This window comes from Brachycentrus maculatus, unplaced genomic scaffold, assembly GCF_059751285.1.
Source record: "Brachycentrus maculatus isolate JH-2025_06_01 unplaced genomic scaffold, ASM5975128v1 h1tg000173l, whole genome shotgun sequence".
Lineage (NCBI taxonomy): Eukaryota > Metazoa > Arthropoda > Insecta > Trichoptera > Brachycentridae > Brachycentrus > Brachycentrus maculatus.
In genome coordinates, this window is record NW_028280926.1 from 3045138 (window position 1) to 3117226 (window position 72089).

Consider the following 72089-nt stretch of genomic DNA (forward strand, 5'->3'; position numbering starts at 1 on the left):
ATACAAATATTGAGAACTGAAATTTTATCTGAAAAGTTAGTGTACTATTATCGGTCTATAAGCCATTTAATAAAAAAATATGTGTTGTGAAAGAAAAATCTGCAAAACTTTAGTATACGTCAATGAGAGAACATTATTCTTAAAAACTGTTTTAAATAAAATAGTGGTTTTGAGAAATAATGATTAAAAATCGATCATCCAGATGAGAGAATTCCATAAAAAGTAGTCAGTAATTTATCCTTTACCCTACCTACTATAAATGATCATGCTTAGCATACATTGCATGGAATAACCATTTGTTGGTGCATTCATCTACTTAATGGTATTGAAATTTCCATACTTATGTGATGTTTTAAAATAAGATGACATAATGTTTTCAGTAAACAAGAGTAAGTTACTTGTACACTAGTCAAAAATGTACTTAGATATCTGTACATATTAATTTCATTGATGTGATAATATTAGAAGTCAAAGGTATTGTTTTTCAAATTGTAATATAAATATTATAAATAATTTGATGCTTTATTTGTCAATTAAGTAGTATACCATATTTTCGAAGGAGAAAAATATCATTTATGATCTTATATTAAAAATGATTATATTTATTGATAAACCATTCCAGACAAAATATCATGTTTAATGTAAAATAAATGTGTTTTATTTAAACCAGTACCAAAAAAATTAAAATTGCATTTATTAAATATATTCTTAAAAACTGTTTTTTGTTGAACAAATTATTGTTTTCGTTAAAAGGTGAATTATTTAATACAATGGGATAAATCTGTAATGTGGACTTAACTTATTATTGCCAAACATTGAATTATGGATCAGTTTTTTATTCAAAAGATTAATTTAAATTAATTAATTAAATTACTTCAAAAGTATGTTTTAATTCAAATATTCAGTATGCAGTTTTATAATTAAATTAACATTTATTTTTACTCTATATCGGTCTAAATATAATTGATTTATACGCACAAAAAATAATTTGTACATTTTTTATTTCTAGCATTTTTAGAAGCCATGGAAAATAACAATTAAAATTTATTGCAATCTTATGAATAACTGCCCCTCATTATTCGCCATTTGCATGAATGTAAAACCAAATTCTGTATACATAGATATAATTCAACTAAGAAAATATTTAAAATAGTCGCTAATTTTAATAATTTGTGTTCTTTATCTAATTGTAAAAACAAATACTTTAACAATATTTTACCTCTATTTAAGTTATGTTACTTAGCACAAAATCGTAACAGTGATGTTTGTAAATAAAATATTTTATTTAAACACGTGTTTTCATTTTAATTATTTTATGTAACCTTCCTTTATATTTTCATTCTTCATTTAAAATGCCTCTAAATATTTGCTATCACTCGATCACCAATAATCCAAACATATTCGACAAAGTATCCTTGATATTATCAATAAAATAATGAACCACTTGATACAATAGGATTAAATAAATATGTTTGAGGAAAAATAATAGAAAAAGGAGCAAACCTAAAATGAAAAGGCATTTTCATTCAATAAAGGAGAAATGTCGTTTTATAGAAAGAGGAAGTTTTTATACCAACAAGAGAGCAATCCTCAAACAGAAAAATATTCTTTGCTGTTATTATTTCCAACGAATGAGGTTTTGCAAAATATTGAATCATATAAATTAAAATAGTTTTAATTCATAAAAAAATATTTAGTAAGTATTGAAATACATATAAAACAACGAAACTATCAACGTGAACAATAATATATTTGTAATGGTGGTTTTCAGATAGTTTTAAAGATCTTTACAAAAAGACAGAAAATAATTCATTGTTGTGATTTCAATATAATATCAATACTATTCGAGGAATTTGAAAAACAATTTGACTATGAATAGTTTCGCAAATTAGAATGAATTCGGGTAACGAAAAAACTACATCCTACCCCATTTAAAATTAACCAGTGCAACCACAACTACTGTATATAGAATCAAAATAGATTTTGTAAGTCCGGCATTATATTCGTTCGATAACTTTTTCTATGGTTTTATTGACATAAAATACGCAATTGGCGCCAATCTGCGAACACGCAGATTTTGACGGCCCGCCGGCTGTTTAGTATTATTTCCGTAAAAATATCTCGTTTTTGTTTATATCGTGTTATTTTTATGAAATTTGTTGGCAATGTCGAAACGAAATAGTTCGTTGGGTTCTTCAAACACGTTATTCAATTATTTCGTGAAGTCTCCGGTCTCAAAGACCCCTCAAAAGTCCGTCACAGAATCAAATAAAAATGTAAACGGTTCTCCTTTACGAACTGTATCGAATGGCAACGTTAAAAGGAAGACCAAAGGTTTGTTTTTAACATAATTATGATATTAATTTACGGCTCTACATCTCTCTTCTTCATATTTTTTCTGTTACTTATATAGCCTTCAATGACTTTTTGCGTGCATTATAATTGTAACGATGTTACAATGGATTTTGACTCCAATTTAATATCATTTTTCTTTTGCTAATAAATCTACTCACCTGTGTTATTACTATTATTTCATAGCTATTGAACTTTTTTATTGTTTACGATACTCCATTTGTACCTACCTTCGATATTTATCATTGTTTTATGTATATTGTTTTGTATCTATTGTTTTATATAAATAAAGCGAATAAATATATATTTATGGATTATTGTCCTTTTAACATGATTTATATTAAAAGTAACAAAAAAGTGCAACAATAAGCAAATGTTTTTATTAACCATTTTAACATTTTGACTGCCACGGCACTTTTCAGAATTCCGGTTTAAGAAGCCAATTTAATTTTATCATATTGTATTATTAAAAACTCTAATTATAGTTCATAATTATATTTTCCGTTCATTTATTAATAAATTTTCTGTTCATGTAAGCCAGCATTGATTTTTTGTTCTCTTCCCAGAAGCCATCTATGCATATTAGCACTGATATACACGGAATTTTATTGTAGATGCTCGAATATGGCAAGTAAACACAGTACGAGATAACTCCTAGTGGGCGTCCTAGCAATGGACGCAATCTACGAGTTATCTCATAGTTGGCAGTCAACGTGTTAATTTATAATATGAGCCTTCAAATTCTGAAAGCTTCATCTATGTAGATGTGAAATTTTAGTAAATTTAGTAACTTCACTTTTATTTGGGATTTGTAATAACTTTAATCAACTTACCATCTGTTGTCATAAAGTAAATATAATCATTTTAAGTTTAAGTTTTACTTGGTAAAGTTTACGAGTGAAACTTAACCTTTCTCGGAGTACAAAAATTGATATCTGACTTTCTCTGGGGAGTGGGTTCTTTTTACAATTTTTTTTATTTCTTTCATTAAATCGATGTATTATGAAGATAGAAATTATGTTAAAATAATTTAATAAAAAAAACACCCATTCGAAATATTTTTTAATTATGACAAAATTACATACAAATATCCACAGATGTCATTGCTGTGCAAGTTACATCATACCAACTGACAGACGGACCTCGACGTTCATTAACGTCGATACTCCTGTAAGGAAAATTCGCACTGACGTTCATTTACTGCCATACTCCTAGACAGGTTAAATTAGAAATGGATAGATTTTTACTACAAAGTGACTGCCGAATCAATTAATGAAAATAAATGTAATCATGCGAGGCCTCTCCTACACTTGATTTTGTTTCATATCTCTAGTGTGTTGCATACCAAATGACAATATCTATGCTATACGTAAACACAAGGGATATATGAGAAGATAATTTCACTATTTCTTCTCCAGGTTTAACTAAAAAACAGAGTTCCACCGAGTCTGATGTAGATTCTGAAAACGAGTCAAACCTAAAGAAACCCAAACTAGAAGAAGAAGATGACGAAGAGATTCCGGTAACTTCTAGAAGAAAGCGAATTCGTCTCGTGTCGGAAGATTCTGATAACTCTGATGCGGAAAACACGGATCAAACTTCAGGTTTGCTAATGAAAATATGTTTATTTTAATTCCGAATATGTCTGAGAATCTTTCAACAAAAATACTGGATTCAATGATTTTTCGAAGCCAATTATACACTCAAATGAAGGTTGAATAAAAATATACTCGTTAATTTAACTTATAATATATATTGGTATTTTTTATTTATGAAACAGACTCCAGCAGCATCAAGAATAAGTTGGAAAGCAGCTTTAAATTCGAACCCAAGTCATCATCTCCATCTTCGTCTCCAGTAGCCAAATCCAAAAAGAGAAATACCTCCAAATTAGATGAGTAAGTACCTTTTTTTTTTATCATAGTGTGCACCTTGCGTTTTATGTTCTAAAAGTAACAATCATTTAAGGTTAAATATGTAAATATTATTAAAAATATAAAAATAGTCTAAAACAAGAAAAAAAAACAGATACAAAAAAATTATTCTAAACCGGCAAAGTGTATGAAACTGAGGAGAATTTAACAAAAAACTCCATAAGGTACTCGCATACATAATCTAAACAAAAAATAAAATGATCTCAATATTCAATAATGTGTTAACATATTTTAGTCTAAATATATATTTTTTTTAATTCATCATGTTAACTAAAATGTTTTTTTTTTTTATTCAAATGCATTGATTTTAGCTATAAAATAAATAAATTGTAAGATCAAAATAAAAAGTGTGAGTACTCCGTTCTCTATCTTAAGATATCTTTTATTAAGCCTTATAATAATAGTATGAAAGCGCTTCCACAGAAACAGTAATTAAATAATATTTATGAGAAATATTTAATTTTCAGTTCAGTGAATACAAGTCTCTCTGAAGCAAACGGCGCTGATGTAAATGGCTCCGATAACAACAATTGGACACATTGCCGCTTGGATTGGCTGAAGCCGGAAAAAATCAGAGATGCTTGCAAAAGAAGACCCGACCATCCGGATTACGATCCTAAAACTCTTTTTGTTCCTGACGATTTTAAGAAATCACAAACGCCGGTATGTCAAAAATATATAACCTTACACCAGATTTTTCTTCTCTTTTCTTCACCCAATTAACACGTTAGCTGTGGCGTACGCTTTAGGCACATACATCTAACATATCCCCCAGTGTGACATACGCGCTAGTCAAATCTCTGAAAGTCTCATTCTTAGTTGAAAGTATACCCCTTACAATTTTGATACAATGTTTTATAATGTGTAATGAATAAAATATATGAAAAATAAATAGTTAAATTGCATGTATGAATGTAAAATTTGCGAGTGTAAACTCAGCTTTAGTGACCACAATGACTCGCGGTGCGTGAATACTACTGGTATTAACGAAGAGAAGTTTTATATTTAACTCATGTTTATACTCACTTGTCTCGGGGCGAGTATAAACATGAGCCGCGCGAGAATACTACACAAAGAGAACAGTGTATACTAGTATTTACGAAGAGAAGTTTCATATTCCACTCGTGATTATACTCACTTGTTTTGAAGCGAGTTTAAATATGAGTTGCGCGTGAACACTATACACAAAGAGAACAGTGTATACTAGTATTTACGAACAGAAGTTTCTTATTCGACTCGTGATTATACTCACTTGTTTTGAAGCGAGTTTAAACATGAGTTGCGCGTGAACACTACACACAAAGAGAACAGTGTATACTAGTATTTGCGAACAGAAGTTTCTTATTCGACTCGTGATTATACTCACTTGTTTTGAAGCGAGTTTAAACATGAGTTGCGCGTGAATACTACACACAAAGAGAACAGTGTATACTAGTATTTACGAAGAGAAGTTTCATATTATTTCATATTTTTAATACAACTTTAGCGTGTTGACAATTGCTTGTCAGCATCTCGTGATTGTTAGTGATATATTGAACACAGTGAATTATTATAAATAATTTTGATTTATACTTTGTATTATGATCTACTTTATATATGCATAAGTAGTGATATATAAGTTGTATGCCAATTTACCGTATTCATGTTGACAGGCCCATAAACAGTGGTGGGACATCAAGTCAGCCCACTATGATTGTGTTCTGTTCTTCAAAGTTGGCAAATTTTATGAACTTTTCCACATGGATGCTGCCGTTGGTGTTAATGAACTTGGATTCTCATATATGAAGGTATTAATTGTACTGTTTATAACTAAATTAATTTAGAAAATTACAAGATAGTAAAAAATACAGAAAAGCAGACCCAAAAAAAGAATTTAAGAATTTTTTTTTAATATAGAATATAAATATTGAATTAAAATTCAATTTAAATTAAATGTATAAATTACATAAATATTTTAGTTTGCTTCTTTACTGTAATGGTCAGCGCGTTTGTCTACTGTGCTGGAGGTTCCGGGTTCAAAATTCAATTAGATTCAAAATAACTTAAGTATTTTTTCACTCTAATATTTGTTTAATAATCTGAAGAGCAGGGCTGATAACCTTTCCTTCATGTATCAAAAATAATAAGAAAAATATGATGCTTGTATACGATGCAGTGTCCTACCATTGGGTAAAGATAAGGGTTTTATATATATTTAAATTTGTTCTTTATTTTTAGGGAGAATTTGCACATTCCGGATTTCCAGAGAGTGCATATTCCAGGATGGCCAGTTCTCTTGTACAAAAGGGATTTAAGGTAGCAAGAGTGGAACAAACGGAAACTCCGGATATGCTGCAAGAACGCAATAATAAATGTAAGTCTGTTATAATGAATAGTAAAGACACTGTTTACTTGTAAGTATTTTAGGTTATAAGTACATTAAAAATAATCTTTGAATGCATCTTTAAAACCTTTAAAAAAAGGTTTTAAAAAAAATCACCAAAATGGAAATATAATTGTGTAACATGCTCTGTATATTTTAGTGGCAGTGAAGGACAAAGCCGTGAAAAGAGAGGTGTGCCAAGTGACATGCAAGGGAATAGAAGTGATTGGATTAGTAGACAGTGGACCTTTCGAGGCTTCCGCTAGCTATATGATGGCCATTTCAGAACAGGTTAGCTATTATGTGAACTTGTCATTTTCAGATAACACTGCTTTACATTCTTACAATAGTAACAGTAATAACATAAATACTTCTCTTTCTAAACAAAAAAAAACCTGTAAATATTATTGCTGGAAAATATTTAAAAAAGTTGTTTCAAATATAGATTTACCTGATACCATCGGTTACCCAATTGGAATGATATTTGTTACTTTTTCTTGGTACATATTTATTTTTATCTTACATTTTTTATGCCAAATTGTCAAATATATCAGGAGCTAGAAATATGCAATACGCAACTAAATTTGTACACCGATTGGGGTGATTAGCTGTAAGTGATTATATCCAAGAACCAAATTAAGACATAACATATTCTAAAGAGATGGAAGGATAGCTGGGCGTCAACATTACAGGAGGCTCTTCCTTGAAAAACAATAAACAAATTTTCAGATCTAATACAAGAAAAGGAAGTTGTATTTAAAAGATGTTCTTCAATTTGTTTTTTTTTATTTGGTCACCCATCGCTGATTCTAAGTTTCTTGTAAAATTTCACCTTTCCATTTTCTTTTCTTTATATTAAACATTGTTTATTTTTAACTCTGTGGATTTTGATGGTTACATTACATTTTATTTTGGATGTTACACAAAGTAAATAGTTTTGGTTTTTTTCTTTCAATACAGCAAATGCTAAAATCATATTTAAAAAAATCTATATTTTGTAATGAAAAACATAAAAAAACCTTACTTTTCTTAAGAGCTACTGTTTTTTTTGTTTGTATAATTGAAAAAATATCAGATAAGTTGGTTACCCTTTGATTTTATTTTACCGGATTACCAGTAACATTATGTTAGTACCTCGGCGAAGGGCGCAGCACATACGGGATTTGCTTTCTAGATACGTCCATCGGAGAGTTCCACCTCGGCCAGTTTGATGATGACAACTTCTCTTCCCGACTTCTCACAACCCTGGCTCACCATCCGCCAGTTCTTGTAAGCTACAAGCATATTAAATATATATATATATTTTTTAAAATTATGCACTTATATCATCATTAATTGATTTGGCAGTCACTTTGTTGTAATATCTATTGTGGTATTGTAACCTGAATGATTTAATTTTTTTTTTAGTATGATCGTGCCTAGATACTTATCTGTATGATCAACTAGATTAGTATATAGGCACTACCATCCAAATCCAATCAATCATCAAATATATTTTGTTTAACTGTTTTAGTGCTATTTTTTTTTTACCCATACTGTAGGAATAATGCTGAAGCAATATTTACACCACAGACTATTTTTATGGCATATACAAAATAATAATAATTTATTTTGAATATTAACTGAATATTGTATTTATTTAAAATATTTTATTTCTTTGAAAGAAATAAGAAATAACAAAAAAAAAATCCACAAATAATTTTTTTTCCACACAAACACTCCCCATTTACAGCAAGTGCAAACGAGCCTCGTTTGTGGATTTTCTCTTCCGACCTTATTACCGCACAAAATACACTGCCTTAGTTTACTCCCTAGTAATTTTTCTAATAAAAAACATTGACATTGTAAGCGATTAAATTTTTGCAATTAAAAAAATGAATAAAAATGTCTCAATTTGTCAATACAATTAATGAAATAAATTGCTATAATCACATACAATGCGAAACAACCTCTAAGGTCAACCGCTAAAACACACTCATGCCAGAGTCCAAAATTTGACCTACCACAATTTAAAAGTAGTATTATAAAGTTGAAAATTCAACTCTTAGCACTATAACGGTTAATGCGATGGAGTTGTAATTCTTTATTTTCATCCCAGATCCTTCATGAACGAGGCAACATCACCAGTGAAACGTTGGATATCCTAAAAGGCGTATGTCCAACCGTTCGGAGAGAAACTCTCATCCCCGAAAAAGAATTCTGGAGCGCTCAGCAAACTCTCAAGGTCCTCGCCGAGAAGTACTTCCTGCAGTCTGATGGAGTCAAGTGGCCTGAAGGATTGAAGCCTATGCTGAACGATAGTATGTTCCCAGATTTATTTTATCTTGCAACTTAGCTTACTGTCTGTGTGACCGTACATGGACTTTCCTCAAAGGAGTATGGGCGTACGTGAACGCCCGCACTTATAACTAAAGCCCGGTGATATTTATTTCTAAAATGGCACTTGTACTGCGATCTGTAGTTGTATTTAAATACTAAAACCACTTTTCAGATTATTTTTCGGTTTTACCCATATTTTACTTAAAACGAATTTGGATGAAGTCATCAAAAAGAAAATCCATAAAATGAAACGTTGATAATTTTGAATTAAAATATGTTTACTTTTTTAATTTTGAATTAAACACATTTTAACATTTAAACATGTTTAATTTTGAATTAAACACATTTACCATTTTGGCCATATTTTTTATTTTATTTTGTTAACCTTTATCTGCACCCAATGGCGCATACGGCACTGCATCGTAGCAACAGTGTTATCTTGATTATTAATTGCATGGAGGCAAGGTGATCAGCCCTGCGCTTCTTGTACCAGTCCAGGATGATATTAAATAAATATGAGAGTCAAAATCACACATAATTATTTTGACACCCCCCTCGGAATCGAACCCCGGACCTCCAACACGGTAGTCAAAGCGCTGATTACTACAATATGGAGGTGGACAATTTTTCGGCAAAAATTCAATTTAGCAGCGAGATTCTCTCCATAGCATAGTGGTCAGCACATTTGGTCACCACGCTGGAGGTCCCAGGTTCGATTCCAAGGGGGTTAAGATAAAAATAACTTTTTTATTTTATGTATTAATTTTAAATCAAACACAGATTTTTTGAGTCTACTAAGTTGTATTTTATTAACAAAAACACATAAAAAGTTTATATACTGACAATTGTTTCGCCTTGTAAGGGCATTATCAAACGAATGGACATTCGTTTATAACGCCCTAACAATAAAATACAACTTAGTAGACTCAAAAAATCTGTGTTTGATTTAAAATTAATACATAAATTAAAAATGGAGTTCTACTTATTAAACGCCAAATCAATAAAATAAAATAAAATAAATAAATAAAAAAAAAAGTTTTTTACTCTAATATTCATTTAATACTGCCCCAGAACTGATCACCTTGCCTTCAAATAAAGGCAAGGTGATCAGTTCTGCGGTACCATATGGTAAATGATAACATTACAGTACTGTTACAATACTTTCTTGTTTCAGGTGACAGATTAGGACTTACACCTGCAGAAAAGCAGACTCTGTGTCTAAGATCACTAGGCGCTTGTATTTATTATCTCACCAGTACACTTCTCGATATACAGGTAATTAGCCTTCCCCTCCTGGTGACATGTATTTACTACAACTTGACTTTAAAAATGAGAATATCAATAAAAAATATAGTAGATATGGGCTCATTTATATTCTTCTTCTTTCTGTGCCACTACTAACGAAGATCAGCTATCTTAAATTTTGATGCTGCAGCTCGGAACAGAGATTCGGTGCTTCTGCCAAACCATTGTCGTAGGTTTTTCAGCCATGATGTCCTTCGGCGTCCTTAAGTTCTTCGCCCCTCAATCTTTCCTTGTATGATTAGGTGAGAAGACGCTCATTTTTATATTCCTCCGTAATATGTATTTCATAAAAGTATTGTAGTAAACGTTATTAATTTGCAGCGACAGAAATAAATAAATTATAAATAATAAAAATTCTTCATATTTTCAAAGGTAATGGGGATGGCACGATTCCAGCCGTATTTTCCTCCCGACATGGAAACAGAGTCCCTTAAAACTGGAAAGGCTCTCACCAGACCGGCCCACATGGTACTCGACTCTTTCACTCTCGAGAACTTGCACATTTTGGGATGCGACTCTTCGCTTTTGTCCAAATTGGACAATTGCACAACACCAATGGGAAAACGGTGACTATAATATTTTTTGTATATTAAAAGCATTGATAACATTGTGGTATGGTAATAAAACACTCAAATTAAATGTTAAAATTAAACACTGATTTTTTGAGTCTACTAAATTGTATTTGATTGTTAAAAAAAAACCTAAATATAAATTTTATGACAATTGTTTCGCCTTGTTATGGCATATTCAAATGAATGTTTGACATGTCGCTCACTCCTTTCAAGAACGTCATAAATCAAAAAACTTGATTTTTCAGGAGATCGTTTTTAAAGTTTAAAAATGTAATACAATGTATTAAAAATAAACATCAAGCCAATTATTGAACTTTTTACTGTGCAACAGATCTTTTAAGGTAAAACCTGAAGGTTTTTTCTCCATTTGAAAAATATTTAGTATATTTAAAAAAAAAAATTAAATAATACCTTTTCTTCAAAATCAACACTTTCTGCCCAGTAGCGGGTAAATATTAAGTTTAAAATATGCCTCTTTTGCTGGGATATAGTACATTTTCTGGGCATTCCGAAAACATGCTCAACTGAAAATTGACGATTTTTTATTTGTGACGTTCTTGAAAGGAGTGAGCTATGTGTTTTTTAAACAATAAAATACAATTTAGTACTCCAAAAATCAGCGTTTAATTTCAATATTTATAAATTAAAATGGAGTTATTTTATTAATTATTTCGGCATTAAATTTGTGGTAAGACATGTTACAATGATTAAAGAAAACACTTGTTTTATACTGAGTTATTATTCAGACCTGAATGATGGAAGTTTAGCTTCTGAAACTAGTAGTCTTTAATAAAACTCAAGTGGTATAAAAACAAGTGTTTTCTTTAATCATTGTAAAATGAAGTTGTACAAATTAAACGCCAAATCTATAAATTAATTATTTATGCTTGCCTAATATTCTATTGCACTTGATTATTTTTACGTTAATATTATGTGAATTGTTCCAGTCTTCTCCAGCAATGGGTGTGCAATCCCAGCTGCAACATAGACCTGATTAAAGAAAGGCAGGCGGCCATATCCTGTCTCCTGGACAGCCATTCCGCTGTGCAGGACGTGAGAGCCGTGCTCAACACTCTCCCGGATATGGAGAGACTACTCACCAAGTATACAAATTAGATGTTTTCATAATCATATGTTTTATCGGGTTCTATTGGCTCGGTAAACTGCTTTAAAAATGGATAGATTTTAGTTTTGGACATGTGGAACGTATGAGTGATGAAAGAACGGTTAAACAAATTTATGAGGCGAATGTAGTGAATGGCACAATCAGGTATGTCAAATACTTGAAAGCGGCCGGGTCAGGAGTCGTAATAATCGTCGGGTAAGTATGAGGAGATGCTTGAATGTAGAAGAGGCAAAGAATGTTTGCAAAGACAGTGGTGTGGCGTTCGATTCTCTCTGCCTACCCCTGCGGAGAAGCGGCGTGATGGTTAGTTAGTTAGTTAGATTTTACCACAAAGTGACTGCCGAATGAACTAATGAAAGAATTGTACTTAATCTGTTTCTGCGTGACTATCAAATTGGGACCCAAAAATAGTCACAGATGAATAAAAACCACGATATGCAAAAAAGACTATAAATTTTCAAGTCAGGTCACTTTGTAATATGGTTAGGCAAATACGTATCACATTTTAAATACCAAAATTCTTACAATTTATATTTGAAGCAATAACTTTTTGATTTTCCATTTTATATTTAAAATATAACTTTGGTTTAAAAGCACTATAAATATTTTATTAAAACTTAATTATAATGTCTACCGGTTTCAAAGCTGACCACTTCTTTTTCAAGACCGATTAATATTGAGATTGGTATTAATCGGTCTTGAAAAAGAAGTGTTCAGCTTTGAAAGCGGTAAAATTATAATTAAGTTATAATAAAATATTTATAGTGATTTTCAAACAAAGTTATATTTTAATTACCAAAATTCTTTTTTGTGGGTTACAATCTGTGGAATGTTCAGTTTGCTTCTTTCATGGTCAGTCAACCCGTCTCTATCCTCCGCATTTCGGAGATAATTTTGTCCATGTAGTCTAAGTGGGGTCATCCTCTCGGCTGTCCAAACTTAAAACACAGTAAGGGAACATTTTTTTTGTAGTACATTTTTTATGCATTTTTGGACTAAGTAGAATCTACTTAGTCCAAAAAAGGCAAAAATACGTACTACAAAAAAATGTCCCTTACTGAGTTTGGACAGCCGCTCTGTAGTTTGTACCTTCGCACATGCCCTCAATTGTAAGAAGCAGGCCTGGGTGGGTGCCTTATATTATGGCCAAATTATTATATTGTTTAATTCTTAATACCAAAATTAATTTCTAGGATTCACGCTCTTGGTAATTTAAGCAGATCCAAGAACCACCCGGATTCAAGGGCTATAATGTATGAAATGAAGACGTATTCAAAGAAAAAGGTTATAGACTTCATATCCATCTTGAATGGTTTTCAAGCTGCCATCAACGTGATGAAGAGGTTTGAGGGCACAGAATCAACCCTGCTAAAGAGGATAACGCAATATTCTCCCGATGGCCAGTACCCTGACTATGTTGAGATTCTCCAATTTTTCAAGGTACACTAATTAAGTCTTTGTTTATTATTTTATATATTTGGAAATTTTACAGAACAGTTACATAAATACATTTTAAGGTATTTGTACCATTACAGTTACAAAATATCACATTTGTAAATTAATATAAATACCTGGAAAAGGGACAGGATAAAATTGAGCTGAAGATTTAATTAATAATGATAGCATTATCGATAATATTAAGAAAGGTGTGTTGAGACGCTTTGGACATGTGAAACAAATGAATGAAGAATGAACAGCAAAATAAATTTAGCCGATTGTAGTTAGAAATAGGAACAGAGAAAGACTTAGGAAAACTTGACATTATCAAGTATTTCCAAAGTGGTTAGGTAGTAGTCGGAACAATCAGCAGGTATGTATGAGGAGATCCATGAATGTGTAACAGGCGAAAATTGTTTGCATATACTGAGTGGTAAGGTGCTCTTTCTCTCTGCCTACTTCTGCAGCAAAGCGGCGTTATGGTTAGTTATTAAAAAAAAAAATAAACACTTGTTTATTATCGACAGGTGATTACAAAAAGAAATGTCGATGAAATCAACTAGTTTTCGAAACTAGTCGTGTGTAATGAAATAAAATTCAACAAGTGTTTAATTTTTTAAAATAATCAACGCATCATTCCAAGTTAATGCCGAATCAATAAATAATACGATGGTTAGTTAGTTACTTATATTTTGTGATACACTTTTTTTTTATTGAATTTTTTTTTTACAAAATACGTATTTAAGTAGTACAAAATAGTTGATAAATATACAATACATTTCAAATATAACGGTTCTACCTCTCTTATAAAGTAGATACTTATGTTTAGAGAGGGAGTTCGTTTTACAATTTTTTTATTTTTATAAACAAAGTAAATTAAAATAAATAAAAAATATATATATTCCTTGGTATGGAGTCTAGGTAGGGGTGAGTCTTATATTTTTTTTATTTTAGTTATAAAGGTTTGATCATTTTTTATAGATTTTAAGTTTTCCGGAAGTTTATTAAAAAATAATTTACCTACGTACGTATAATGGTTTAACGCTGCTGTTGTTTTACATCTGTGCAATATTAAATTATTAGAAAATCTAGGGTTACGTGAAATTTGCACTTCAGTTGTTTTTTCTTGTTTAACTTGCATCGTGATTTTGGTGCCTACTTGAACGTTGGCTTCTGACACTTTCATTTGCGTATTTAAGGGCGCATTCGACCGCGCTTTGGCGGAGAAAGAGGGCACGATCCTGCCCGAGAAGGGGGTTGACTCGGAGTATGACGGTGCCATTCAAGACATCGCCGAGATCAAATCGGAACTTGATGACTATCTGAGGACACAGGAGAAATATTTCAACTGCAAGGTAATGCTTGTCCAATCTATCCGCGTCCTTATCAAATCTATTATAAGATTAATCAACCACTTTGCCGACTTAACGGTAATTAAGAAACTAGAGGAAAATATAGATTTGATATTTGTTTATTTATCATTATTCCAAATCATGAGACACAGAGTGCAAGCCTCTGAGGTTCATATGATATATACATTATTTAAAGTACAATAAAAAAGAACTTAATATTAATGATATAAAGAAATAACAGTATACTAAAAGTGAAAAGAAGTAAAAACACACACATGTAGATACATACATTTATACACATATGTATAATACTATGTATTTAAAAATGATCTTTTATGAAAATAATAAAATCACAATCAACGAGGTAGAAGGTTCTTCTTGAAGGGCAAGAGAATATATTAAACAATTGTGGATTCTGATACAAGTTAGCTTTTCTGGGAGAGGATGATTTATGTTTTGATGTCATGGTTAATGAAGTGATTATTGAAATGATTAATGAAATAAAATGGTTGACAATGGTTAATCATTTCAACAGTCATTATCTATTTTGTTACAAAATCATATGATGTATTTCAGGTTACTTACTTTGGCACAGATAAAAAGCGATTCCAACTAGAAGTTCCAGAATCCAAATGTTCAAGAGCCGGCAGCTCCTATACTTTTGAAGGAACGAGAAAAGGATTTAAGAGATACAGCACATCAGATACTAAGGTACTTATTTTTTCAATATCATTCATACTCAACATTTTAGATGAAACCAACTTCTTCAATAACTGTCAGGAGTATCGCAAATTGGCCCTATAGGTGTCTTATGCTTAGACTGCAAGCTTATTTTTTCTGGGCTGATCACCTTTCCTTCGTGTTAATGATCAAGATAACACTGTGTTTATATAATGCAGTGCCCTATGCACCATTGGGGTGCGGATTAGGGTTTGAATTGAATGGTGCAAAAGGCATTGCATCTCATTTACGCGTTGTTATTTGGATCTTTAATTACACAAGGGCTAGGTGATCAGTCCTCATGCATTCCATGGACCGATATGGTCAGGAATGCAAATGTGGTCCTAAGAGCAAGAGTAGAAAGACAGTTGCTGACTGATATCAAAGTCCGGAAGGTGTCTATCTGGGGCATGCGCTTAGAGGAGAGAAGTACGAGCTATTGCTACTAATTGAGGGTTGACGAGGAGTGGGCCGAAGGCAGATCTCCCGGCTCCAGAATATAAGAGATTGGATGGGGATCAGATCAGTTGAGGTGCTGTTTAGAGCTGCCCAAGACAGGGACACCTGCTTCGGGGGGGACCTGACATGATACATGAAGAAGTTAATCAGTACTACACTTCAGGCGCCAGTCCAGGGTGATATAAAATAAATATTAGTGTAAAGGCGGAGACTGACCGGAGCATTTCGTCGTAACGTAACACATTACGATGCGAGCATTCGTATAGTCAGTACAGCGAGCCGAGCGCTCCATCCATGGTTTCGGATGCTCGGTGATGCTCGCCGCGAGCAATGTTACGACGAAATGCTCCCCTCAGTCTCCACCTTTAGATAACTAATATATAACTCATGTATTAATTTGAAATCAAACTCAGATTTTTTGAGTCTACTAAGTTGTATTTTATTAACAAAAATTAATATTGTGACAATTGTTTTGCCTTGTTAGGGCACTATCAAACGAATGTTTGTTGTTTGACATTCGTTTGATAATACCCTTACAAGGGAAACAATTGTCACAATATTAATTTTTTATGTGTTTTTGTTAATAAAATACAACTTAGTAGACTCAAAAAATCTGTGTTTGATGTAAAGTTAAAGTTCTACAAATTAAACGATAAATAATATATAACTCCCTGGGAATCAAACCCGAGACCTCTAGGACGGTAGCCAATTACAACGCACTACTATAACATGAAGGCGGCCTTTTTTTTTTAGGACCTTTCAATTTTCTTCTGATTGGTCATTCAACTTTTAGTTAGAGTACAATGGTGAGTGTACTCTCTCCATTTCATTTCATCATTATGTATCCATTTTTTGTTTGCTAGGATTTCCTGGCCCGAATGATCGCCGCTGAAGATCACCTCCAGTCTGTTCTGAAAGATCTGAGTCGCCGTATCTTTGAGAAGTTCAGTCAGTCCCACGCGATATGGTACAAGGCCATATCGTGTATCGCAACACTGGACGTCATAATTTCCCTTGCCGAGTATACGCGACTACAGTCCTGTGATATGTGCATTCCTAAATTTGTCACCGATGATGATGTTAAGGTAATTTTGGTTTTTTCTTGGAATCAAGTAAACGCATTTCGGCAGGTGTTTTTTTTACACCTGCGACCCACTGGTGACAGGATATGATAATTGTGTACATATATGTAGTTTAGACCAATATATAGTTTAGACAAAGAGATTGGTACATAATATTCATATAAAAACATCAAATAAATCCTTCTTTTCTCGACTTTGAAATGTGGCCGGTGCACAAGAAAAAAAATACCCTTCCCATCATTAAGCATCAATCGACTGAACGGGTATAAATACCTTTCCCATCCTTAGTATGTTAACCACCCTACTCATGGGTTATTTTCCGAGACACGGACAAAAATATCTTTTTTATCTACAGAATTATGAAATTATTGTATTCATCCTGACAAATTTTTGCCATAATAGGTGCATTTAGGATGGAACTGATGTACTTTCTCGTTATCACGTCCCCTCTTTCTCTGTCTGGTTCGGAATGTGTATCCCGTACGTATTAAATATTTTTGGCCCAGAAAAAAATGCCCGTATCACGTACGTTCGTATATTTAAGGCGGTTAATAAAAAATATCCATAAAATCTTACATTCAATTCTTCTCAAACTTTTTTCAAAATCTAACTTTTCTTGAGGATGTAAAATCCTCAAAATGTTAGTTTAATCCTTCGTTAGTAGATATTTGATTTAATTATGTTTTTTCAGCCATTCATATCAATCAGTGATGGGCGCCACCCGTGCATAGCCTCCAAGGAGAGTGAAGGGATGGATGACTACATCCCCAACGACACGCACCTCGGGGTGGGGGAGCAAGCATCCCTCATCCTCCTCACGGGACCCAACATGGGCGGAAAGTCCACCCTCATGCGCCAGCTGGGACTGCTGACTATCATGGCACAAATGGTAGGTTTTATTAGATATAAGATAAAGATAAGATAAAAACCCTTATCCGCACCCCAATGGTGCATAGGGCACTGCGTCATATAAACGCAGTGTTATCTTGATCGTTTACACATGAAGGAAAGGTGATCAGCCCTCCGCTTCAGGTACCAGTCCAGGGTAAAATTGAATAAATATGACAGTGAAAAAATTACTTATATTTATTTTACCCCCCTTGGGAATCGAACCCGGGACCTCCAGAACGGTAGCCGAGCGTGCTGACCATTACACTACGGAGGCGGACGTGTGTAGATAGATTATAACTATAGATTAAATAAAAACTGAATCGCTTTAAACAGATACAGTAGATAACATAATCATTATTGTTTTAGGGTTGTCATATTCCTGCTACAGAGTGCTCCATGACGGTAGTGGACAGAATATTCACTCGACTGGGAGCGCATGATGACATAATGACGGGACAGTCGACCTTCTTTGTGGAACTGAGTGAAACTGCAGCCATATTGAAGCACGCCACAACGGATTCCCTAATTCTCATTGATGAACTTGGTAATTCATCGTCTTTGCAAAATTATTGTTTCGCGGCAAGAACAATATGAAGTTTTCTCCTATTTTATGTGCAAGAATAAAATAGTAGATCAGTACAAATAATAATAATAAGAATAATAATAAATATAGTAATCCCCTTCAGGTTGCTCATCTTATCTCTGTGTAATTTACAATGTATGTAAATAACACCGCATTATTTTGAGGCAGCACGCATTGAGTAAACACAAATGTTTCATGCTTGACCATTTAGAGAGCTAAGAATCAATATATCGACTCTGGTATGCTTTGCCAAAAGCGCGGTCGTCGATATACAAAAGCCAGTGCGTTTTGGCGGTTGAGCTGGGAGGTAGTGTCGTAGTGCGCGCGTTTCTAAAGTTCCGATATATCAATAATATTCATACCAAACAAATTGAACTAATTTTTTGTGAAAAATGGAAATTTTTTTAAAATCTGCTTTTGCCCTTACACAATGTCCACTAAATTTGAAATGGACCATTTTTACAAGTCTTCAGCAATTTTAGCAAACATCAAAGAAACATCTTAGTTTATGTATATATTAAAATTGAAATCAAACACTGATTTTTAGAGTTTACTAAATTATATTTTATTATTAAAAACACAAAAATTTAATTTTGATTTTAGTATTTAATATATACATAAATTCTACAAATTAAATGCCAAATCTGTATCTTAGCACTCCAATGGTTTTTATAATTTTAAGATGAAATAGTTATAAGGTCTTATTACGTATTTCCTAAGGTCGCGGTACATCAACATATGACGGGACAGCTATTGCGGCAGCCGTTTTGGACGACTTGTGCTGCAGGAGATGCAGGACCATATTCTCCACGCACTATCACATGCTGGTGGAGTCCTTCAAGGCTAATGCCGAGGTGGCTCTAGCACACATGGTAAATATTTTCCCATTAATCATATTTGTGGAGGTCCTCACCAAAAAGTCACATTACCAATGCATATTACACAAAAAATCCTTAAATGCAAATCTGTTTTTTACTGTATTCAATCGAAATCTTTTAAAGTTGCGACAAAACGTGACCAATCCTGTGTTAAACCAATATGAAATCATTAAATTGCACCAAAACGTAACAATTTTACAAGCTAGAACTCCCGATTACTACATTTATAATAGAAATGTAACATTTTGGTGAGCACCTCCACATTTTATCTATCATACATTTACATGTCTTGCTACATCAGGGGGTTACAAATTAATATAAATCATATTTTCACTATAATGGAAATTTAACAATACCTGGACTGGCACTTGATGCTTCAGGCAGGACTGATCCATCCGACGCAGTACATATATAACTAACCGTCTCGCCGCTTACTACAGGGATAGGCAGAGGCTAATGCAATGGGGTAGGAATCCTTGAATTTTGGATTCTAGGCATGTAAGGTAGACACCGTACTTGAATGGGGAATACTTGTTACTGCTTCCAGCTTTGTTGGTGGTAGCACAGATTTTCGTTAGAAGCACGGGTGAGATGAGTGGGCGTTTAGATTACAGAAGTGTTCGGATTAGCGGAGGTTTGGATTATAAAGGTCCTGCTGCATTTACTTTATGAAGTTAAAATTTAAGTACAATATTTTTTTAAAAAGAATAACCCGCAAAGTCCCCACTTTAGAGGCTTGTCTGCAGGTAGGATAGTAAGGATAGGGAAGGTAAATGTGAAAAATACAACACAAATACATACCCAGACCAATTGAAAATAAATCTAATTTATATTTTAAGCAATAACTTCCATTTCATTCCATTTTATAATTAAAATATAACTTTATTTTTAAATCACTATAAATATTTTATTCTAACTTAATTATTTATAATGTCTACCAGTTTCGAAGCTAACCACTTCTTTTTCAAGACCGATTAGTACTATTATAGTATTGATCAGTCTAGAAAAAGAAGTGGTTAGCTTGGAAACCAGTAGACATTATATGTAATAATGTTATAATAAAATATTCATAGTGATTTAAAAACAAAGTTATATTTTAATTAGAAAATAAATCTTCCATGAATTCATTTTGCACTTGGCGGGAATCGAACCCGCAACGCTAGTTTGGCAGTCGAGCGTCTACCCAATTACGCCACGGCGCCCGGCAATGTGTAGCAAGTTATTGTATTTATCCTTTCAGGCCTGTATGGTGGAAACTGACGAGTCTGCTGCGGATAATGCCGAAAACGTGACCCAAGAAACGGTGACCTTCATGTACAAGCTGTCGGACGGGGCTTGTCCCAAGTCTTACGGCTTCAACGCCGCGCGACTCGCCGGCATCAGCCGCTCCATCACCACCAGGGCACACCAGATATCCATCCAGATGGAGCAGGAAGCCAACTTGATCTCCTCCTTCAAGAAACTCTGCGCGACGAAACACAGCGGACCTATCCCCAATGTAAGAGAGTTCTTATTGTCCTTGCGAAACACTGTGGTGTGACATTTTACATCAAAATGTTCCTTTGAAAAGATCTGGCTGAATTTATTGTCCGTGTTTGGAATACAGTTTTGTTGCAATTTTACTCTTTCATTCTGAGAGTCAAAATGGATTTGACATATTCAATTGATATATACCTACCTTCTTTATCCTTTTCTCTTATCTGCAAGTCTAACACAGGCTTTGCAGGTTATTTCTTTGTCCTTTAATCATATGATTTTAATTACATGTTACGTTGTTCATGTTTCACTTTAATATTATATGTTTCTACAACTATTTAATAATACTCCGTTATAATTTCAAATTTACCAATTTAAATATAGTAGTATGTATTACTTTGTGTCATATTTTTAAGATTTTAGCTGTGAAAGTACAAAAAAAAACCACTTATCTTTTTCTCAAAAGATATTTCTTGTCTTAATGTAAAACCGTAAAAAGAAATTTGCACATATTGTGCGTTTGGAAAATTCTTTTTTTTATTGTCTTAATTTTACTAATAAAAAATATTTTTTTATATTACTAAAATTTGTTTTATTTCAATATTTTTTACTTAACTCTGCCTATCGTGTGTTTACAAATACATACACAACCTGTTCATGACACGGGTAAGTGTTGAGATAAAAACAAAGGGATATGATATAGAACAAAGTATTTTTATAAAAGATATGCATAATTAAATAAACAATTTATTACATAATATTTTTTATTATTTTTAAAATACACATATTGCACAAAATGGCACACCAAATTCTCGTCAACTATTTATATTTTTAGTTCTATATTTATTAAAAATATAGATTTAGTATAAGCAAAATAGAAACCTATTTTACTATGTATTTCAACAATACCTTCAGTTTTAATCATATGAATAAGCAGAAATTATTGCAATATCTATTATTAAAAAAATATATACGATAAATGCAAATGTGAAAAATAAGTGTTAAAAATTTTAGTTTTTATAAGATTGCTATCTTTTGAAATTTCAGAAATTCGATAGGTAGGGGAAAATTTAAATGAAATAATTATCCTGGCGTGATGACTAAAGGCCACATAGGATTTCGAAAATAAACACTTGATTCAATATACATATTCTCTTGGCGAGTGCGTTTTTGAGAACTAAACATTCTCACAAGATGACATTTATATTACAAAGATTAATTCTAAATATTACACACAATTGTTTTAAAGTAATTGCCATCAAATAAATCCCTTTTCATAATTGATTTACTCATAATACATTGAGATCAAAAAGTACTGGAGTGCTACACTAAGGTGAATTCAGTAGCGTTAGTTTGCAAGGACTGCCAGCAGTGCTCGTGTCAGCAAACGAGTTAATGATTATCTTGAAGCTAATCCGGTATGCACAATTTTTACAAATGTAGTCACAATTGGACATATATACATATTACATAATTTTGAATACAATAATACTACATGACTACATTCGTCAATAATAAAAAAACCTCTCAACTAGAAATTATAATCCAAAGTAACTCCTAATATCACAAGTGAAATTATGCTCGCGTGAGCGGGAGAATAAAAGAATTCTCAAAGATGTTCTTCAAATTATTTTGAAGTTATTGAAAGATGGATACATACTACATATATTCCTGTTGGTCTGATAATATAGTTTTTACACTGATGATATCATGCTAGGGTTTAAGAACAATAATCCAACGAATGTAAAGAATCACTAAAGTCAAATGTTGAACCCTTTGAGGGAATGCAGGTACCAGAAAAAATACTGCGGTGGTCACTCACCATTTTCATAACATCGTCCATTCTCAGCTCATTGCAAAACACACAAATGACACATGTATATCGCTCACTCCTTTCAAGAACGTCATAAATCAAAATACTTGATTTTTCAGGAGAGCGTTTTTAATGTTAAATATTATAATACAATATATTAAAAATAAATATGGAGCCACTTTTTGAACTTTTTTCTGTGCAACAGATCTTTTTAGGTAAAAGCTGAAGGTTTTTTCTCCATTTGAAAAATATTTAGTATATTTGAAAAAACAATTAAACAATACCTTTTCTTCAAAATGCAAAAACAACACTTTCTGCCCTGTAACGGGTAAATATTAAGTTAAAAATATGCCGCTTTTGCTGGGATATAGTACATTTTCTGGGCATTCCGAAAACATGTGCAACTGAAAATTGTCTATTTTTGATTTATGACGTTCTTGAAAGGAGTGAGCGATATGTACTTCAATTTTTAAACTTTCGATTGTGATTATGTTTACCAATTTATATTTTTTAGATCTGCTATTTGAAAACGCACCATAACAATAGTGATTTCTGTATCAATGTCAACAATATATTTTAACAGAACAAATCTCTCTCCGTAGTTTAATAAGAAAAAAAAGACTTTTAGAATGGTCTCAAAATCGCATACCAGCATTTTGTGGAGGTTTTTGTCATCGTTTTGTTATTACCCTAGTATAAGATAGACATTAATCAGTTTTATAAACTATGAATCACATACTTCTTCAGATATTGCAGTAAATTCTTTGCCGAGGTATTTAATTTTAAAAACAGGTTTTGCTAAAATCCACATCTAGTAACGATTCATAAGTAAGTCGTCTTCGATTTATGCGAATACATAGGTTTCACTAGAGCTTTTCCTATCTTACGTTACAATTCTATCATGACTGTATTTTTATGAATAAAAAGGAACTATAACACTTATTTATGAATGTATATGGAATGTATAAATTCTAGTCTGAATGTAAAATTTGAAATATGGCTAGCAAAATTCTATCTTCAATCTTTATTTGTAAAACCGAGTATGTGGGTTTTCGTTACTGGTTTCAAATAAATTAAAATGTATATTCACCTTATTTCTGAAATTTAGAAATACACTACCGTAAATCTCAATTTTGGTATATTTAAAATAAGCAATTTTTAATACATATAAGGATAACAATCAATTATTAAAAAATTAAATAGTAAATAATGTTACTGTAGGTGTATTTCTCTCAAGTATATTTATATTTAATGTAAAATTTCAGGCACAAATAATAATTACCAATGCTATTGTTTTGTGAATGTTTTGTTCCTCGGTTATAAAAAATATAAGTTAAAATAATAATTAATCAATTAACGATTGACTATAAAAAAACACACATCACCGTTTACTTATTTAAATACATACTTCAAGAAAGTGACTATTATAAGAAATAAATCTCATATGGGAATTGACAGGTATTAAAATGACACTATAATGAAATTACAGTTATAACTAATTTAAAAATCAAGCAATTATACTGTGGGAAAAGTATTGTGTCCTTTTAAAATATGTATAAATAAAAATATATGAGAGTTGTTTAATCAATTAGGAAAAAAAATGTATCACAATGCGTCATACATTTGCTCCGACAGCAAATATGTTAATATTACAAGATTGCTTTATTGAGTGTCATAATTAGAAATGAAAAGATAATGTGATGTAGCTAATCAATCGAGAAAAAATTACATTATAAATGTATTTATCAAAACAAAAACATCTGAAATATTTCAATAATATCTAATTTCGTTCAGCTTTAAACGGCTAGTCTTTATAAATCTTTAAAAAAAAATGTACATATATATATATATATATATATATATATATATATATATATATATATATATATATATATATATATATATATATATAAAACTGTACGTCAGAAACAAAGGAAAGACGCCTTTGGAATGTTTCGTAACATTAAAATACTTCCGTCTACATCTTACCATTGTACCATTGTACCTAATAATTTAGTTTAGTTTAATATAAAAATGCAAAACAAATAGGTTGTTTTTTCATATAAAATACACAGGTAAGTACATATTACAACACTAGAAAACTGGTGTTAAAATAACTTGTCTAAAATATCTGGCAAGATAAAAACGCATTGTAGTTGGATGTTTACAGTGTAACGCGTGATTCATGCGCGTAATGGAAAGCTTGAACTTTAAGATAATAAAAAAGATTTACGCATCCATAGATTAATTTAAATATTGACAAAAAATTGATGAACTCTACATTATCGGGAATCATCACTTTAACAGCTCTTTCGTGCCCTTAAACTGATGAAAAATACAATAATAAATTGACATGTCCATAAATGCCAGTGATGTCAAGACATCAATGCCAGTGATGAAGCTTGTTGATGTCACACAACCGAAACTGAAGAGTTTCGGTTGTGTGACATCAACAAGCTTATCTCATAAATCATGATTTTATTTATTTAAATTAAATTAAACACTTGAATAATCCACTGAATTGAGTTTTATTTTGATATTACGACTAGTTTCGAAAACGACAATTGTTTTCATCTTCTGGTACAAATTAAAACTTTAAGTTTTAATTTGTACCAGAAGATGAAAACAATTGTCGTTTTCGAAACTAGTCGTAATATCAAAATAAAACTCAATTCAGTGGATTATTCAAGTGTTTAATTTAATTAAAATAATCATGTCATTCCACAAAGTTAATGCCGATTCAATAAATGATATGATTTTATTTTAATATTTCAGGAAGTTAAGCTTTAAACTCCTTAAAATGCTTTAGAGCAATCTATAATTAGGTACCTACATATTTTAAGAGATATTTCTGTGCATAATGCTGTACCCAGAGTTTTATTTCTTGTAAAAAATAAAATAAAAATACTTAAAATGATTAGCGTATGTAACTGTTTAAAAAAAACCAAATGAATTTGGGGGGTTTTGAAATTGACATATTTTTCGGGTTGTGGTCCCGTGGTTAGTGTCGCGGACTCTCAAGTCAGAGTTTCTCGGTTCGAACCCACCCTATCAAATTTGACATCTATTTCTAATAATGAGCCGCTTAGGGTCACAGAAATAGTATTAAATTCAAATATTTGTGTGAATAATAAAAACAAAAATATTCATCTTTTAAAATATATATATATATATTCATATTCATTAAAAAAACATCACATTTTCCATTGCTTATCAAAGGTTTGATAGTTTGTATTATGAAATATTAATTTTTCTAGTCTTATTTTATCAGTTTCAGCTTATAAAGTGGTAATTCCCGATTATATCTTTAGAATTAAACCTAGGAATCTCACAATTTTAGTCTATCCATCAGTAAACATTGCTCTTCTTTCAAGTTCATACTATCTATGGGATATTTGCACGCACAAAGTCCTCCCAACATCTCATTTTCCATTTACCTAATTGTCGTAAAGCAGAGATGCGGATGCGGAAGAGAAGGGCGGATGATCAGCCCACTGGTCGGATCCCAGGAGCAGCTCCGAATCCTCTTCGATGTGTCTCTGCGGGTACGTGACTCCGTCTCCCATGCTGTCGCATCCACAAATTAGTAAAGAATATAGAATACAGGACTTACCAAACACAAGTGGAAAAATCAAAAGGTCTTTAATTTTCATATATAATTGGTTCATGAAATGCATACGACAATAAGGACCGACTGTATAGTTTTGATTCTTAAATTTTTTTAAATCTCTTCTTGTGTGATAAATATTTACAATATCTAATGTTTAGTTTAGATATCTATCAAACACACTAATATAATACTAATACAAGTCAAAATATTTTGATTTGAGATAAAAAGGAATGAAAATTTTTCAAAAGTACTAAATTATGTCCACTTTTTACAAGACATAATTTCAAAAAATATATTCACGAAACATATTTTTTAAATTTACTAAATATATCCTAGCAATCATTTATGTAAATTTTCAATAAACTTACTTTTTTCAATTAAAAGTACTGTTTATCTCAAAAATGCTAATTTTTGACATGCATTTGTGTTATTTTCACAATAAGAACCGATAGTCTATAAGTTGTTTGTATCAGATACCTACTGTATATACTACAATGATGTATGTAGCTCTTTTTAGTATGTAATATTTTATTTAAATATACTGTCGATTCAACTTCTCAGTCTAATCTCAAAGAACAGAAACCAACCACTAATAGTTATTTTTATTGCTTAGTTAGGACACTAAACTTAGTTCATGTTACATATGGTATGCATATTTTAATGTTTATTATTGCCTCAGTATGACAGCATTACACATCATTAGTGCAACCAAGGGATATTTCATGTGAATAAAGACAAAGAATGCAATTGTTCACATCATTCAACCGAAACATTTTTTTAAAAATGTTTCATTTTAGTCGTTTTAGTTAGTTAGGGCAAAGTCCTTATCCCAATTAAGCAGAATGGACTCAATCATGTCCTAATTTCTGTAGTGATCATTAATGTCACTGGTCCCTTTAGCTCAAGATTAGACATGGTTCAATGATCCAGATGTTAATGAAGAGAGACAAACATATTCCAAAGTGTACTTATTTTAGTAGTTGACACAAAATAATTGTGAATGTCAAAAATCAAAGGAGAAAATTTACAATAAATATTTATATTGCTGGAAGAATCTTTCACTATTTTATCCAGTAATAAAAACAACTTTAAATGGGGAAATTCGTTGTTTAATTACAACATACCTTTAGGATTTATTCAACACTAACCAGCATGGAATCACACATATTAATATGTTTTCGAAATTATGTTGCAAAATTGTTTACATACTGCTTATAAAGACAGTTTATACGCAACATATTAATAATGAAGATGTTTTTTTTTTCAATTACTAAAATTTGCAAAAGTGGAATAAGTGCCTTCTGGAAACGGAAAGTCTCAACTATGGTTCTGCACTAAGTCACCTTAAGCTAGACTCAACTAGTCAAGCGAAAAGATGCAAAGCTCGGAAAGCCACAACACGAATGGGAAAACAGTCACAGAAAAAAAACACAGTTAGCCAATTATGCTTACCACACCAAATTTGAAAAGACCATGAATAAGACAATAAACAACCCAAGAATTGGGTTGTTCTATGAAAGTCAGCTCCTCTTGCCAGCGTGAGTGACAAATGATACAAAAAAAAATAGTAACAAACGTGTAAAAATAATTACAAAAGGATTGTTATCACGAAAGCACACACCACAGCGACACCAAGGTATTTTCAAAATTTGTCACAAGATTTTGGTTAAAAATCACTGTAAATTGCATATCATAATAAATCATAATAAATCATAAAAAAACTAAATTATTTATGTACTATAGAAAAGCGTGTACAGATTGTTCTCATATGAAGCAAGAACAATCTTATTACACATAATCAGTAGAAAATAAAGAATGTGGAAGAAAGGTATGAAGAATACAACTGAATGCCAAAAAATTTTTTTTTTGTTATTGGTGAGAATTGAACCTTGTGACACGAGTTTTGCAGTCGAGTCTCTACCCATAAACTCTATGGCTCCTGTGAAAATAATGTAACATAAAAATGTAGTGTTTTAACATTTTTATGACGTGTCGTTAGACTTTTTTGTCACTCAATGGTTATTTTGGACCGCATAACAATTATCATTTTCTGGCCTGAAATTACAATTTGATACAAAATGAATGGCATAGGACATAACACACAAGAATGCTCTCAGCATTGATTGGCCGTGAAAATCTAAGAAGCCAAATAGTTATATGTGATACAGTCCAATCCGCATAATAAAGCAGGCAGTTTTTTTAATTTTTACTTCATAAAATTGTAATAATAATTTTCATAAAATCTTAAGAATGGTAACCAAGCCAAGGAACTAATACTAATTTTCATTGCTTAATTTGGACAAAAATCATTGAAAATGAAGACATGTTTAAAGTTTTTGGACAATAACAAATAATTTTCGACAATAGATATAATTTTACTGTATGTATTACAATTAAAATTAATCTGCGAGGATGCTGTCGTCGATATCATTAAACCAAAATAACAGAAATAAAAAAACAATAACAACATGCTGTGGTAGTGATTGTCCTGACGAAGAGACGGGTATGTCTCAAAACCGGTAGATATAAAAATCTCGGTGAGTGGTTATATACTAATATTATTAACATTTTTGTTAAAAAATAAATAAGTAAAAACTTTTTACTCATTTTGTTTTTCTTTTGATTTTATAATCTATAATGCTGTCAATATGTATGAATATTTAACGAAGAAAATCATGTATTTTATTTTACATTCTTAATTGTAACAGCCGCTTAAATGAGCGAAATTGACTGTACTTGTGAAATGTATCAATTAATAACATATGTGGTTTGCATACTAGGCCAACTACATACAAAAACACACACACAGAGACGTGTTATAATCACATAAGGTACACATACAAGGAGCATGCAGGGTCTAATGAAAACAAAACAATTCATATATATAACTCTTATGTATTCACTATAAGTATAAAAATAATAATAAAACAAAATATATTCAAACAAATAACAATGGTAAAAATGTTTATGAACAAAACATTTCAATTATTGACCATAAAACTATTTAGATATTTAAAGTGTTTCTGGAGTTGGAAGCATTTTATACACAATGCCGACACACCAATTTCTGCAATGGATAGATACCTACCTACATTCAGAAAGCTCACAAATTTTACCGCTCAATGAGCAAAATGACCTATGGGAGGTATCACGCCATTTCTTTAATGTAATAAATTAATACAAATTAAAATACATGTGCCCGAGAGAATTATAAATAAATTCTAATAAAGACAGGTAAATATGCACTAAAATAACACATCGTTTTCATCACCTTCGCATTGTACTTTATTAATTGATCATGTGATGTTTTCACTCTCCAGTAAAAATAATAATCGGAGGCCAAAGAATACAACTTTCATCAACTAAAAATTAGTTTCATTCTATTGTAGAGAAACAATCCAAACAAAATATTTATTACAATGAATAACTGATATTGCCATGAAAGCAGTCAGGGTCTCTTCATATTTTCAGGCTCACAAATAAATGAAGACTTCAGAAAGCACCCATATTGTGTGAAAGAGTAATACATATAATAAATTTGAAAGTATAAATAAAATACTGAAACAACCGAATATATTGAAAAATTAATTATAATAATATTTTTTTTGAGAAATTCAAATATCGGAAGAGAGAAATGCATGGAAGGAAAATATCTTACATATTAATACACCAAAAATAATCATAGACCAAAATATTACACACTAAAAAATTTTTTTTTTAATAATTTTTTTTTTTTAATTTAATAACTCCGATATGTCAAAGCAGCTTTAAAATATTAAAAATGTCGACATAAAATAAAAATTCTCATGGTAAATAAATTTCTAACAAATAATCTTGTTTATTTTATATTCATTAAGAATCGATGAGAAATTAAAGAATACATAGTTTTGTTACAAAATATCTAGATTAATTTATATGCATAGGTGATGAAAAACTTTAATATTTTGTGACTATTTGCAACATACATTGCTGTACTTTTTCCAGCACTTTTTAATTCTGCATCAAAAGAAATTTAAGTACATTAAAGCACGATTCTCATTCTCGTAAGAGATGAATTCCTAAATATCTCACCAGTAAATATAATTGAGCACTCACAAAGGAATACTGTCTGTATATAACATTATATCATATTGAATTCGGATCATATTTGTCATCCCCCCTAATTTATCAGCGCCATATATTTTTAATCAAGATTACCTCTTCAGAAACACAATGTGATAAAAAATTACATCTCATTATAATATATTACTGGCAGGAAGGCAAAGTGACATAACAAATATGTATATATTATAAATTAACAAATTTTAAAATATACTGAAATAGTAACAAAGTATGTATACCCAATCTTTTACTGGCAAAATATCATTGGCATCGGTTAGGCGAATATTATTTTCTTTTAGTAAATCCTCCAAAAATACATATATGTACTCATGATCTGGAATAAATTGTACACTATATTCATTCAAAGATACTCCAGGATTGCTCTAAAGTGTACTTTTTTCCATATGCCTTATTTATATTTCAAGTAGATTTACAAAAACAAAACGATATTTAGCTAGCTGGAATTAAAATATTTGTCAGGAAAGAGTCTTCATATGTAATAAATTATATTTGCATCAGTCAAGTTCCAAGTTACTTTTTAATATGGTTTAAAAGAATTATTTGCAGTTTTGATATGCGTAATTCTTAAGACATTTGTATAATGTCCATTATTAAAATTTGATTTAGTATAATGTAAATTTAATGCAATTATTTTAGATTTTGTTGGTAACATCTCTAAGAACGATATAACTTAAAGTAATTAATCTTCATTAACGGGGGATGACAAGGAACTAGTATATTTACTTTAGAAAGGGTAATCATTACAATTTACTAAATAATCTATCAGTCATCGATAAATTCTTTTGCCTAAAATCTATTAAAATACGCAACACGTTCAACATTCATTGAGACTATACAATTTTGGGAGTGGTATACGGAGGCGGCCTCGGATAAAGACTTGTCGATTCATTTTCAATTACGTCTGGATAGCTGTTGCAAAATAAATCAAAACATTACCATTTGTGTATTCCACCACTCGCTTACTAAACTAAAGCCCACATTAGTGCTCGTACAAACTAAAGCTGTTATTATAAAATACCCCACAAAACAAACAGGTATACTATTAGTTTTCATTTATTGGTGTCTTGGTACCTTGTTATTTGTTATTATATTATACATGTTACTTTACTAGAGACCTGAAGTTTTTCAACTAATCTTAACACGGACATATTAATTTAAAAAAAAAATAATCACAGGGCTCCCAGAAGTCCCGGAGATGATGCAGGATCACTCCAGATGGAGAGAAGCCATCCAAAGTGCATGCAACAGCAGTGGGAAAGGCCATTCTCAGTAACGAGAAGAGCAAAAAATACATACATATATTTATCAACTAAACTGAGAACATTTAAATTGAAAATTTTAAACATAATAACACCACTTTTGGAAAATCACACATGAAAATTTTCAGGTCCCCATACATTACTACAAGTTCTACAGATACATACCCAATATTCATAATAAGTTTGTATTTCAAAGGTTAAACGGTAGCATAATTTTAGTCAATGCTTGAAAAAACTAATTACGCTAATTTTGTTTTCGTAAATTTTTTTACAAAACATTTAGTTGCTAGTTTGTACACATTATTCAAAAGCCTATTATTAAATTTAATTAATTCCTATATAAAAGTTAAAAATATTTAGCTCTTAAAGCAAACAGCATTGTACAAGTCACATTTGATTCGATGTGCGTGGATAAAAGTCAGAAGCAGAACTCGAAAAAACTCTAGTTTTGTCATCACTTAAACATTTATAATAAGATGAGTCACTAACTTTCAAATGACTGCCAAAAAATACTGTTCGTTACAATGCTGTCACAGAATATCAAGTAAAAACTGAGATATTTTTAAAATGTGATAAAAAAATTATCCCTTTGTACGATTTTACACAAATAAACATACATGTGAATAAAATCAGGAAAATACAAATTGTGTTATTGTATGTTGAGCTCATTCAATACTGCTAGTTTTTTCTTAAAATAATCTTTAGGGAACTATCTGTTTTCTTTGTGGTGTGCGATTTAGAGCTCTTCCGTATTTGATAAAATTATGCCATTCCAATGTTTGATTTAATTTATTCCATTTAAGTAACAAAAATTTAAATAAATAACTACCTAAAAATTAAGATTAGTAAGATTATCAAAAAATCTCTTATCAACTTGTTGACCTTGTGTTATGTTTTCGATGTAAAAATGCACATTCGAAGACTTAGTGAAATACAAGGCTACAGTTCTATTACACACAATATTTGGGCATTTTGTACACATGTAGACGGCTGTAACATCACAGGAACGTAGGATTAAATGCACCTGGTTCACTGGGCAGGTTTTGGTCTTTCCTCAATGCTAATGACGAGATCTAATAAGGCTTGGAAAGTTCTCGGCACAACATGTCTAGCGGATTCTAACAGCGATGCCTACAGCGAGAATGCGATCTAATGTAAGGCACTAATGATTTCAGTTAAAAAAAATAATTACTAATTGCTTTTGGAACTATGGCTCAATACTAGTGTAAACAAACTCAGTCTAAAAACTATTTTTTATCATTACAAGGAACCCTAATAATCGTATATAATATAAAACACACACTTTGCCCAATACATATTAGCAGATTTATATTTTATATACATACAAACATCCATATTGCTGTAAATTTAGGCATATATTATTATTATTTAAAAAGCTAAAGCGTATAATTAGTACATATATGGGCACCATTAAATACACCCAAAATTATGCATCAACTAAATTTAAAAATAAACTAATTTACATATAAAGAGACAACATCCAAAGTCATTATCAGGTTTGTTAAAGCTCATTTAAATAAATAATAAAGAATATTTTACATTGTAAAATAATTCGATTTTATAAAAAAATTCTATGGTATGATTGGTAGTCAAATACGATATTATAATAAATTGCTCAAACCTTTTCAAATTTTTTATTGTTTTGTAAAAATTTACTGTCAGAAAGTAAATTTTTCATCAGTCTTAGCAAAAAAAGATATCGATTTATTAAATAAATTAAGTGATTTAAAAAATATTAGAACCCAAAAATTCAGTCTATGTCTTCAATTATGGTAATCAACAAATCATTTGTAGGACAATTATAAGGGTTGAGAGAACATGATAAAATGTTTGTATTATATCACAATAAAATCAATTTGATACCGTTGTATTTTGATTATTTGATGCATTTATAATATGTGTTGGAAATCTAGTACATATCTGTATAAATATATATAGGCACAAGAAATAAAAGCCTAGGTTTTAATGTTTATTTGACTATTAATTTAATTCTTCCAATATTATTTTTAAACCTGACATTTTCCTAATTACTAATTGATTCCCTTTTTATATAGTGTAGTGGTTAGCGCGTAGACTCTTTCACGGCAAAACATTGTAAACGGCAGTTAGGTGAAAATTGTTTACAATTAAGTAATATACGCATAATCAGTAACAAATCATATATCGCTCACTCCTTTCAAGAATGTCATAAATCAAAAAGCGTCAATTTTCAGTTGTGCATGAATGCTCAGAAAATGTACTATATCCCAGCAAAAGAGGCACATTTTAAACTTAATATTTACCCGCTACAGGGCAGAAAGTGTTGCTTTTGCATTTTGAAGAAAAGGTATTGTTTGATTATTTTTTTAAATATACTAAATATTTTTCAAATGGAGAAAAAACCTTCAGGTTTTACCTAAAAAGATCTGTTACACAGTAAAAAGTTCAATATCGGCTTGATATTTATTTTTAATATATTGTATTATATATTTAAACATTAAACACTTTCTCCTGAAAAATCAGATTTTTTGATATGTGACGTTTTTGAAAGGAGTGAGCGATATGTACTTTGAAGCAATCCAATTATGTATAATTTTACTTAATTGGCACTTGCGATCTTTTGCCGGTAAGAATCGACACTTGCCACCATTGGCATCACATTCTAAGCTTAGTTTCAGTCTGGTTTTAATTCCAGACTGAGGTCATAATTTAATATTTAGACAACTCTGACAACTGAAGCACAAGACTGACTGCCTTGCTCTTGTTGAATTTATGATCGAACCCAGTATCCTGTGCACTATTTGGCGGACAAAGGGTGCAGATATATATAATTAATTTAAATAAAATATTCAGGTGTGAATTTCTCACATGTTTCACAAGCCAAATGTAACAACAGATTTGTGCAAAAGTTTCACACTTGTCCAAGAAATAATGTTTGCACAAACATCTTTCAAGTTTTTGCAAACCGCGAAGCAACACCATGCTAAATTTGATTACATACTCATATCCATAAATGTTATTTTTCAAATATCTTAATGAGTATTAAATGTGGCCGTTAATTTAAAAAATCCCCAAAATGTTTTTATTTATTTATTTACTTTTTAGTTATCCACATATTTAGAGAGACTTTTTAGTGTACATCATAGTTAACAAAAACAAAAAATCTACAATATTAATATTTCAAAAATCAAATAGATATTTCGTCCAAAATGGATCCGTCAATAAGAGCATGGTCTGGTCGGCTGTCCAAATTTAAAACACAGTAAGGGACATTTTTTTTGTAGTAGGTTTTTTTTGCATTTTTGGACTAAGTAGAGTCTACTTAGTCCATAAATGCAAAAAAAACCTACTATGTACAAAAAAATGTCCCTTACTGTGTTTTAAATTTGGACAGCCGTGGTAGTGACATGGGACAGATTCCACCAATTCATTCAAAATTATTTCAAATTCATATGGATAAGACTGTAGTTTTAATGGATTTTTAGATATTTGTAATGGAGTTTATGTTAAAAAGTAGCCATATTTTCAAATTTAATATATATTAAAAATTTTCCATGTAAAATTTATTTTCTATGCAGGTTTAGAGTATAAACATTTTTTAACTATCTTCAAAACTGTTTTTCGCACAGTATGGATTCATGACACTTAAAGAGTTATATGTTTTCTCAATCACTGTGATCTCATTTACTGTCTACCAGTAGTTTTCTACATTGCACAAATTCATAGTGAAATTATTAATATTGTAAAAATACGCCTTAAACATTCAACAAATTAAAAATGTGTACAATTTATTTTTCCATTTTGGGGGATTTTTAAATTAGCACCTTCAAACGACCCATAAAGATCCAGCGTAAAAGTTAATTTAAATATTGATATAGCTAAAAGTACACGTACATATTTATGTATATAACAATATCCACAACCATATTTACGCAGTTATTCCCAAGAACCACACTAATAATGATGTCATGGCCCTTCCGATATATAATTTCATATGAAATAGAAACCCATTAGCCTTTTGGAGGATATATAAAGAAGTACATGGAATAGATAATATTTCTAAGGAAAAGTGTTCAATTGAGGTTATACTTTGTGACATAATAATCTTTTGTTTAAAAGTGAATCAAATAAATATAATTTGATTAAAATCATAAACATATAATTTCGAAACCTGTTATATTCATTTGCAATAAATCTATATGGCAGGTCATTTAAAATTCAATGAAAATGATTGTTTATACATAAATGATTGTTAACTTGTTATGAAGACAAGATGAACAGTACTGCAGTCAATATTCTTGGATATAAGGGTGGAATATTTTTGAGAGGATACAGACGACATAGGTGAAGGACATTACTGCTATATGGGAAAGGAAATGGCGGAGAAGTTGGTGGGAAGAGGAGAATAGCGGCAATGGCTAGGGTACTCGGTGTTGTACACCTGTAGGCTATACAACACCGTAAGCCTGTGTAAGTTAGACACAGCTAATGTGTACAAATCAACTGATGGAAAAATGCATATTGCATGTTCTAATTAGTGCGCTTTAACCAATTCATTTCGGTAACGGAATGAATCACCAAAACTAAAAAGGGTTGATAAGTTTATATTGAAGTTTTCTAGATGTAAAATTGAGCATTTTCAACAGATTTATTACCACCATTAATACTGAAAATCCCTACAAATTTGTATTTTTAACATGTCCATTTAAAAAAAAATGGCATGCTCAATTAAAAATAAAATAAAACACTTGCTTTAGAAGGGTTTAGAAATTTGTATTAAAACTTTTACTAGTCAAGAAAAGTTGTTTATTTTCTGTTTCAGATGAACGAGAGCTTTGGAATCATGTCAACTGCCTTAATTCTTGCTTTACATGGTTAAATTTAGAGGCCCATAACATTTTAAATTTTAAAGCTCTTAAAGTATCATTAGAAAAACTAAACTATAAATAACATACTGTTTTTTTTATCAAGCCTGAAAAAATGGCTAGTATTTAGGCCCGTAGATCAAAATACCCCCTAAAGCATGCATATTTTATTTTTAAATATATAAAGTAATGTTTGTTTAATTTCAAATGACCTGCTGTAGAAATTGAATGCAAATGTATTTGTTATTATTTAAAAAAATATTTATGTGTTTTGAATATTGAAAGCATTAACTTTGTGGATCATCTTCATATATTATTTCGATGTGAGTGGATCAGAATACAAAGTATTTTTATTTCTCGAAATAATATAAATATTTATGTATTCGTTGGTTTGAAAATTATGTCAGGCATACAAACGCTAAGGCTCGTGATAAACAATACAGAGTGCTCTCATCAACAATACGAAGAATATTGATGAAGAGGAAAATCTTGAGCCCACGAAAATCAAAAGGTGTAAGAAAAACAATATCAACTTTATAATTGCAACTACAATAAAGCATATTGCTGTTCACAATGCAGTACCTTCTAGTTACAACTTCTAGTCTTAAAAAATCATATTTTTAAGCAATCGAAAGCAAGATGGATGAAGACATATCGTAAAATTTGTGTTAGGAAATTCGACAATGTCATATTGTACTAAAGAGTATAATATTTCTACTTACAAAGTACATATTCTTATTAGTTTTACTGGCTGTCAAAAAAAGGAGTAAAAATTGAAGAAGAAAAAAAATAACTGCAACCAATATTTATAATGGTAATACCGTATCACGCTGTTTTGCGTCATTGGCATTTGAGTCAATTAAGCCTAGCATGTTTGTATGAGTGGTTTGTTTAATAATTAATATGAATGTTACAATGAGACAAATTAAATATTAATATACTTAATGTTTATAAGATTGCCAGTACACTGAAATTAAACTTACACCAGTAAATTGAATTATTCTCTATTCTATTTTAACAAAGTTTATAAGAAAAGGTTTTATTTGTGACTATTATAGATTATAATAATAAATGATGTACTGATAATAAATATATCACCAATTTATTTGTTAAATATGATGCGATTCGTTTTTACAAAGAAATGCCCAGATTGAATAATTGAACAAAAATCTCAACATTATTTTATTTTTCTTTTTGTATAAATAACAAAATTATATCAATTTCATTTTCAATTATTTGATAATTAAGTAGGAATTATTACATGTGTAAATTGATTTAAATGTTATAATATACTATTGATTAAATTACCGTTTTATAATGCACATTTGAGTGATGGTGTGGTCCCGTGGAAATATCATAGATTTCTAATTTATGTCAGGATCTAATTTCCCACTATTGACACAATTTGATTTGATTTTTAACACAGTAAACTATGTATAAATTCATAATTGAGTGTAAAATAAGGATAAAAATAAATATATTAAAAATAATGCACATAAATAATTCATCTTCCCATTGGTCCTTCATTCCATTATTAGTAAAAATAACAATATAAATAACTAGGTAATGCATTGTGGACAATGATATCGTAATTCTTTTCATCAAATACAAATATTTTAAATATATTGAACACACTTACAAAGAAATATTATTATCTATTTCAATTTTATTTATAGCATAAATCATCCCATTTCAGGCAAAAGCCACCAACAAAAAATAGCTGCTGTAACCTTTTTTTAGCCCATGATGTAGAACACCAAAACAAAAGTGATCTTTTAGTTGTTTGTTTTTACACCCAGTCAGGAATCAGCTAGTATTTGAGTAATAATGAATAAAAGTTTCTATATTAGAATCTCTCTATTTAAGAAATATTATTCAATAATCCTTTGTTATAATTTGTTAAAAAAAAAAGCCTTACGCAAACAGAGTATACAAGAAAAAAACTTTTTTATGAGCATTTTTGATCTCTATAGGAGGTAGAGAGATGTCCTGCAATTTATACTATTATTGAATAGTTATGTATGTATTTAGTTAACGTTTTACAAATGTCATCATCAGATTTTACTCCCTGTGATAACATTTATTTTTTGATTTTCCAACACATCAACGGTCACGTTGACGATAAAACTCTTAATGATACACCGGTTTGATGATCATAAATTTTTTAACAGCAAACTCTCATTATTTATTTATTGAATTAGTGATTACTTTGAAGAATTCCAAAATTAATTACGTTAGCCTTAAGTTACAGGGTAACACACAACCATGACATGTTATTACATGTTACAATCCAATATACATTGTTAAAATGGAAAACCATCCAAATATATAGATAGATAGTTATAAAACAAACCCTGAAGAGGGCAACAGGTTGTTGCGGAAACTACTTGATTTTAATAATAAACGTGAGTGGATCAAAAAACGGTTATTTTATTTCTCTAAATAATATAGAGAACTATTAAATTGTTTGTGAGTTCCGACTTCGAGTGAAAAGTACTATCACTCTTTAGTCAAGATTCACTGTATTTACTAAGGAAAATTTTAATTGAGAAAGGATAAACGTTACTACAAAATGACTGCCGAATCAATTAATTATATGTGCTTATAACTCTTTTATCACAAAAACAAATGATTTGGTCAGAGCGATATATGCTAGGTTTTGCTTTTGGGCTCACACAGTATAAAAGTATAATAAATATTTGGAAACCATGCTGGACACCTCAGATTTGGCTCCCAGAGAGATTTTGGTCCCATCGTATGTAATTGGCACAAAAAGGTCACAAAAGCGCTAATCAATCGGTGGCGTTTGCTCTGAAGGGACGGCGCGGAGACGGCACGGCAAAAAGCTGCGGGTTGGTATCTCAAAAGTTAGCAGTGTGATGCGATTAGTGGCGTATTTGGTTCCCTCAGATGTCTGACCTTGATCGGGTGGTGCCCGTGGAGTGGTAGGTGCGCTGGCCCAAGGTGGCGCCGCCCGCCGACACGTAATGGTTCAGGGTCTGCTGCTGGTGCACCCCACTCACCGGGAACTCTGAACCATCACCCAGACTACACAGAACAAACGTGAGATATGGGTGCCTCGTATCGCCCCATACACATTTCGCCTCCAGCAATTGCGCCACTCGTTTTGTTTTGCAATAAATATACACTTGTATGTAGTAATAAAAAAATCATATTATTTTTTGACATCTCATCAAAGATGAAGAAGAATATGGAAGTCTGGGCATTTACGGGGCTGACGACCGTCATAGGCTGGTTTAAGTGATCACTTTACACACGTGTAACATTCACAAATTCTACCCATTATTATTAATCGTCAGCCCCGTAAATGCCCGGACTTCCATATTCTTCTTCATCTGTGATGAGATGTCAAAAAATAATATGAAAATAACTCCTGTAATTGGAGATAATCCAGATTTTGTGAACAAGTATTTGGACACACTCAAAATGTTGTACATAAAAAAATCACATTAACGATAGCAAAATATTTTTTATATTCATTGATTTAACAGAAATAACATGATTAAATTTATAAACCACATACTTAATTTAACCTTTTAAAAAATTGATAGCAATCTTATAGGTTATTATTTAATGAGTTGTGAAAGTCGAAAAATTATGTAAATTAAATGGTTGACAATTACATCTTTCAAAGTCAGAATGTGTGTAATCTGTGTTTACCGAAACAAGTAGTGTATGAATATTTTTTGTGGTCCTTGAATGGTGCTTTATTGAAAAATTTACTTTTATATTTCCTATCTTGCCACAGGTCCCATGCATTTTTTAATGACTTGCAACTTTTAGCTAGGTATGTCCAGGTATGTGAAAATTTGATTTCTTTATAGGATTCAATAAAAGGCATAGTCTGTAGATTTTTTTGGCAATTTTAAGAAATGTAGAAACAAAAGCACAAAAGTAATTTCATATCAATTATGTTCCATCAATAAATGTCTCGATTCAATGCTTCTAAAAAAATTATGGCGTGATAGGATTTAATATGTACAGAAGTTGAGTATTTAAAAAAAACTAATAAACTCATTCGACTTTAAAGTAACCTTTTCGATCAAAACTTAGTGGTGTTTGAAAAAACAAATCATCTTTTTTTTACAAGGGTTGTATTTATTATAAATAAAAAGAAGAAAAATAAGGTATGTGTTCTGAACAAATAAAAAACGACTACAGTAGATACTCCATTGTATTACCAACAGCATTTTTGATAATAAAAAAAAATTCAAATCAAATTTTCACATCACTTAAAAATTACCTTTCAACTAAAAAAAAAGTACAATCTAAAAGTACATTGATACTTATTTTTACAAGTATGCTAGCAGTGCTTTATATAAAGGGCATAGAGACCCTGTAATATTATAGATATTTTTTGTATCACAAACTCTGAACTTACGAATTATATGTTTATAGATTAAGATTTCAAAAAAGTACAAAAAATTGAATAACGGTGACTCCAATTTTATTAACTTAGTAAAAATATTTTTGTGATATCATGTGGTCTTCTACTGCCTAAATACTAAGTCGCGATTATCCATTAACAATCTATTCCGTTAAATATTTTCCGATTATTTAATTAGTCTATTGATACTGTAACGTTACACATTCTGCAATTTGCTATCGCAATCCTATAACCCAATCTAAGTTTTAAAAAAATATATATTTTCAAATAAACTCAAATATAAGTCAGGTAAAATAAATTAGTACATTTGGTGAGATATGTTTTTCTTCTTCTAAAGAACCTTTTTGTTTAACATAGGTATGAAAAATATCAACATATTATAATATATTGCGGATCATATAAATAAAATAAAAAATTCAAACATTTTTACCATTGTTATTTATGAAAATATAATCAGTTGTATGAGGTAAGGATACGAAATGAATTTACGATGAAAGCAAGCAAAAACTCAACATACATATAATGGCTGAGCAAATAAATGCAAAAGAGGAATGAAAATTAAAACATTCAAAGACCTTTGGTGTAAAAATGCATTCAGAATATCACTTATCAATGTGAATATTTTGGCTCTTCATAGTATTGGAGTAATAAAAAGCAGATTTAAAAAAAATATATGAAATAGGCATTAAAATTGTTTAAAAGTATGCACATAAACAATTAAATATGAGATATAACAAATATTGAGATTCACTTTTCGCCCATGTGAATTATGATATGTAAAAAGTAAACTTAATCCAAGATTAAGAGTGCAAAATAGACCATAGTAAATAGTGTGGGTCCGTAATCAGGTATTGCAAGGCTAAGTCTAATGCAAACACAAAGATAAGACCGTTACACAAAGGAAGTAATAAAGCGGGCTTACCTTGTAAATATGGGCAACAGCCAAGTCTTGGGATTGTCCCCAAACACCTCTTGGAAGTTGTTATAGCGGCCTAATGAGAACCCGTTCTTATCAGTCCCAGAGCGGAAAATGGGGGCTCGGAAAGCCTCTAAAATTGAAAAATATTTAATTACAATCAACAATATTATTTATTGATTTGGCATTAACTTTGTGGAATAAATTTCGTCCTGTTTACATTAACACGTTGATTGCCGTTCACACATCGCTCACTCCTTTCAAGAACGTCATAAATCAAAAAACTTGATTTTTCAGGAGATTGTTTTTAAAGTTTAAAAATAAAATACAATGTATTAAAAATAAATATCAAGCCACTTATTGAACTTTTTACTGTGCAACAGATCTTTTTAGGTAAAACCTGAAGGTTTTTTCTCCATTTGAAAAATATTTAGTATATTTAAAAAAATAATTAAACAATACCTTTTCTTCAAAATGCAAAAACAACACTTTCTGCCCTGTAGGGGTAAATATTAAGTTAAAAATATGCCCCTTTTGCTGGGATTTAGTAAATTTTCTGGGCATTCCAAAAACATGCACAGTTGAAAATTGACAATTTTTGATTTATGACGTTCTTGAAAGGAGTGAGCGACATGTACGCGTGTTCTGGCCTGTCAGCCGATGGCCAATCATGTGTGATAAATATTTACATTATGTTAAACCTACTTAGATAATATTAAAACTAAAGACGCACTTTACAAAGTTATATAAGCACAGTTAAAAAAATATAAGCAAGTTTAAAGAAAATAATTTGGCCATCTCCTGAAATCCAGATTTTCAGGTCGGCAATCGACATGTTAATGAACACAAATAGTTTTCATAAACAAGTGTTTTGTTTTTATAATTAAAACAATAAGCTATCGTTTTCTATAGAATAAATATTTCCAGTCTTTAGATGAATGTGTAGGGTGTAAATTTGCATCCAAAGACAGTAAGTTTCCAAGGTTCCGATTAAGATAAAGGAGAATGTTATAAAATACAGCACGTCGAAAGCTGTATGTAAATTGTTTGCGGTGTTCATGCGGTGTATTCTGTACGATGGCATTCACATGGCTAACTGCTTGCGAATGCTTGTATGTAAAGATTGTAATAGTGAATACATACCTAACGTAGATCTGTTCTGCATGACCAAATATACATGGTATCCGAAGAAGGAGACAAGACTAATGGCAAACATTAATGAGACGAAGAAAAGGAAAAGGATGTGAAACCGTCCCATTCCTTCCAGTTCGCCCTGAAACATTGACAAATCCTTTAAAAGAAAAAAAAAGTATTTAGAACCTTAAAATTAAGCAAGGAAGATTTGTAATCTGAGCTGTGACAGTTCACTAATACAACAGATAATCATTTTCTACTTCAAACAATAGCAATACTGTACAGAACTAAGATTGCAAAACTTGATAAAACATATTGGCGCTGTAGAGCAAGAAGATTTGAAGCAGCATTTAGGATTAAAATAAGTTTTTCATTAATTGATTCAGCAGTCACTTTGTGGTAATCTATCCATTTCTAATTAAAAAATTTCTTGGTAAATACCACTATCTCTTTACTTATCTTAAAATCCACTGTGACACGTGTTTTGATGCATCATTTTCAAACATCGTATGTTTGAAAAATTAACTAAGCCGATTATTTTTCATATCAAATACACCATGTTTTTAGTGTAACGCTCAAAATCAGTCCAGACAATGTGAAACGCTATGTTCCATATGAAGGTTAGATATACACATTTTCAAATAAGGTCATGGTAAATAGTGTGGATCTAAGTGCGTTTGTGCAAAGGTATTTAAAACCCTACAGCAACCTAAAATTTGTCAACTATTTGAATGAAGATTGGACTTGATTTTTTAGTTGAATTTTAGTGGATTGAAGACGTTTTGAAGTAAATCTCTCTAATACTCAAAATGGTGCTTTTACCTTTTTTGCTTTACAGCATCCATACTGTTCCTCTTTGAGTGAAAGCCAACTAACAAACGCGACAGTGAAGTTTCTAGGTTCACAACACAAAATATAATATTTATGATTTATTCACTTCCAGATTGAAGGTAAAATTATACATTTTTTAAGTAATATTTTTTGGTGCTGGAATGCCGTGGACAAAGAAAGTTCACCATGGAGATTGTCAATTAGTTACTTTTGTTGTTTGGCATCCAACAAGCAAAATGTTCAATGTTAAATTGAAAAATTGTTTGCAACTTTTTTTAAAAATAATGGACACCATTATCAGTATTATAAGTATGTAAGATATAATAAGCGAAATTCAATATATATTATACAATAATCTTATGCAAGATAGTGGTATTTTCAGTTGAGGTTTATGGTTCTTTCATTTGCAGTATTGGATGCCAAATAACAACACAAATAAGCATGAAATAAATAAATAAAAAATGTGGATAATTTAGATAGTTTGTGAAGTCCCAAATAAGCCAGATTAAAAAATATATCAAATAAAGAATTGTTTACTACAAAAGATGTATGTTTTATTTGTTACAAATAGCATTGCTTGTTAACTGTAAAATTTAAGCCATGGAAGCGGAATATTAATAAACGTGTGATACACAATCAACTTGATACGCAAAAAATTATACCTTAAAAAAAGTGAAATGAGATGCTTTTATGATGAAGATTTGCATACCACTGATATGGATATCAATGCACCTAAATATGAACAACCCTAAACATTAAAAAAATATAATTTACTTTGAATTCCCCATTTAATTAAGGTACATCACATTATAGCATATATATGTAATCTTATATACATACTACTCAAAATACTTATTTGATCAATTTCATTTCTAAAAAGAATATAAAAATGCTACATTCTGATGTCCCTTAAATAAAAATAAGCTTAATGAGTGTTGACTTTCTTATTAAATTTGGTTACATTAAGAAAATGAAGCCTTATTTCTTTATGTATTAAAATACATTACACATTATGAGAAGCTAGATAGTGAAAATGTGACCGTAAAATGTGACTTCAGACAAATGCTCAATTGAAAAATGTACGCAGCAGACTCTCAATTTTCCTAAAACATTACCGTAAGTAACCAGGACATTTTGAATTTTAAGTTTTATTTGAAATATTTACAATAATGTTCCTTGTATATATCATTCAATAAGACCGATCTGAAAACTGATAGTTTCTTTATTATAGAGAATAATCAGGTTTCAGATTATTTCTGTGCTTTTTGAGGGGTGTCCAGATGTGTCATTGAGTCCTTGTTGCTTTTTTACAAATGAATATATCACATCCCTAGATTAGTACTATTGCAACAACAAAAAAAGTAAGCAGATGAAAAAAAACGGTTCAGAGAATTGAAATTTCAGTTCTGTATTTCATAAAACAGATATGTAGAAGAACTTATTTGTGTAAATTCAAATTGAGAAAACATGTTTTATACTCCTAGTTGGCGAATATAAACTGATAATAGTCATCAATATAGATATATAAGAATAAAAAAAATGTCTTTACTTGTCTTTGTCATTTGCACAAGGAAAATTTTAACGCCAGTACACTAGGACATTTAAATGACAAATCCATTCCATGATTGTCACATTTGCACATTAACTAGGAGTATGGGCAGTACGACTAAATATTTAAGTGATATTTGATGTTGCCAGTGTAAAATATAGTATTTTTGGCTATTTAAGTAGGTTCTTCAGTAAATATATATTTTTAAAATTGGAAATACTGACTGTTGATAGATAATTACAACCCAATTATAAACACACATTTGGAAAGAAGATTTACTGAAAATAAATCTTTCATGAATTATTTTGCAAATGATGAATCAAACCCACTTTTGGAGTCGAGCATCTACCCAACCACTCTACGATGCCTGTCAAATTATAAATCATGGTGACAGATGGTAGATATTATACCACCGCTAATGGACTATCCTGCTAAACATGGCTAAGAATGCCAGCAGGTCAAGAGACAAGCCGATCCAGCGTGAGTCATAGGCAAAGCTATTTACTTCAAAATTTATGTCTTAATTCATGAGAATGTCTTAGAAATTGTTTTAAGGATTCATCGTCTTGAAAACCTTATTTACCACATCACTGAAATGTCTTGGTGGAGTGGCAACACAATTTTCCTTGTATAAATGTAGCGTCGGGTTCTCAAATATTTTTTTTTGGTATTTTAATTAGGCATGAACTCTTAGTACACTTTTAAAAAAGTAATCTCAGTTCAAGAAAGTCTTTTTTTTATTGTCGCGGTCTAAAGCTAGGGGTGCAATATGATTTTTCATGAATACTTATTTTGATGAAACAAATTAATGTGTTAAAATGTTACGAGTGAAAATTGTTTGATGACCTTGCCATATCAGCGATATATCCAAAATGAGTGCCTTACGTGAAAAAAACATGAACTATACACATACGTCAATAGGAGAAGGGCCAGAGGGCATGATTTTTTAAATTTTCTTATATTGTTGAAAATTATTTCAATGCTTTTGGATTATCCTGGATTTTATTTGCCATCTATCCCGGAAAATTGTGAGTCAACTTTATAGCCAAAAAGAAAAGAAAAAACAGACTTTTGCGATACTTTTTAAGTAGATAGATTTTCTTACATGAACCTGAAAAATTATTCATTACTCATTAATTTTTTACTTTAAATTCTTTACATAAACATATATAAAAAAACAACATAAAAAGCACAGTAATCCATCCAATTTTGGGGCCGGGGAACTGTTATAACTTTGATCTTGCATTGATAAAATCTTTCTCTAACCAACCATAGATGGCTCCAGTGAATTCAAACTTAAAGCGTTATGAGATTCGTGATGTATGTAAGAGTTCCAAAAATTTAAGTAGTGTGGTTGTCAATCATGGATAGAACGAGGAGTGTTACACGTGTGTAAAGTGATCACTTAACCAGCCTGTGGCAGGTCGTAAGTCGCATAAATACTCAGACTTCCATATTCATCTTCATCTATGTTAAGATGTCAATATGTAAAACTAGTTAGTTTATGACTAAGGAGATGGTCTGAATACGAGGGAATTACAGTGTCTGTATGTAAGGTTTAGATTTTCAGTATATGTGTGAGCCAATTTCATAAGACATTGATACATCCTTGTTGAATGAAAATTTTCTCAGATTGCATTTATTTTTAAATGTATATATAAGTATGTTTATTACAATATGCTGCATTGTTTGAGTAGTTTAATATGTTCTTTGCCAATACTAGAATCAAATACTAAAATCGGTTGATATTTTAAAAAAATATTGTCAATTTTGTACACACCTAATATAAAGGACCATTATTGCAAAAAAAACTTTAGCGATTATAGGATACATATAAGGAAAAATCTCAGCACTAAAAAGATAACACACTTAAAGTACTGTTAGTCATAACAAGCCTATCTTTAAGTGTTTGCCTATTTTTAAATAAGTGTTTAACATGAAACACGCCTATCTTTTAGTTGCCTAGACCAAAGATAATTGACTTTTTATCTCTGATAGGTGGGTAAAATTTGATGTCTATGGCAAAAAAAAATTAAATTAAGAACATTTGGAAAAAAAATTTGTATAAATTAATTCAAACTCATACTGTTCTGTGTGATTCTGCAGTAACTTTTTACTAGCTTCCCGACCCCAAATGCGATATCTTTAAGATATGCGGATATTTTGATCTGTCACGTAAATACCAAAGTATTTTTACCTTCCAGAAGATGATGAAATACTGCATGCTGGTGAGGGCAATATAAATGCAGTAGAGCAGCGCATATCCCAGGAAAAGGATGAAGTATTTGTAATTATAGAATGAAACGCAGTTGTTAACCCAGGGACAGTGGTGGTCCATCTTCAGCACACACGTTCCGCACACGCTGCAGTGATGCGTTCTGTCTGGCTTGACATGAACGCAACGGTCGCAGTATCTTATAGCACCAGAAATTGTTCTGAAAGAATAAAACCATTGTTAGAATTTAATGAAAATAACTGCTTGGCTACAATAGTTTAGAGACTTGAAGGAATGTGAATTTGATTACGCATTTTTATCGTTTGTAGCGCGGTATGGTCGATAATCCTGAAATTATCCGGAACATTGGTCTGTATGTTCCTGATAGTTACCTAAGACAGCGTCGACATAGATTATTTCACATTCCTATACACAGGACCAACCTGCCGATGGTTATGCCTGTAGGAAGAGCTACCGCTATGTTGAACAATATCTCATTGGATATTGATCTGTTCCATGTGTCTGAAGGAGTTTTTCAAAGCGGGATTCTTCTACACCTTTAGCAATAATTCTTGCATATATTTTATTTTAATGTATTTTTAATGTATAAGATTTAAATTTTTTATAGTTTGTAATGTATATATTAATTGAAATAAATAAATTGAATTGAATTGAATTGAACTTGAAACCTAAAATTCAACATATGAAAATGAAAATTAGAAATTGTTGAATGAAGGTATTGTTACATTTTATTTAAAAGTATTTTCTCCATGTTTGAAGGTCTTGGGCATGGTCAGTAAAAGAACACCTATGTTACCCAAAAGCTTACAATTAAGGTCTGCCTCCGTGGTGTAATGGTTAGCGTGTTTATCTACCGTGCTGGATGTCCCGGGTTCAATTCCCAGGGGTGGATGAAAATAAATATTAGTGACTTTAACACTCCAATATTTATTTAATATTATCCTGGACTGGCCCTGAAGCGCAGGAATGATCACCTTGCCTTCATGTAAGTAAGGATCAAGATAACACTGTGTCAATACGATACAGTGCCCTTTGCACCATTGGGTGCGGATAAAGGTTAGAAGAAGATACATTAATGGATTAACTACAATGATTATCTCGTATAATGTAAACAGTAATTTTTATTTTATTATAAAATATATACCTGTTGTAAATTGGTAATTGCTGAGCAAATGTTTCCAGCAATCTCCTTTGAGCTTCCTCATTTTCTGCCGCTAGTATTTTCTCCATTTCTGATTCTGGGATTTTGAACTGTAAACATTAGAAGCACGTAAGTTATGGTAATTAATTTTGTCTGAAGTTTATTATTTACATTTGAAAATTCAGAACTATTTTACCTTGGACGGAACACGCCCGATATCGGTGAAAATAGTTTGCCAATAGGACCAGCAAAACATAGCGAAAAGCAAATGGTATATCACTAAATAAATCGCCCTTTCGAAGTTACTCGGGACAGTCACTGAAAACAAAGGATTTAACACGGTAACAGCGGGAAGTTGAAAGATTTATAAATGAACATACGAGATGTTACATATTTTATGCACTTACGAAAACACAACTGCACCACATAGGCGTAATATGACCAAACCATGATTGTCACTATAAATAATACTGGTAGCCATTTCACGGCTTTGATGCAAACCGTGCAGCACTTATTGGAAGTTGTCCTGGTATTTGGAATTGGGGCCATCATTTCTAAAGAGAATTAGGCCTTATTTAAGCTATTGTTACCATCATAACATGAATAAAACCATTAATACGCGCACTGCCACAACCTCGAGTCACTTCACGACAAATTTCTTTTGCAAAGATAAAATTGAAGTAGTTTCTCAATATGAAATCATAGTCTATGATTGACCGTACACGCGAGTTACCCGTCGGCATTTTTGGTAGCCGTTTTTCTCTTTCGGAATTCGGAATACGAAAATTCCAGACGTAGAATATTTCCAGAATGGGAACATTGAAAACTGAAGCAATGTCGTGTGTGCGGCCAAATTAAGCCTGCCCACTTACAACCACTTGCCAATGGCAATTTCAATTTTAGATTGTTTTGAATTCTGCCTGTGAAATTGTCGTCTCAGGTTTGATTCCCGCCAATTACAAAAAAAAATCAACAAAGATTTATTTTCAATTGGTCTGGGTACTTCTGATGTATTTTTTTATTGAATTTTCCATATCCTATCCTTTCTATCCAACCTGTAGAAAAACCTGTAAAATAGAGATTTTTCGCGCTATGCCTTAAAAAACACGAAACCTTTAACGTTCTTTTAGTTCCAATGAAAATGGCTGATAATTTTTTATTTGAAAATATAATTATTTCGTAAATCCTGCTACTGAACATAGATGACTCATTTTAATTACGCAGGTAACAAAGTAATATTTTATAGTTGCCATACATTATTTATCTCTGGCAATCTCTTTATGACTTTGACAGCGATTCGCCGCGGGCCGCTTGTTTGTGTTTACAGTTTGCACAGTTTGTATTTATAGTTTGTGAATCGAGTTCTTGGCTCAGAGGAGAAAGTGAAAGTTGAAAGTAGTGTGATGTTTCGCCGAGTCGTCTACAATCTGGATTAAATTAAACGGTGAGCAATGCGACACGGATACATATTAAAATCTTTTCCGGCTTTTGCTGATTATAATTTTCTTTCTATATTCGAAATACAAGTGTCCGCTATAAAGTGTTTATATAAAACTCTCATTTAATTCGATATTCTTAGATTACAGAATGGTGCAGACAAGATCTACGAATTATTCTCCGAGTATCACAAATACAGAATTCAGCAGAAAAGTTGTAACTAAAAGGCAATCTACCCTGCTTACAACCATGACTGAGTCAACGACCGTTTTGAAAAGAAGTGTTGGCGGCGAGATCAAAACTGGTAATCAGTTTCAATCAAACAGGAAGAAATTGGATTACGAACATGAAATTTCGGGGAAGACAGATAAAACTGTGTATTTGGTGTTCTTTTCGCTTTTGTTGGATCTGCTGGCATTTACGATGATACTTCCTCTGTTACCTTCGCTCTTGGATTATTATAGACTGAATGATAGTGCCGGGCTTTATAAATGGCTTTCCGAAAGCGTGAAAACATTTCAAGAGCGAGTCGGCGCTCCAGAGAGGTTTAATTCTGTTTTGTTTGGTGGTGCTTTGGGATCTATGTACAGCTTCCTGCAGTTTGTTGCTAGCCCCATTGTCGGAGGACTATCGGATGTCTATGGAAGGAGACCTATCATGTTGATCTCACTGGTGAGCACTTTTTTAAATATTTTTCCTTGAATATAATCAAACTAAACTGCGAATGTGGATGTTCGTACATTGGTATGACTTACAGAAAATTCAAAACAAGAATCAGGGAATATAAATTATGTTTAAGAAATTATTTTTTTTTAGAATTTGCTAACCATTTAATAGATAATGATCACAAATTTGACAACAGTAACACAGAAATCCTGAAAATAATTAATATGAAAAGTCATAAACTGCAACATTTTGAAACAATAGAAATTCATAAAAATAAAAATAATAATAAACCCATAATTAACAATATGACAATCAATAAAGCCTCCTCCCAATTTTCTATGTTTCCACTGATAAAATATAAAAATAAGAAACAGCTTCTAACCCCTCTCCAACTTCCAACGTTCCAATGACACAACTCTAAAATTTAGACCACGCTTTACATACGGTGTTTGAAAATGATGCTGAATGCATCAAAACACATGTCACAATAGATTAACAAAAAAAATTGTGCTATTTACTTAGTAAAACTTAAATTGAAAATGGATACATTTTACCACAAAGTGACTGCTGAGTCAATTAATGAAAAACGAAAACAACTGTACAAGATGACACAAAAAGTGTGTAGGGAGCGACAAACAAAAATAAGTATAAATCAATATTTTCTCTATAAAGAAACAATCAGAAATTATTAAAATAAGATTTTTTTTTATCATTGTCTTATTAACTATTACAATAAATATTATGCTGTTTATTTGACTCCTATATTTTGTTCTACTTGCATTCATAAAATCGCAATAAAAAGTTATGAGTTCGAAGTTCAAATACATAACTTTTTGTTGTTATTTTATGAATTTACTTTTAATTTATATATTGAATACAGTTATTAGTATATTACATAAATTGTAATGTATATACTATACATTACAATTTATGTAATGTACAATTAATTAATTTTCTAGATATTTCTACTTTTAACATATCTTATAATTAGTTACGCTGTTCCTCTCCAAAAAAGAGACTACACGTACACTCTTTGCTTGGAGATGGACTTACACATATTGTTAATTGATTATACTTATGAATGACATTTTTTTCTTTGTATTATTTTTTTATGCGTGTTAATGTGTATGTATTGTATTTTTCTAGGTTGGGATATGTTTTTCGTACTTACTTTGGGCATTTTCCCACAGTTTTGCCTTATTTATACTGGCCAGATTTGTGGGAGGACTTAGTAAAGGGAATGTAAGCCTCGGTATGGCCATCATTTCGGATGTTTCTAATCACAACAATAGAGGGAAAGGAATGGTAAGATTTAATTATTTTTCTATTATGCTAGGTATTAAGATATAGAAGAAATGCTTTTATTATCTTGAAGAAGTCTGGTAGAGTTGTGGGCTGCAGTTAAGCATCATAGATCTTCTTAGACACTTATTCTTGAAGAATCAAAATAACGAATTTGGGAAATCTGCCGTTTAGGTACCACAACCGCCATCTACATGAAAGATTTGAATATAAAAATAAAACAATTGTACAAGAATACTTTTGAGTTTATTAATGTAAACATGACTAGTTTCGAGATAGTTACAGATATTGTCCATGTTTTATTATTCCACAAAGTTAATGCCAATTCAAAAAATCAATAAAGGTTTATAGAAAAAAGAGAGGGAACAAAAACATCCGCATAAATTATGTGCACTGTGCGTACATCCTAGATTATCTAAAACAGTGGTTCTTAACCGTGTTGGAGGTACCGAACCCTACCAGTTTCATATGTGCGTTCACCGAACCCTTAATTAGAAAAATAAAATAAATTAAAATAAAAAATCATTATAACATGACTTTCACATGAAAACCAAAACAAAGTTATGCACATTTCGCAATGACACGTTATGACAATAGATCTAGTACATTTGTTATGACCTATTTGATATCCCATCCCTGTAAAATAAAAATTACAATGCCGAGTAGGTGCATTATTTTAGCGTTTGAGATCTTGTATTCTTTTTATTGCTAGATTGATATATTCCTTTCAAATAATATACTAGATCTATTGGATAAATGAATATATTGTGCGTCATTTAATTTGTCATAATATCGTACAGCAAGTCGGGTGTGTGTTTTGACCTCCACCGAACCCGAGAGACTGACTCACTGAACCCTTGGGGTTCGATCGAACCCAGGTTCGACCACTGTTCTAAAATATACTAGTCATCTAAAAAAGCACATATTTTTTTTTACAAATTGAGATATTTGCTTCTACTGTTTACTAGTACGATTTTTGTTGTTGGTATTCCCATGTTGACTTGATTTTTACAACATTCTGGGGTTATTTATTTATTATGTAATCAGGTGTGGATATGCATTCACGGTCTCTACTGTATCACAGCTGATAAAAATATGTATCATGTATTGGTGATATGTGTTTGTATTGCCTCTGGTATAAGAAGGTGTTTTACATAATGTCTAACGTTGAGTCATTTATAAGCTAATCAGAGATTACACGCCAACTTATGATAGATAATCCCTCACAAAATGTATATGCTTGTACCCTGGAAAGACTGGTCACCGAAGATGTCAGTCTAGTATTAATGGGTGCTCAGTAAAGAAATGGAAGTCTAAGAAATTTTCTTTTTTCTGTTTGCGCAATATAACTGTACAGATTAAATATGAGTAGTAGCAATGGTATTTTATCAAAAGGTGTCATATAAAACGTTAATCTATACTAAATATTTGAAGCATTAACCTTTCATTTTATTTATGATGTTACATTTTTACACTTTTGTTTTATGTATTTTAGTAATCTTTAGTTTGTAGAGACCTACCAAGTCACCTGATTTGATTATTTTAAAAGTTGTTATCTTGTAACATTTATCTAACACTATTTGTCATCTCAAATTTAAAACCATTCCGAATTGGACCATACTTATATACTTTTTTTTTTCCCACAATATAAGAAACGCTTCATAATTTAAGTAATATTTGACCCTTGCCGGTGTTACATTTTTATAATGTTCTGTGGATCAAAGAATTTGACAAATAAAAATGTCATTGGAATATTGTATTTATTTTATGATATTCTTTGGGTGCTTTATGAACCTTCTGTACAAATAACAAAGTTGAGTAAATTTGTTATTTTGCTATCAGCTGACTTTGTGTTTTGCACGAAGCTATATTTATTAAAGTACAATTATTGCTGCAAACAACCAAGCAAGAAAATCGATACAAATCAAGCATAAAGTTATTTATGCTTTTAATTTCTTATCTTCATTGACATGTCGATGGCAGTCCTATAATAAGATATATTTAATGATCTTATTTATTTTGTAGTCAAAACAATTTATACTGTAGTAAGCAGTTTTCACAACATCAAAATTTTATTTTTCCTTTCTCATATCAGCTTCCAAGACGCAGTATATGGATCATTAAAATATTACTGTATTTCTTCTCCTATTAAAACTAAACAACTTAGCATAAATATATATTTGTACATTTTGTATTAAATATCATTCTTTTCCATGCCAGGGGATTTAAATTACAATGATTTGTGTATATATTCAAAAGCTGTAATTTTTTATGTGGCATTTCACAGGTGCTGTGCGTTAGGGTAGATGCTCGATTGTGAAATTGGCATTGTGGGTTCGATTCCCGCCAATTGTAAAATCAATTCATAAAATATCTACGACAAACTTCCAAAATAGAGGCTTTATGGGTTATTTAAAAAAAATTATAAAAGGTTTTTTTCTTGTTGCTTTTTCAGCACTTTTCATGTTTACTTGCTCTCAGCCTCCCAAATAATATGCAAAAAATATTTTTAAATCATCATAAATTGTAATAATTTTTTTATAAATCAGCTTATTATTGCAATACAAAGAGTGAACAAAAAATGCAGGATCAATTGCAGTGTTTTTTGTGTGAATTTCAAAATTCATATTTATCATAAGATCTTAACATTTTTCAAAAAAATGTATTGTTGATATTGGACATACTAATCTTAAATTTGAAATAACCTTAATTTAATGACTTTGTTTATTTCAGGCCCTTGTCGGGATTGCATTCTCGCTAGGATTTATCGTGGGACCCGTAATTGGGGCAATGTTTTCAGTATGGGCAGATAAAACTTCTCAGCATTGGTACGTCTATCCAGCGTTGTTTGCTCTCCTGTTGTCCATTGCTGATCTCATATTCGTAGCCTTATTCTTAAAGGAAACATTGCCAAAGGTAGAGTACTTTTTATCAAACATCTTTTTTCTTCACAACACATTATGCATTCATAAAAATGATTTTTTATTTTCTAAAAATATTTTTACAGGAGAAACGTTCGCATGGGATTGCGATGTCTTTATCGAGGGCCACATCATTCATATTCGTGACAGATCTTTTCAAGTTTAAAGCTGCCGAAAATATCATGCGGGCGGAGTTAGCAGAGCTGAAGAAATTGGGCCACGTTTATTTTGTATACATGTTCATTTACTCGGGACTGGAGTTTACACTTACGTTTCTCACTCATCACACATTTGGTTACACTTCGATGCAACAAGGAAAAATGTTCTTCGTAATAGGTTTGTGACTTGTGTTTTATTTACCATTCTATCAAAATCTTTCTGTAAGAATATTAATCAATAAAGTGACTATAATTGGAAGAATAAAAGCAATTTTTGCAGTGCTAACTTCATAAACTTCATTTTTTTTGGCACGCGACATTGGGCCTTCTGTGGTTAGGCTCTGGCCTCCAGGGTACCAAAATTTAGATTTCTACTTAATTAGGAATTGCTAACAATTATAATATTTTGTCAGTTGAAAATTTTGACAAGGGTCAACTTTGAGATTCAAGATTCCTATAACGCCTGTATGATAGTCTTAATATACTTTAGGGAAAAATTAAGTATATCTTTATCTTAGATTCTGGGATTTTAACGGTACATACTGTTTTCAATTCTATTGATTTTTTACAATTCTTAATTTGTGTATTTTAGTAATGTTTGGTATTTTTTTTTAGGTATTATTATGGCCATTCTTCAAGGTGGAGTGGTTCGCCGACTGCCTGCTAAAGCAACAGCTAGCGCAGCTCAGTTTGGGTTGTGGATAATTCCATTTTCCTTTTTGTGTGTAGCGTTGTCATCACAAAAAGATATCCTTTTCTTGGGACATATGAATGCCCTGCACTTCCTCTATACCGGACTCTTCTTGTTTGCCGTTTGTAAGTATACATATTATACAATTGTCATTCTGTCATCTTATTAATACAAATTAATGTTAGAATAAAATGGTGAGTAAAAATGATTTATGTATTAATTTTTAAACCAAACACAGATTTTTCACTCTACAAAGTTGTATTTTATTTAAAAAAAAAACACATTAAAATTAATATTGTGACAATTGTTTTGCCTAGTTATGGCATTTTTAAACGAATGTCATAACTAGGCGAAACAATTGTCACAATATTAATTTTTATGTGTTTTTTTTTAATAAAATACAACTTAGTAGATTCAAAAAATCTGTTTGATTTCAAAATTAATACATAAATTAAAATGGAGTTCTACAAATTAAACGTCAAATCAAAATAAAAATAAAAGAAAAAATGTTCCTTTAAAAATATATAATTGTATACAAAATCTATGGTTTAAGGCCCAACATACGATAAATGGCTATTTAATTTTCTTTGAACCCAGGTAACACTCGACATAATTGTATTTGCCCTATGCAACATTGGGTGCAGATAAAGTTGAAGAGATGAATTTAGATTAGTTAGTTATTAATAAGCCATGTGCATGTACATGTTAGTACGTACTACGTACGTAGTAAGTACAGTGGGTTGTTACGTCCTTGCAAGTAGATCTATATAAGGTTTTTAAACCATAAATGGGGTTCACGCCGTAGTTGGGTGGATGCTCTACTGCGAAACTGGCATCATAAGTTTGATTCCCACCGATCGCAAAATAAATTCAAGATAAATTTATTTTTAATTGTTTTTTTTTAAATGTCTTTTTCACATTTATCTTCCCTATCCTACCTACAGACAATCCTCTAAAAGAAGAGGCTTTGCGGGTTATTCCTTTAAAACAATTTTTTTACATATTTCCAGCGACTGCCTTTGTGGTATCGTGTCTGACCACCCTGGTGTCCCAGCTGGGGGGGCCTGAACAGCGCGGGACCATACTAGGAGTGTTCAGGTCCCTCGGGGCTCTGGCCCGGGCCTTGGGACCCATTGTTGCTTCAATATGTAAGTATATACATGTTTTTTTCCCATTGGAATCGGCCAATTCTTACTTGAGGAATGGTACTGAGTACCACATACATAAGCTGCTAGTAAAAATAGTTTCTGTGATTATGATATTTATCAATTAAACTTTGTCCGCCTTCTTAGTGTATTGGTAAGTGAATTTGGCTATCGTGTTGGAGGTCCCGGGTTCGATTCCTGGTGGGATCAGAATTAACACATTGTTGTCGGGCAGTTTTTTCATCAACCCCGTCCCTAATTAGTAAAGTTTTTAGGGTTGTGTGCTAATCATAAGTAACCGCAAACCCAATTCCTATCTGTACAATGTTTTTTTTGGCATCTCTCACGCTCTACCAAACGTAAGCAAATAGAATACTCATAAGCGTTTCCCGCTCTCTACCAACGGTATGTGAAAGACGCTTTTAAACGTTTCCCGCAAACAATATGTTAAAATAAATGATTTTCACTCTCATATTTATTCAATATCACCCTTTCCTATAGTCAGTACACAATTCTGAATAATTAACAAGTCCAGCGTTTGCATTAACAAATCCAAAGTAAAAAAATATTTGATTTCAGCTTTTTGGAGTTTTGGCGCCTTCGCTACATACACCACCGGTGCGCTGTGTCTGCTATATCCGGCATTAGTGTTTAAGTATTTCTACAAACGCAAGTGACTGATACAGTAAAGTAACAGTATTATTTTTCTAAATTATATTTACCATTTACATTTCTGCCATCCTGTGTGAAATGTGGACGGCATCTCCAATATTTTTTTATGTTTTGTGTATACATATATGTATATCATGCAGTCACCTACTATGCTATTCAGACATCTCTATTCTGTCAGCTGAGTGCTTGTTTGACCTGTAGTCCTTTATATAACCTGATCACATCTGGCCATAAGATGACATTTTGCTTTGTCATTTCGTAGAAAGACACCAGTGCATAGTTAGCGATGTTTTAAACAAAAATCATACCGAGTACTGTCGAATCATACATCTATCCTTGATAGTCACATAACAGATATATTTTTAATAACATATCATTAAAATGACTCCACAGCATCAGTGTTAAAAACTGCAGTAAGTCTGATTTTGGAAATTTCTAAATTCAGTCGCATCACTCCACTACTTCATGCACTTTCCCGAAAGGATAGAATATAAACTCTGTCTGCTTATGTATAAATCAATACATAATATGGCTCTAAAATAGCTGTGCATACCAAATTTAAATTAATTTGTTGATAGACGTCTCACGCTCCTATCAGCTACAACTTTCATGGGTAAAGTCATCTTACCAGCTCGCAACCAGTGTATCAAATTTGGTTAGCTTCCTGTTGCTGTTGCGGTAACGACGGTGTGGAATGCTCTTCCACCAGCAGAGCTATAAACAGTGAGAGTGAGATGATCTTTAGAAAAAAAACTAAAAACGCATTTGTTAAATATTTCCATAATTTTCTTTTCCCCGATTCAATCACAGTTCTTCACTTGAGGTAGTATTTACAAATGTCTGTATAAAATATTAGAAAAAAAAAAAAATATTTATGTAGCATCACAGACGTGTGTGCGTGTGTATCGGCCACAGTCATAGGGTTGACAATTACAAAAGTTTTTTCTTAAGCGTTTTGCTCTATTTTTAATGCAATTTTAACTTAACTAAAAACTAATATTAATTTAACTAAAATATTTACTTCTAAAGGTAAATTGTAAACTCTGTTTAAATTCAAATTATTTTAATTATGTTGTAATTGTTGTTCTATTCTTAAAACTTTTTACATGGACCAAAAAAGCATTCTGGTGACAACATTATTTAATAATAAAGTGTCATAATAGTTTAATAATAGCGGTTTTGAAAAAGAAAAAAAAATGCAGTATTTTCACATGTATGTCTACTGAAATCACTAAATAATCCTCTTTTTTTAAATACCACATTCTTAGGATGGCATTTTATACTATCATCACATTGAATCATTATTTATTATTTTCATTATAAAAATAACTTACTCGTATGAATAAGTCCACTGTGCCTTCTATAGAAAAAATATTTTTGTATAAATTGATAGTTTTAGGTATTAACAAATAAACAATAGTACATTCCTGCATTTTTAAATATCGTTGAAAGATGTGTAAGTTGTTATAATAATATATAAATCTTCCTCAACTAGCATATTGGTTTGTTAAAGGATATTGCTTAGTATTTATCAGTATTGTTACAGTTTGTTCTGGGCTATTTTTCAATCAAAATTATGTAATTTATTTATCAATAATAATAAAGAATAATAATATATAAATTCAGTGTATACATATTACATATAATGTTACTGAAAACACGGAAGAATGAAAAACAACTGTATTTCATGAAGGTTTCTGCTAATAAAATATAAAAAAACCTACTTATTGAAATCAAAGATATTGCAAATGAAGTTTTAATAAAAAAATACAATTAAAATTTAGAAATATTTAGAAATTTGAGTGATGTGGCTGTCAATCATGTGTAGAATGGTGAATGTTACACATATCGCTCACTCCTTTCAAGAACGTCATAAATCAAAAATCGTTAATTTTCAGTTGTGCATGTTTTCGGAATGCCCAGAAAATGTACTATATCCCAGAAAAAGAGCCATATTTTTAACTAAATATTTACCCGCTGTAGGGCAGAAAATGTTGTTTATGCATTTTGAAGAAAAGGTATTGTTTAATTTTTTTTTTAATATACTAAATATTTTTCGAATGGAGAAAATACCTTCAGGTTTTACCTAGAAAGATCTGTTGCACAGTAAAAAGTTCAATAAGTGGCTTGATATTTATTTTTAATACATTGTGTCATATTTTTAAACTTTAAAAACGTTCTCCTGAAAAATCAAGTTTTTTGATTTATGACGTTCTTGAAAGGAGTGAGCGATATGTGGTGTAACATGTTTACTTAAACCATCTTAAGTTTTTTTACAGGTTACGACTAAGCTTACGAGTGCTATAAATGCCCTCACTTCCATATTCCTATCCATAAAAATAACAAGTATGCCTAAAACTATGTTAAAGAAGAAGCTTTTGTCAAACGAATCTCGCTTCAGACAAACCAATCAATTCGGAAACAGAAAAAAATCAATGTGTAAAGCAATGTTGTTGAACGAAGTGGTAGATCTCGTAACAGGCATAACCATCCACAGATTGGTCCTGTGTAGTTGGAACTTGAAACAAGCTATCCTGACACTCTAAGGTTATTATTATTATTCGTCAGTCATTTTTATTTTTCATGAAATACTCATATTTCATAAATAAATATTGTTTTTAAACAGTATTGGAATAACTGGTTAGTATTTTATTTGTCTTACTATTATTATTCTTTTACCAAGGAAATTGTTGGGAACTTGTGATAATATTTACATTTTGCCTTCAACACCTGTTTAGTTGATTACTAACAATTTGTGCATAATCAAATATGTATTATAGAGTTATTCCTTTTTTATTGATCCTACAGTCTGCGCTGATGCATACATGAATCAAAAACTTTTTATTACTATTTTTAGTATTGAAAGTTAAAACAACAGCATTTGGCTAATATGAACAGCAATATTGGTATAAATAAAAATCTCTTTTGACGATCAATTTGATTTTAAAATTATAGCATGCGGATTCTCTCTGCAATATATTTCAGTATCAATCTTAAATAATTGGTTACTGAAAATCAAAGGAGAGCATATAAAATCATTCCTTAGTTTATACACAGATACTCGTATTAAATAAATTATACTGATTATTTTTTATTTATAATGATCAATTACATATTTGATAAATATATATCCGTATTTTTAAATTATTTATTTGTAAATTGTAGGACTAATATTTATAGCAATAACTAATGATAAAATGTTAAAATGTATACATGCTTCTATATTATAGCATTTTTTTCTATTTAGAAATCATTTTTTTAATGGTTGTGATTCATCCTTCTAGTATCAAATATTGCATTAATCTTTTAATTGCATCGAACCGCATCATCCTTGCCTAGTATCTAACAAAAACATGTGATTAAATATGTTAAGTATTAACTATAGATTCTCATATCAATATCTTTTTATTGTGTAATAAAGCAATAACGTATTTTATAAAATAAAAGTATTTAAAGTGAATTTTCATTTATTTATCGGCACTGTACTCCAAATTATTTTGCATATCCATGATTTATGCATATTTTATTTTATACTAAATAGTTTAAATACATTTTTTACTCATGTAATGTAAATCCATTAAATATTATTTGGTCGTATAGATTTGACATTGTTTTGGACCCAATCACTGTAGTTAACACCTAATGTAACAATATGTGTATCTCTTGCTACTTTCATATTGCGTGGTATGTTTGTACTCAAGTTTTTATATGTGTGTCCCATATAGATATGTAGTAGGATGCAGCAACCCATGATTGAAGTTGTTTGCAGTGCATTTCGCTCCAAAAATCACAGTGTCGTAAAGGTCACAACTGTCAAGAAAAGGCAATTCAGTTGACTAGGCATACTTTGTCCGCCTCCGTAGTGTAATGGTCAGCATGCTCGGCTACCGTTCTGGAGGTCCCGGGTTCGATTCCCAGGGGGGTTTAATAAATATAAGTGATTTTTTCACTCTGATATTTATTCAATATTACACTGGACTGGTACCTGAAGTGGAGGGCTGATCACCTTTCCTTCATGTGTAAACGATCGAGATAACACTGCGTTTATATGAAGCAGTGCCCTATGCACCATTGGGGTGCGGTAAGGGTTTTATTATTTTATTATTATTAGGCATACTTTGTATGCCTTCCGAGAGCCTCAATGTTTGCCTCTTTAATAAGGCATCAGGTTCCCACCACCCAGGACATCCACTGCTGACAATCTGTCGGCTTTGTATATAGATAGTAGGATGCAGCAATCCATGATCACTAGACATGACTGAAGTTTTTTGCAGTGCATTTCACTCCAAAAATCACAACTGGGCAAAGGTCACAACTGTCAAGAAGAGGCAATTCAGTTGGCTAGGCATACTTTGCATGCCTTCCGAGAGCCTCAATGTTTGCCTCTTTAATAAGGCATCAGGTTCTCACCACCCAGGACATCCACTGCTGACAATCTGTCGGCAGTTCTCGTCTGAACTTCGGGACGTGACCCAACTTGGGAACTGCCAGCCAACAGGAAAGCCTAGAGACAGTTTCTGGACTCCATATATTCCACATAGAGAGCGGACATGGATAAATAAGTAAGTGTAGATAATACAGATGTCATTTAATTTTTCAGTTACCTGATTGGGATGGTATTTGTTATTTTTTTTCTCAGTTTATATTTCTTTCCACTTAAAATTTTTGCTGACAAATAATCAAATGTATAGTACAACATTTTGAGTGTGTCCAAATACTTGTTCACAAATCTGGATTATCTCCAATTATAGGAGTATTTTTCATATTATTTTTTGACATCTCATAAAAGATGAAGAAGAATATGGAAGTCTGGGCATTTACGCGGCTGACGACCGTCATAGGCTGGTTTAAGTGATCACTTTACATATATGTAATATTCACCAATTCTACCCATTATTTCATATTCTTCTTCATCTTTTATGAGATGTCAAAAAATAATATCAAATACGTAGTAGTTAGAAATATGCAATATGCAACCAAATTTGTGCACTGATAGGCATGATTAGCTTTAAATAATTTAATCCTAAAATCGAATTCAGTAACGACTTCTTTGAAATTAGTCATTAATCAATTCGGTTTTTTAATTTGATCGCCCATGTCTAAAGAGATAGATAATGATAATTGATAAAATTATGCATTTTTTAAAGTTCAAAATATATGTTCTATCGTAAATGGAACTATTTCATGTCAATGAATCCAAATTTTGTTAGTTGGAGTCTATGGGTAAAATAGTATACATATAAAGGGGTGTAAGGGGTGTTGAAAACCTGGCAAAAAATCTTGCACAATCAGGTATGTCTAATGCTTGAAAGCGGCCGGGTCAGGAGTCGTAATAATCGTCGGGTATGTATGAGGAGATGCATGAATGTAGAAGAGGCGAAGAATGTTTGCAAAGAAAGAGTGGTGTGGCGTTCGATTCTCTCTGCCTACCCCTGCGGCGAAGCGGCGTGATGGTTAGTTAGTTAAGGGGTGTTACGAAAAATCCAATAAAAACACTATATAAATATGATTTTAATGTATATTTCTCCATTTCTTTTTTTCATACTTTTTTAACACACGTTACATATCAATATGTCAATATTATTATTCATATATTTATTTTCTTAAACACTAACAAACTTCTTATACATTTAATATATTTCTAGAAATATAATATCTTCGAGTTAATGGATTGTAGCTTTACAAAGCATACTTTTTGGACACATAATAATATTATAATTTATATAAACTATGAATTATCTTGTCAAAACCTCAGTATATTTGATATATTTACAATATTTTCTAAATGTTCTTACGAATCAAGAATTTTACAACATTTCTAATAGTCGATAAGTTCTGTTGAAAAAAAGATATAGAACTTATTCATATAAGATAAAACCAATAAAACACAATATTATAGATACAAATAAAATTAAAATTATACATATTTATGAATAGTTAATTATATCCAAAAATGTGATTCCATATTTCTTAACAACTCCACAATCAGCTTTCGATAAATGATTAATATACTTTGTTACATAAATAAAAAATAATTGAATTGTAATGTACATTAGGGACTGGTTTTTGGCATTGAATGCTTGGATATTTTTATATTACAGCAAATATTCATTGATAAGATGAACAAAATGCCCATTGGTATTGGTATAATATAATTTAATACGGAATAATTACTAATTTCCACCTTATAAAATATATACATGATACTCTCCTTATCATTCATCCTTCACTTTGTGTAATATATAAAAAAAAAAAAATATATATATATATATATATATATATATATATATATATATATATATATATATATATATATATATATATATATAAAACCCTTATCCGCACCCCAATGGTGCATAGGGCACTGTGTCATATAAACGCAGTGTTATCTTGATCGTTTACACATGAAGGAAAGGTGATCAGCCTTCCGCTTCGCTTGTGTAATATAACTGAATTTAAAAAAAAGTGGTATTATATGTAATAAGTGAATGATGAATGGACAAGGAGAGTGTTATATTACTATACCACAAAGTTAACAATGCTTTTAAAATACAAGATATCTTTATATGAGCTCAAAAATACGGAATATCTATTAAAGTTCAATATACAGGAAAGGTGATCAGCCTTCCGCTTCGCTTGTGTAATATAACTGAATTAAAAAAAGTGGTATTATATGTAATAAGTAAATGATGAATGGACAAGGAGAATGTTATATTACTATACCACAAAGTTAACAATACTTTTAAAATACAAGTTATCTTTATATGAGCTCAAAAATATGGAATATCTATTAAAGTTCAATATACAGTTTATTCTGTATATTTGGAGCATGAAATTGTAGAAAATGGTAATATTTACCTGAAAGTTTAATTGATAAAAAATGCCATTTTTTAATTGAAAACTTTGGGACAAAAACCACAATGTTACAATACCCTTTTTACAGTAAAACTAAATAAATATCTCTATTAACATATTGTTTGCAGGAAACGCTTAAAAGCGTCTTTAACATACTGTTGGTAGAAAGCGGGAGACGCTTATAAGCGTTATTATTTGCTTACTTTTGGTAAAGCGTGAGACGCCAAAAAACAATGTACAGATTGGAATTGGGTTTGTGGTTGCTTTTGATTAGTATACAATCCTAATCATTTTACTAATTAGGTTCAAGGTTCATGAAAATACCGCCTGACAACAATGTATTAATACATTGTTGTTATTGGCAGCCGACATAAAATATTCCAATTGTGCCTAGAATATAACTTATTTAGACTTAATTTTTAAGCTGTCAGACACGTGTGCTGTATAAACTCATAAATTGGTATTCAGAGAAAAATAACCCTGCAATCGCACAAAAAATATTTTTGATACGGCGCCATCCATGCTGCCCGTGGCCAACACATGAAAAAACCCAATATTTTTTCCCAAAAAAAATAAGACAACGATTGTATTTGTATGTATTGTTTTATAAAATAAAACACTTTTTTAAAAAATAAACATTAAATGAAAATCTTGTTTTGTATTCATAGTCCTTTGTATAGTTGTTCGTAATCATAGACAAAAAATCTAAAGATAATATAAAAGATTTGTTATTTTTGCCCCAAAGTCTAACTATTATATATTATTTTTAATATTTTGAATGATATTTCTTTAATATTCTTTTGCAGCTATTTCTGCTTTTAAAAATCAGACGAACATTAAATATATAGATATTTTCACCTGTAAATACCACTTTATGAAAACAACACATTTTTTTTATACATTTATATTATTCTTAAATGCTTAAAAAATATTATTGGGAGCATTATGATTTTCTAAATATGTATTTTCATTAATTTGACAATAAAGACTTCCTGATTTTAAATAAATAAAATAATACCACTTTAATTTATATTGGAATAATATGATCGGTAATTATTTTACTATAATATAAATTCACATAATTTCTCATTCATACAATACAATATGGTCATAACAATTTCATATAATTTCTAATATAAAAATTGTGTCCCATATATAAATTCTTTTTGGAGTACATAATATCAATCACGTATAAGCAATCAATTAACCTTATCTTACCACTATTAATTAATACATATTATATTAAAACATTTATTTTTTACATCTCAACAGGGACAAAGAAGTTATTGTGATAGGTGTAGAATATCTGGGTATTATATACCTGACTGGTTTAAGTGATAACTTTATACACTGTGGAACATTCACTATTTTACTCATAATTAGATAACCACATTACTGACATTTTCAAATTTGTAAATATTTCATATTTCTACATCAAGAACTTCTTCATATCTGTTAAAAAAAAAACTGCTAACCCTTTGTTGGGTTTGATCTAATGTTTGTGTACAAAAAAATTGAACGCACTTTTTGTTGTTGTTTTTGTACATACATAGTTATATTGATGGAACTGTAGCAAGTCTCTAGACCATTAAAAATTACTTTTAAATGCAGTTGAAATCAGTCTTTAAACCACAAATTCAAATAAAAAAATATCTCTATCATTCATGGTGCAAAGGGCTTTTCATTGTACATTATACAGGGTCATTCTAATAATAGTTTTTTATGAAAGTAAGGTGATATTCTTTTCCGTAAAAGAATAGTTTGATTTGAGCTTTAGCCTTAACGCCGCATTGTTATTATTAAGATAATATAATATAGACAGACCTCACTTATTGACCAGAACTCCAATTAAGAAAACTATGTCGATATAAAATGTTTACAGAAATCTATCATCTCGGTAAGTTTAATTACTTCTATTTGGAAAAAAAATTACATAAAATAACATCAAATTAACCCAATACCACTGACCAAAAACAGGATACTTGGCTTTGTGATTATTTAGAGAGATGTCAATGAACTATTAATTATTAAAACCCTTATCCGCACCCCAACGGTGCATAGGGCACTGCATCATATAATCGCAGTGTTATCTTGATCGTTAACACATGAAGGAAAGGTGATCAGCCTTCCGCTTCAGGTACCAGTCCAGGGTAATATGGAATAAATAATTGAGTGAAAAAATCACTTATATTTATTTGACCCCCCCCTGGGAATCGAACCCGGGACCTCCAGAACGGTGGCCGAGCGTGCTGACCATTACACTACGGAGGCGGACAATGAACTATGCATAAATAAACCACATTAAGAGCTAAAATTAATTACAATCTGAAAAACCTTTGACACCTTATCTGCGATTGCTGCACAACTGACACATTTGTGCAGTATCACAAATGTGTGTGCTGTGTTCAATAACGATATATATCGACAATCATATTGAAAATGCAGAAATAGTTAGATATAGACAGGGCTATTTCCATGTAACGTTTTTTCACAGATATTGTTTTCAATTTTAAAAATCAATGAGACGAAACAATATTTGCGCTTACGTAATTAAAATCTATATTAATATAATTTGTCAAAAGGATAAAATATGGTATTGTAATGAATATTTAAATGATATTTGAATATAATTTTTTTGTTGTAAAAAGCTTGACTTGAAGCGAGTTCCGAAACCTTTTTTTTTAAAAAAAGCCCTGGATATAGATATCCAGAAGTAACGTTCAACTAATCGATATTGATACAGCAACAACAGGTAGTTATAATGGATTTTTAAAATGAGAAAATAAGTTATTTAATATAAAAAATATCACTGCAATCCTCATCCAAATCTGTTAAGGAGTAGAGATAAAACTTTCTACATTTCAAATGCTAGAAAACCCTTTGATAGTGTGATATCATCATTTGTTAAAAAATGATTTAGGTTTATGAGAAAGTTAGCGTGTTGAAAAAGTTCTCAACATAAATTTTGCGGTCTCTATAGCAGCGACGCATGCAACTGGCTAGGAAAATAGAACACATGTTTAATGTCAGAAAATATATTGATACTTACTTAAATGAAAATATTAATTTCCCAGATTTTTATAATAACAAAGACTATTTCAAAAAATCTTTTTACATGTAGAATAGATACATTATATCTGATATTGATTCGAATTGATAATGCCTTATTCTAGCCCTGATGTCAACTTCAACATATGTAGTTGGATTGGCATCCACTCAGCGATAGGTATTTACAGTGGCGTGCATTTCATATAGGCACATAAACAGTGCCTACACAACAAAAAAAAAAATAATAATAAAATGCTGATTTTCCTACTGCCTACCCTGATAAAAAACTTGTGTAAAAACTAGTGCACGCCACTGGGTATATATATGATATGACACATCTTAAAGTATTACACGCTTCTTTTTTGACTTGACGGGAATAGCTATAGTAGGAGTACATTGATGGTCATAAGTAAGGACTACCATTTAATCAGTTTTCCATGTATTTATGTATATATATTGAATTAATGAGAATGAATTTACGTATGCCCATATTACAAACAGTGTTATCAGATAAAACATATGTGTTTACTAACTAAAATGTATATTACACAACACATATTATGCGGATTGTAAAATAAATGCAAATATACCTTGGCAAGATGGTAACATGAAAATTGGTCAATAATCTAAATTATATTTTGTCACTGGCATTTTGAAGCCTTACCCATGAAATTGATACAATATTATTATGTCATTATGTTTATTTACACGTTTTACGAACTAATCTTTGGAATACTTACGATATAATGTTAATTACGAAGTATATGTATTTAATAAAAACATTTATATTTATTAAAACGATTTACAAATGTATACATTGATGTTTTAAGCAAAATTATATATTATAATAATATCAGTACTTCACATTCATATTTTTAAACATATAATCGTATATTTATTTACATAAGCATTATTCAATTTATTTTTATCATATAATTTTGAAATATTTGACCCCCACTGGGAATCGTACCCGGACCTCCAGCATGATAGGCAAACATGTTAACCACTACTTTACGGAGGCGGATATATGATATTTTATACCATAATGCAAACATAATTTATCAGCTTTGATTTCACAAGCGATACAACAGTTTCACAGTTGATACAACATGTAAAAATATTTATATTTTTATTATTAATTATTTATTTTATTAGTAATTACTTTACAGAATTTTTAATTGCTTGGTATGAATAATTGTATCGTAGTCTTTTCCAGAAATATTATATCTTGTTTGTATATAATTCAATTTTAAATTTGATGGTATACGATATTTTTATTTTTATAAAATATAGCTACTTGTATAGTCCTAATGTTTCAAGGGCTCATAATTAAATATCGCTCACTCCTTTCAAGAACGTCATAAATCAAAAATCGTCAATTTTCAGTTGAGCATATTTTCGGAATGCCCAGAAAATGTACTATATCCCAGAAAAAGAGCCATATTTTTAACTTAATATTTACCCGCTACATGGCAGAAAGTGTTGTTTTTGCATTTTGAAGAAAAAGTATTGTTTAATTATTTTTTGAAACAAACTAAATATTTTTCAAATGGAGAAAAAATCTTCAGGTTTTACCTAAAAAGATCTGTTGCGTAGTAAAAAGTTCAATAAGTGGCTAGATATTTGTTTTTAAAATATTGTATTATATTTTTAAACTTTAAAAACGGTCTCCTGAAAAATCAAGTTTTTTGATTTATGACGTTCTTGAAAGGAGTGGGCGATATGGTTGTCTAATATAATTACTTCCTGTATTATTTACATTTAAAAAATTAAACTATTGTTTCAATATGGAATAGGAATAAGGTTTACTGTGGAATATGACATCTTTGTTACATGTTACATTTTTGTTAATCTATCATTTAAAACATTTTCATCAAAAAAATATTATTCACGTGTATATACCACTTATAAAATATTTGTATGAGTCCTTTTGTGTCATAAACAATAATTTATATAGCGTTATTAATATTTGATATTGAAATTTTGTCTTATTATAATAACTCTTCAAAAAAAAAAATAGTGAAACCATCAATTGTCGTCATTGAATATGTGAAATAATTTATATTTTGGATATTTGACATTATAATAATATTTTTTAAACCACATTTACTTAGTCATCTAAAATGTTTATTTTAATATTTATAAATATTTATTTTTCCTTTCTATATTTACAAAAATACGCAGTCACTCGCAAAATGTAATAATTCTTTACATAATAATTACAGCTAGCTTATTTAACAAGCAAATTAATTGGCCAAATTTTTTGATTTTGTTCTCTGGCTACTAAAAATATTTACGACTAGACAATTTTTTATTAATTCACGAATAATTGTGATGTTATTGATGAAGGCCACATGGCGTAATAAGCACAAAATATTATTAATTATCTAAGGTACAGTCATTTATAACAATAATATATTTAACAAATACGTGCATGTTATTTCTGAGACAATTTGTTTTGCGATATGTACTGTTTTTTAAGCCTTAATCGCTTAGATTCTTTCTTCGTTAGTCGACGATAAAAAAAAATCATTTACGATTTTTCATTTTAATTTATAAGCAATTTTGCACCAATATTGGCAAATTAATAAGTGATTTTTTAATGATTTAACCTCCATTTATAGTTGCAAATTTTTCTAAATACCACTTTGGATTGATTTTGCTTTCAATGTCAAGACATCCAGCCAAGCGTTGACCAAAACTACTCAATGTTACAATGTGTACCATAAGTGTACTTTCATTAACGTATCCGAGTTCATAACGAGATTCAATAAAGGTTATTCACGTTGCCACTCACAAATCACTATTAAACAATTTCCAATCAGTGCTGCATTTAAAATGGCGCACTCGTTAGTTCATAAACAAAAGTTTGTGCCCTGAGCATATGCTTAGGGCATATGCAAAGATCATACATTCGATTCGGGGCCATCTGTGTTGTGTTTGAAGGAGGCTCGGATCCTAGCTGAGTAAAGTGCGCACATGTGGCCGTAGCTCTTGTTATACCACTCTGGCGTTCTACCCCTGCAGAGAAAGAAAAAACAAATTAGTAATAGTAAGCAAACAAACTTAAACATATTCTAGAGTACCGTAGAATTTTGATGAACTTTGATGTGTTACTTGAGCCCAGTAAAAAATATATATTTAGATTGTGGTATTGATTGAAGTATCGTGACAATAAGTGTCACCTGTCAAGGAAACAATGAATCATGTCGATACGTTCATTATTGTAGACCAAATACAGATTTAATTTTTTGTACTGGGCTCAAGTAACACATCAAAGTTCAAGTAGCACCGTTCTACGGTAAAGAGATTCTGACTTGTCTGAAAATAAAAACATATGAATCATGCATACTGCCAGTGAATACATATGCATTAGATACCATGGCTTTGATAAAAAGAAATGCAGATAAGCTCTTATGCACACAGCGATCCATGGAAATATCCTTGCTTGGTTTGCCAAGAAAAAATATAAGAAATTAAGAAATTAGGAGCAGAACCAGAATAGCGGATATCATGGATCATGTAGCAAGACTCAAGTGACAATGGGCAGGACATATTGCAAGACAAAGATCCCACAAGATGGACCCCTAAAATTTTAAGTTGGAAACCTTGACAGAATAAAAGAGGTATCAGAAGACCTCCAAAATGATGGTCCGACGACATAGCCGCTGTGGGGGGTAAAAAAGGACTTGGACCCAAAATTTTGTCACTATTATATTGTGCATATACTGGCGAAAAACGTTAACTCTAAAATGTCTGTTTTAATAATCCCTTTTATTTAAAAATTTAACCTGAATAAAATACCCACCATTAAACTGAAAGTGGAGTTTACTTTTAAACTACATTTATATGACGTTTCAAACTACGTCTTGTATTTTTCCAATTTATAGAACGTTGAAAACTTTATAATATGCATTAAGTCAAAATAGCATATTTTTGAGTTGACGTTTTTTGCCAGTACACCCACAATATGATCATTCATAGTGCAACTCATTATAATGTGTACGTTTTTTCAGTATTATTGTCCACTTATGTATAAGCACTATCTGCCCACTAACTTCAAACAACAGTGTAAGGTACAAACCTTTACCAAATAAATATATAACATTAATCTCATGATATTTAATGTAAGATTGTGTTGGATTTAAGCAATGAAAATATTGTGTTGCGCCATCTATGCGCGTCGGATGTAAGTAAGCAGAGGTGCGTAACAGAGCGGTGCAGAGCGAATAAAAAGATCTAAGACAGTGGCCAGTCGGTTTGGAAAACACGTATAAATTGTTTATGAATAAACTCAGTTACAATAAATGAAATATTTATTGTAACTGCAGACAGTTTGTAGAATTCCATTTTGAATTGTTGGGTAAATATATCCAAAATTAAACACGGTTATTGGATTACATTCTACTTTTATTTACATATATAGTTGTCATACAGGAGAAAGTGACCAAGTGCATTGTTT

The 72089-nt window shown here is 30.9% G+C and overlaps 4 protein-coding genes across 9 annotated transcripts in view; 2 read left to right on the forward strand and 2 right to left on the reverse strand.

Moving 5' to 3' along the window:
- The first annotated feature begins 2030 nt into the window (after nucleotides 1-2030).
- Nucleotides 2031-21292, forward strand: Msh6 (DNA mismatch repair protein Msh6). Its single transcript, XM_088262161.1, has 20 exons — nucleotides 2031-2334; nucleotides 3771-3956; nucleotides 4133-4250; nucleotides 4754-4949; nucleotides 5939-6073; nucleotides 6504-6639; nucleotides 6809-6939; nucleotides 7780-7917; nucleotides 8747-8948; nucleotides 10142-10242; nucleotides 10645-10838; nucleotides 11792-11947; nucleotides 13164-13410; nucleotides 14607-14762; nucleotides 15336-15470; nucleotides 16802-17023; nucleotides 17712-17909; nucleotides 18278-18455; nucleotides 19215-19366; nucleotides 20613-21292. Exons 1-20 carry the CDS (start codon nucleotides 2166-2168, stop codon nucleotides 20910-20912), a joined length of 3450 nt encoding a protein of 1149 aa, XP_088118287.1. The 5' UTR covers nucleotides 2031-2165; the 3' UTR covers nucleotides 20913-21292.
- Nucleotides 21293-25860: 4568 nt separating this feature from the next.
- On the reverse strand, nucleotides 25861-49397 carry LOC148308234 (palmitoyltransferase ZDHHC20-B-like). Of its 6 annotated transcripts, none has more exons than XM_088262164.1 (8): nucleotides 49140-49397; nucleotides 48929-49050; nucleotides 48736-48842; nucleotides 47553-47790; nucleotides 42985-43114; nucleotides 41848-41974; nucleotides 39437-39565; nucleotides 25976-26228 (listed from the first exon to the last, which is right to left on the reverse strand). In XM_088262164.1, exons 1-8 carry the CDS (start codon nucleotides 49282-49284, stop codon nucleotides 26099-26101), a joined length of 1128 nt encoding a protein of 375 aa, XP_088118290.1. In that variant the 5' UTR covers nucleotides 49285-49397; the 3' UTR covers nucleotides 25976-26098. The 6 variants fall into 6 exon arrangements, with proteins under 6 accessions (XP_088118294.1, XP_088118290.1, XP_088118289.1 ...); XM_088262163.1 differs by having other exon boundaries at nucleotides 42985-43132; XM_088262166.1 differs by lacking the exon at nucleotides 25976-26228 and adding an exon at nucleotides 29981-31302.
- A 606-nt stretch (nucleotides 49398-50003) lies between these two features.
- On the forward strand, nucleotides 50004-58484 carry rtet (major facilitator superfamily domain-containing protein rtet). The gene is made up of 8 exons (XM_088262162.1): nucleotides 50004-50176; nucleotides 50312-50841; nucleotides 51982-52140; nucleotides 54871-55053; nucleotides 55145-55394; nucleotides 55832-56032; nucleotides 56918-57055; nucleotides 57632-58484. The coding sequence occupies exons 2-8, from the start codon at nucleotides 50320-50322 to the stop codon at nucleotides 57727-57729; spliced, it is 1551 nt and encodes a 516-aa protein (XP_088118288.1). The 5' UTR covers nucleotides 50004-50176; nucleotides 50312-50319; the 3' UTR covers nucleotides 57730-58484.
- An 11291-nt stretch (nucleotides 58485-69775) lies between these two features.
- LOC148308236 (rho GTPase-activating protein 7-like) overlaps nucleotides 69776-72089 on the reverse strand; it is a 449904-nt gene continuing 447590 nt past the window's right edge. Inside the window, exon 26 of the mRNA XM_088262080.1 lies at nucleotides 69776-70648. Coding sequence (XP_088118206.1) covers nucleotides 70534-70648 — 115 coding nt within the window. The 3' untranslated portion in view covers nucleotides 69776-70533. The remainder of the gene's footprint in view (nucleotides 70649-72089) is intronic.

Excerpts from the sequence above, each read along its gene's own strand:
- rtet (XM_088262162.1), top strand. The coding sequence starts at position 50,320 with ATGGTGCAGACAAGATCTACGAATTATTCTCCGAGTATCACAAATACA. Across the intron at positions 52,141-54,870 it reads ACAATAGAGGGAAAGGAATG|GCCCTTGTCGGGATTGCATT; the intron begins GTAAGATTTAAT and ends TGTTTATTTCAG. Across the intron at positions 55,395-55,831 it reads AAAAATGTTCTTCGTAATAG|GTATTATTATGGCCATTCTT; the intron begins GTTTGTGACTTG and ends ATTTTTTTTTAG.
- LOC148308234 (XM_088262163.1), bottom strand. The coding sequence starts at position 49,284 with ATGATGGCCCCAATTCCAAATACCAGGACAACTTCCAATAAGTGCTGC. Across the intron at positions 43,133-47,552 it reads ATTTCATCATCTTCTGGAAG|GATTTGTCAATGTTTCAGGG; the intron begins GTAAAAATACTT and ends TTTCTTTTAAAG. Across the intron at positions 41,975-42,984 it reads GCAGAACAGATCTACGTTAG|AGGCTTTCCGAGCCCCCATT; the intron begins GTATGTATTCAC and ends TTTCAATTTTAG.
- Msh6 (XM_088262161.1), top strand. The coding sequence starts at position 2,166 with ATGTCGAAACGAAATAGTTCGTTGGGTTCTTCAAACACGTTATTCAAT. Across the intron at positions 4,950-5,938 it reads TTAAGAAATCACAAACGCCG|GCCCATAAACAGTGGTGGGA; the intron begins GTATGTCAAAAA and ends TCATGTTGACAG. Across the intron at positions 14,763-15,335 it reads AGAAATATTTCAACTGCAAG|GTTACTTACTTTGGCACAGA; the intron begins GTAATGCTTGTC and ends GATGTATTTCAG.